The sequence below is a fragment of the Rutidosis leptorrhynchoides genome, chromosome 10 (assembly GCF_046630445.1).
Source record: "Rutidosis leptorrhynchoides isolate AG116_Rl617_1_P2 chromosome 10, CSIRO_AGI_Rlap_v1, whole genome shotgun sequence".
NCBI lineage: Eukaryota > Viridiplantae > Streptophyta > Magnoliopsida > Asterales > Asteraceae > Rutidosis > Rutidosis leptorrhynchoides.
The window spans coordinates 275,800,789-275,872,877 of record NC_092342.1 but is presented as its reverse complement, the minus strand read 5'-3'; the positions used below and the strand labels follow the sequence as shown (position 1 = coordinate 275,872,877).

The 72,089-nt window shown below is 34.8% G+C and overlaps 2 protein-coding genes across 10 annotated transcripts in view; one reads left to right on the top strand and one right to left on the bottom strand.

The window, feature by feature from the left end:
* The window catches only part of LOC139872472 (serine/arginine-rich splicing factor SR30-like), a 4,227-nt gene extending 768 nt beyond the window's left edge, over nt 1-3,459 (top strand). For 4 of the 9 annotated variants that reach the window (XM_071860349.1, XM_071860351.1, XM_071860350.1 and 1 more), the window contains exons 5-14: nt 97-202; nt 303-349; nt 509-566; nt 860-909; nt 1,016-1,072; nt 1,225-1,337; nt 1,427-1,519; nt 2,378-2,411; nt 2,503-2,559; nt 2,629-2,820. In XM_071860349.1, coding sequence (XP_071716450.1) covers nt 97-202; nt 303-349; nt 509-566; nt 860-909; nt 1,016-1,072; nt 1,225-1,337; nt 1,427-1,519; nt 2,378-2,411; nt 2,503-2,559; nt 2,629-2,661 — 648 coding nt within the window. In that variant the 3' untranslated portion in view covers nt 2,662-2,820. Of the gene's footprint in view, nt 1-96; nt 203-302; nt 350-508; nt 567-859; nt 910-1,015; nt 1,073-1,224; nt 1,338-1,426; nt 1,520-1,862; nt 2,412-2,502; nt 2,560-2,628; nt 2,821-3,278 lie in introns of those variants that run through there. The other 5 variants (XR_011767061.1, XR_011767063.1, XR_011767062.1 and 2 more) reach the window with 5 other exon arrangements.
* Nucleotides 3,460-15,615: 12,156 nt separating this feature from the next.
* LOC139871053 (uncharacterized) lies at nt 15,616-41,216 on the bottom strand. Its single transcript, XM_071858799.1, has 2 exons — nt 40,639-41,216; nt 15,616-15,931 (listed from the first exon to the last, which is right to left on the bottom strand). Exons 1-2 carry the CDS (start codon nt 41,214-41,216, stop codon nt 15,616-15,618), a joined length of 894 nt encoding a protein of 297 aa, XP_071714900.1.
* Nucleotides 41,217-72,089: the final 30,873 nt, after the last annotated feature.

Below are 72,089 nucleotides of genomic sequence, written 5' to 3'. Positions count from 1 at the left end.
AATAAAATCAATTTTTGTTATATAATCAGTGACTTGTGATATTTTGTATTTTGTTGTTTATTGTTTTTTTTTTTTTTTTTTTGTCTTTATCTGCAGGTTGAACTTGCACATGGTGGTAGAAGTTCATCTTCTGTGGACCGTTACAGCAGTTACAGTAGCGGAGGCAGTCGTGGAGGACTATCTAAGCGCTCCGACTATCGTGGTATGATTATGCCTTAACTGTTTATACTTTTTATTATTTTATTTTGGTCTATATTTGATCAAAACAGTTGTGAATTATCATACTAATACTTGGTGTGCAGTTTATGTCACTGGTTTACCTTCTTCTGCTTCATGGCAAGATTTGAAGGTTAGTTTTGTCAATTGAACTTAAACTCATTGTGTAGACACCCTGTACTCTGTAATTTTAATATAATTCTTTAGTGTACACCAATTTTATTAAAATTATGTACTCTGTAATTTTAATATTTTGACTTTGCTGATTTTGTTACTAACCGGGAAATGGTAGGATCACATGCGTCGAGCTGGTGATGTTTGTTTCTCTCAAGTATTTCGTGATCGTGATGGTAAGCTGTACTTACTACGACTTCTGTTCTTCTCAAGCATTTAATACTCACATCAATTACTGATATAAGACATTTTTGATATGTTGAATCACATTTTAGTTAATGCTTATTTTTGCTCAGTCGATAGTTAAGACTGATTTATTTGCTGCATTTAGACATAACCATAGGCAAATACTGTTCATATGTTTTAGGTTCAGGAGGATTATTTAATTTTTTTTATAAATATTTTTTTTATTCACCTCTTGATGTATGTTAGACGAGACTGATTTATTTTATCTTTTAATTTTTTGCAGGCATGAGAGGGATTGTGGACTATACTAACTATGATGATATGAAATATGCGGTTAGTTCCAACAACATTCTAATTTCTTCTTTCTACTGGTTTGTAGATTGGTCCTGTTTAAATTTTACACGACTCTTGAATATGTTACATTTTTTGATTGTTGTAGATAAGGAAACTTGATGACTCGCTTTTCCGTAACCAATTTTCCAAGGCCTACATACGGGTATGTCATGACAAATCGTGTGTGGTGTTCTTAGAACGAATTATGTTTTTTGTTTTTTGGAGAATTCAATGTTTGTTGCAGATAGAGTAGCCGTTGTAAAATACCATCATAATTTTTAAATCATATATTACTTGGTGATCTGTCAACAACAGGTGGAGGAGTATGATCGAAGGCGCAGCTACTCTAGGAGCCCAAGTCGAAGTCCATATTATTCACGAAGCAGAAGTCCAAGTCGCAGCAATAGCTATGATAGCAGGAGCAGGAGGTTTGTCTATTTTAGCTTACTAGGTTTACAGATATATATATTTTTTTATTTATTTATGATCGTTACAGTAACCAAATGTTTTCATGCAGTTACTCACCTAGGTACAGACGTTCTCGTAGGTCTAGATCCAGATCTATCTCATCACGACCTCGTTCTGAGTTATCTCCTACTCCCGTTTCAAGGTACACAGATTTAGAAATACGCTCACTTTAACATGCATAACTAACATGCGTGTGTGGGGGAATTTTTTTTGCTCTAGAGTAGTTATCTCACTTTGTTAAGTTTGCATATACGGAGTAATTATGTTTTTCACTGTTTACCAAGAGGTCTTTCCCTGGCAGTTTTCAAAGACATAAACTTGGGCCCTTTAAAAACGAAGTTTTCTATTTATTTTATCTACTTTTTTGCTTTTATTATGTCAAATTATAGTTAATTTTTTTTCTAACACTGTTAGAAGATGATGAGGTGGATTATGTGAAAAGAATTTTAAAGGGTGCCCTTGGTTTTGCACCTTGTTTCTTTTAGATGTGGATCCCACGGCATGGTAGGGACATGATGGTAAATTAGGAGCAAAGTTGGCTGTCTGGGGATTGCCGATTGCGTGTTAGGGACTTGAGGTAAAGGTAACTCGATGGGTTTGACAGTAGCATCATGGCTAACCATGGTAATTAATTTAATTATTACTATATGTTGAGCACCGTAAAACAATTTAATAAGTTTTGCTTAAATTGGATGACTTTTACTAATCTAAGCTAAAGTAATTAAATTCTAAACCTTTGTAATATAATTTTAGCTAATTTTTCCTGATGGCATGCTAGTGTGAAGGCCGTTGTACCCCAACTGCCAATTTGATTTTTCTCAATCGTTGAATCTTACATGGTTGCGAGTCTTATTAGAGTAGGATCGATATCGAAGATAGTGAAAACTCCAGCGATTGGTACCCGCTTTGAGTATTTTTGTGGTAGTTTTGAATTATGAATTTGGAGCTAATGAGTTTGGTTTTTTTCTTTTTCTTTTATTTTTCATGGAATTTTCTGCAGATCTCCGTCAAGGTCTCGTACACCGCCATCATACGTAAGTTTCAAATCATAAGTTACCTTTACTAAAAGTTGTTAATGCATCATACTAAAGTTTTCGTTTTGTTGCTGAATGTATAATTTGCCAGTATCATAGGCGTCGTAGAGCTAGGAGCGCAAGTCCAAGGGATTCTCGTTCACCCTCGGTATTTTTACTTTCTGAAATATGTTTATACTTTTTATTACATGTATCAAGATTGATAGATTGGTAACGGATTAGGGTGCTAGTTGAAACCAGTCCTTGTTGATAAGACCATTTTTATCCGTGCATTACTTTTTGGGCGTGACTTGTGGCATCACATGTTGCACAAACTGACGCCCCGGATGCCTCTAATGGGGCGTCAGTTGTAACGGAAATTGGGCGTAAGTCAAGGGACTGACGGAAAAATAGGGTCAGATTTTGTTTGGCCATTCAGATTTCACTAATTTATTTATTTTATCCCCAACTTCCAATCACATTTTACCACATTACCCACCACAAATTTAACACTCAAAAAAGTGACGCCACTTTATTTACCTTCAGTCCATGAGCTTGCCACATCGCCCAAAAAGTGCACCCGCTACCCGTGATATCACATGCACGGTTACAAGTGGTCCAAGGGTCAGGTTGGGGTAATTGTGTCAAATTCTTTAATGTTACTGGAATAAGAATTATTAGTACAGTAAATATCTAAACTCCCGTAAGAAATATCTATTAGGTATGTGTCAAAAACAGGCTTGGGTGAAAGATCTGACCCGTTTGACATATAACACAATACAGATCAACCAATTCATAAGCAAATGAGTCGAAAGTGGCGTCTCCAAGTTTTATGCTAGTTTTTGTGGTATGACTGTTCCCTTATTTGAGTTTAATCATAATTGACAGGTGAGATCGGACTAAAATCGAAGCTGCTGGACCCAATTGTGGTTGTGGTAGACCACTCGTGTGAAACTACCACCCTGTACTATTTTATCCTTACAAAGGAATACTATGTTAATCTTGGTTGAGCGATACTTTGTGCTGTTCTGTTTCCCTTAAACTCGGTAGTTTATTACCTTTTTTTAAATATATGATATGTTGGATACAGTCAAGTAATGACGGTGGTTATGTTATTGTAATACGTTATTATTATGTTTCTAAAACATCCTCTAACATAAAAATATTTACAAATAAAATGATGATATATTTGACTTACTATTGATAATATGATAAATATTTTGACACCTAGAGTTTATGAATGTTAATTTATGAATATACGTTGTTTGCTTGATACTAATAATATTAAATAATTTGTCTTATATTAATGATGAATAATTATCAAGTTAGATAAGTTTCTGTTTAGATTATGTTTGATTCATTATTATACACATTTCTAGATGATTAATGTTCAGGGGTGTTAGGTTTGTGAGCATGGAGTCGTGGACAATTGCACAAGATTTAAATTTTTGAAAGGGCTCAAAACTTCGTTTGAATGACGCTATTTTTTGAATGATGGAAAAAAAAAAGTACATCAATTTTAAAATATGTTTTGGCAATTAAAAAAATTTTGAAGACTAACTTAAAAATCATGAAGGCAGAAAGATATTTTAAAATATGTGTAACATCTATTAATTAAATGTATATTAAGTTTTAACTTATGTGTATCACGCCTTCAAGATCATTTAATAATTACTAATTAAAGTATTGACATTGACATTAATAACTATTGATAATTATATATTGGAAATTATTGACCGGAAAAGAATTTCAACAACTTTGCTTAAAAATGTCACAAGTTTCATTTAATTTAATTTAAAGAATAGTTTAAGTATAATGAGATAACAACCGTTCGAGAATAAAACATTTTGATGCGCTTTTTTTTGAGAATTTTTTGTTTGTTGATTACTTTTAGTAATGTTAAATTTTTATGTGTATTGAAAATTCAACTTTTATGAAGGTCCATTTTATATCTCGAACATGATCATCAACATTAATGAATTATATTAAGAATTTTGACAATAATTGTTAAGCCTCTTGCTAAGACGCCAAAAGTGTTGAAATAGGGTTAATTATTTATTTAGGGTGTTTATTTAAATGTATAATATTGTTTTTTTTTTTTTTTGAAAAGCAAACAAATTTTATTAAAAATTATCATAGTTACAAAGCTTATATATTCTACCGATACACAAAATGCTTAAGCTAGTTAAACACGAACATCTCAAAGGACGAAGATAAAGAAACTACTTGAAAACTCAAGCCGGGGAGCGAGGACTACAGTACCGAGAATAGTGACAAAGCAACCCTCCACTAGCCCATTTAGATTTTTTCCCAGCCCAACTGAGATGAGAGTCTCGTACGAAAAGTAGCAGAGCAAGTAGCAGTCAGTGAGACATGGATTGAGACTTTTCTATAGTACTAGCCAAGGTTGTAAAAGTCACGAGTCGGGGACGCATCGGTCTAGACCTAAAAAGGACGCGTCGGCCGAGTCGGTGACGCATCGGTCGTTGACCAACGTTGACTTTATTAATAATTTCTTAAATATATATTTATATACATATAAAATAGTTCATTATGTACCATAAATTTCTTAAATAAGAACTTGAATTTAAAAACAATCGAACTTCAAACTTAATTAATGTTACCGAGTACATAATCAGTAAGGACACAGAGAAAAGAGTGACCCAAAAAATAAAACAAAACCTAATTTCTAAAAACATATCAGATCTTGACGAAAATTTGACTGATTTTGACAGTTTTTGACCAACTTTGACCGTCTTTGACAGACTTTGACCGAACTTTTAGCTTTAACCGTCTTTCGAGTCGTTTTTAGAAAAAACGGGACGGAGAACCCAAAAAAACGACGCATCGGCCGACGCGTCGGTCAAGTCGGATGACTTTTACAACACTGGTACTTGCCGATGCCCGTTTTATGAGGGGGATGAACATCATAAAGTAACGGATTGGTGAGCCAAGTTTGCCACTCGAGACTTCCTTTTTTCCAACGACATGATATCCACTCGAAGCTTTTAGATTGAATATCATTTAGCATTGAAGCACCGGTTGACTTATTTTTTCCGAAAACACATTCGTTTCTATTTTTCCATAAGGTGTATCCTGTTAACCAGGAGATAGCTTGCCATATTTTCAGACCATGAGGTGAGTTGATGTTGGCGTTGTTACCCTCCAAGGCATCATTTATGCTCGAAATGTTGATGTCATTTAGCGTCCACCATTTCCTAATGCGATCCCATACTTCAACAACACTTTTACACTTTAGTAGTGTATGCTCTAAAGTCTCGATGTCCTCATCGCATACCGGGCATCTAACCGAGTAGAGATCAATACCACGCTTATCAAGTTCCGATCTTACAGGAAGCTTATTTTGTTTTGCTCTCCAGACGAAGATCCCGATTTTTTGTGGGAGTAGATTATTTATAACAGATGGTGACAAGTTAGGGGTACTAGAATTTGCGATTTCAGTGATTACCGAAGTACAATGTTTAGAAGTGAAGATACCATTCGGGTCTAAGAACCAATGCCATCGATCACCTTCTTCTTTTGAGATATGAACAGTTGCGATTATGTCTTTTAGATTAGAGAGATCGTTTTCATTTCTCCAACGGGGTGATGTTGACCAATTCCATGTGAATGATATGCCGTTGTTTGTCCATGATACTCGATTAGCAACAGATACCTTCTTGTTCACTTCAAGTCTAAACAGTCGCGGAAACTTAATTTTGAGAGCTTCAGGGCCACACCATGGATCCAACCAGAAGTGGGTATCTTGACCATTTCCTATCACTTTACAGAAAGAATTAGCAAATTCCCACCCTAAATTATTTAGGGTGGGTCCGAGATTTATAATGTTGGACCAAGTTCTACCGATTATTTTGTTGGAGGGACATTCCGTAGAAGATTTCGAAATGCCCAGCCCCCCAGTTTCACCATAAATACTTTTTATAACACAAACCCAAAGAGAATTTTTTTCATTTAAAAAACGCCATCACCACTTCCCCAAAAGTGCCCAATTTTTTGTTTTGAGAGAACCGATGTTTAGCCCCCCCCCCCCCCCACCCCACCCCCCCCCCCCCCCCCACCCCCAAATCATACGGGAGTAGTGTATGATCCCATTTTACCCAAGCCATTTTTTTTATTTTCCATAGAACCTCCCCAAAAAAAATCACGGCGAATGCTTTCCAACTTATTTATAACACAACAAGGAGATTTAAATAATGAAAAGTAGTATAAGGGTAGAGAGCTAAGTACCGACTTTATGAGCGTTAATCTTCCTCCGAATGATAGAGTTCTAGCTTTCCAATTTGATAGCCGCTTATTGAACTTTTCGATAATGGGTGACCAATTTTGTTGCCTTTTCATGTTTGCACCGATTGGGAGGCCTAAGTATGTGAAAGGGAAAGTGCCCTCTTTGCACCCGAACCAAGACGCCAATAAAGTAAGTTCGTTTTTTGAAGTTCCAATCCCGTATACACAACTCTTATTAAGATTCACTTTTAGGCCCGATAAATCTTCGAAGTTCTTTAGGATTTTTATTATGTTGCGTACCTCGAGTTTATTCCATTTACCGAAAATAATCGTATCGTCCGCATATTGGAGATGTGAGACCGGGATGCTTTCATTACCAATTCTTACACCTTGAACGATTTTTTTGTTGACTGCCGAGTTTAGTAGATAGTTTAGTCCTTCACTTGCAATGATAAAAAAGAAAGGTGAGAGAGGGTCTCATTGCCTAACACCTCTTTCTGGTATGAATTGATCCGTCGGAGAGCCATTTATGAGAACTGATATAGATGTTGAAGTGAGACATGAGTGTATTCACTTTATCCATTTACTCCTAAAACCCATAAAAGCCATTATATCGAGTAGAAAGTTCCAATCGATACAATCAAAAGCCTTTATGCTAGAATGAACATTGGTAACTAGAAATAATATTATTTTAATTAATAAATGTTTAGAAAAATATTATTTTTTAATCTGTGCACTTGAATTCTTGATTAAATAGATAATATGTTAAACTTATTCTTTAGAGTTACATTTAAGCATATTTAATTCTATACTTATAACGCAAAAGTTTCCATAAAATACTAATTTTAATTAATAAAGTCTCTGTTAAGAAAATATTTATTATTTATAATTATTTTAACCCTTATATACTAAAAGCCATGTTGAAATATGTAGTTTTAGTTATTTCGGATTGTAGTTTTGAGTTTGCGTTCACATAACAATCGGTCCCTCAACTTCAGCTCAATTTACACAACAACCCCTCAAATTTACATTTACACTTTCTAATATACTAAAAGCCATGGTGAAATATGTAGTTTTAGTTATTTCGGATCGTAGTTTTGAGTTTGCGTTCACACTACAATCGGTCCCTCAACTTAGGCTCAATTTACACAACAACCCCTCAAATTTACACTTTTTAGGGGTAGAAAGTGTAAACATATAATTTTATTAAAATAATACAAACGAATTCCCCCCGAATTTATAACGGGCTCTATCTTCTCGCTTGGTGCGAGTTAAATTTTTCCGAGACCACAGTTCAACTCGAAAAAGTCTCACGAACACAACGGGACTAACTATACGCGAAACGGATACTTTTCAAAAAATGCTTAACACAACGACAACCAGTATCTTTCTGTTCGCCGCAAATTAAATTTTTCTGACAGCACCGTTACACTCGAAAAAAATTTATGAACAAAACGAAACTGACTACGTTCGAAACGGACACTTTTTAAAAAAACGGTTAAGACAACGACATCTAAAACGGCGCTTCATGGGCCGTTTTCCCCTCTGTAAATACACAACGCTACATTACATATGAATACACAGGCCGAAAGACCCCGCCGCATTGCGCGGGCCGGATCCGGACTAGTTAACTTATATACATGGCATTCTCCAATAAATAATTATTAATTATTAGTATACAAATTTAAGTTTAAATTTCAGTTTGTGGAATTTGTGATCTCAAAATCATTTAAGATTGCAAATTTATTATGCTAATCTCATATATAGTATATTGAATTGATAGAAACCGATTCGAATTGGCTAAACTCCCATGAAAACAAAAAGGGAAGAAACAAGCTTTTTGGAGCAATTTTATGATATTTTCCTCAAACTCAAAACAAAACAAGCTTTTTGGAGCAATTTTATGATATTTTCCTCAAACTCAAAACAATTACTCCGTACAATTTATGCTAGAATGAACATTGGTAACTGGAAATAAACATGCACTACCACTTCCAACAATAACTAGAATAATGCAACTAAAAATAAGGGAAACGTGAATGTATGCAAGCATGTTGCCTAAACATGTGATCATGGGTAGACTTCCTCAATCTCACATGTAGAATTGGCTTGTTCCAAATGCTACTCTAAAGTAACAGTAACTAAGAGGTCGACCATAACTACCGAACGATTGGTTGAGTGGTAAAAAGTCTGAGCTGATTCTAGGCCCGTATCGTTGAAAAAATACATGCATGTTTAAATCCCGGGGAAATTTTCTCCAAGGTTGTACCTATGGTATCCTTCACTTTGTGTGGGTCAAACAGTTAACCTAAAGCATTTCGGATATACTTTACGCGATGGATGCGATGAGGTTCCTCCTAACGAGTGTGTGAGTGGCAAATGAGAGGATTCGATGTCAAAATTGTCGTTTAAAAAAAAGAGGTGGGCCTGGCAGATGTAGTATTATGGGCTGGTCCACTATCATATATATACTACCTAGTGATAAATGACGAAAACAAAATTATTACCAGGCAGTTACAATGTTAAAGAAAATTTGTTGTAATACAATAAGACATACACTGAGAATGCCGAGTGCCACCCAATAATTTCAATTAGAGTGTTACATAATATTTTTACATACAATTACAAATACGGATGCAACCAGCTTGACCATTGAAAAAAAAACTTTGTTACCTTTCTTGCTGGTCAATAGATGCCAAATATTCCATCGATGCATTGTGATATTCTTCATCCATGTCACCTACACAGCTCTGATTTCTTGAGAATATGATATACCGAATTGTAATGACATCGAAAAGTATCCAAATCAAAGCTCAAATCTTAAAATAAATAAGCGATAAAGATTGATCAGAGCCACATATATTCATTACCCTTTACCCATTATCCATAAAGATAAACTATATTGTGTTCTATGTACTGGGATACTGGGACCCATACAGTCAACTTAATGGGGTAAATAAATTCCAAACTCGACTAAGCGAGCTAACAATGATAGTCGCTTTGTATGGTGGTACATGAAACATAAGTGAAACAAAATATGTCAGCATATATACCACAATTGATTCTATGCATCTGACCCATCATATCTTGAATTTTGAAACCAAATGAACTTGAGTTTTTATAGTCATATAGTCATATGCCACACTATATTATTAATAAAACTCAAGAAACGAAAGGGGAGGATGTGTAACCCGGCATGGACTATATTGACTGACCGTTCGACACCTGAAGTGAAATCGGTATGCATATAAGACTCATGAAACTCGACGAGAACAAATGTTTTTCCGACTGACCTGACCTTCCTTACTCGTTTTAAGAACGGCCATTTTAACTACACAATCCACTCATATTTCAAGCTCTAGTATCAAGCTTAAAAGATGAAAAATATGGCATAAATATCACAGAAACAAACCTAAAGATCATATACATTATTTCAAAAAACGAAATATTGTAGTAGGAAACTCATCATTGTCTCCAGGTTCAAAATCTTCCTATCTTTTGCTATCAGTTAGTTAAAAACTGCGCCTTTTACCACTATCATTGCGTTATAACAGTTTCAACTCGCATTCACAGGTCAAAAGACATATATGAAACATTAGTTTGATAAGATATGGAGGATCTACGATTCTACTATGATTTATTATTAAACATAGTAAGTGAACCATTTAGCAGAATATTACAAATCTTTTCATTTGGACCATAAAGCACCAACTTTTTGTAATTTGCAAATAAACGACTATTAATTGATATAACAATTTACGTTTCAATTTAGTTTGATTAGGAGTCCCAGTGCAACATATGAGCTCTAAAATCTAGTAAAGTTCTAAAAGAGCACAAATACCTTTTTATAGAGAATCTAGGCAGCTCGACCAGTCATCTCTCGCCCATTTTTACTGACATAAACCTGAGTAAATAATAAAGAAAAAAATTCAGTCCAACTCAACCTTAGTCTATAACAAAACTTACCAAGTTTGACTAATTACCCACCCGACCCAAGTGCCCATTTTGCCACTCTTCACAGCCTGTAGCATTCTTTGAGTGTAATAGATATACTTTAAGCTGGTATAGTTATGATAACCACTATCAATTATGACTACGATATGAGATCCTTTGTTTAATTTGATACCTACAAATCTACAATATAGAAATAGAAATCACAATTACAACTACAATAAAATCAAAATTGTTTTAAGTTACTCTCTTCCATCTGAGCCTATGAACCAATGTCCACCGCCACCAGCTTTGACCATCTGCCTAAACCCTCCTTTTACCCGCATCTTTTGTTTGATTCGTAAAACCTTGTAATGTTTCTTGCGCCTTTGACTTTATTGAATTTCTACTTGAACTGGCTCAGCTTTATTAGTTTGAGTAACCTATTTCGACTTTTCCCCATTGCTATACTGACCACTAAAACACAACCCATTTATGATATTTAATTGTAAAAAAGCACTCAAATAAAATAATCAACTTATACCAACACTTACATATACTCAATGTTTGATGTAGTGGGCTGCTCATTATCTCTGTTTGCTGCATTTTAAGGGAAAAAATTGGGCAACCGTGTTCTGCTCATTATAGTCGATTCAGGAGGACTTTCATCGAACACCATGAATGCAACTTTCCAATGATGAACACCCCATCTTTCAAATCCGTCAAATTACAAACTGTCATAGATTCTTCATTCCATTCAACAATCTCATCATCTTTCAAAAATTCTTTCTTTGTTAAATTAAAATAAAAAATTAGCTGTTCCGAATACTCAGCATGTCAGAAACAGTCTGCCAACAATAAGTCTTCCACCCTCCTCCGTTTCACAATTTCCCAACGAACTTTTTTCAACCTATCATCGTACACTTAAAAAATTTAAAACATAATAAAGAAATAATTAAATATTGTTTGTTAATATCTTTAAAGTTGACAACGTATAACTAACTGCTTAAGTATCATGTGAGATATGTATGCAAAAAAGGGAACCAATATGTTGGAAAACAATTAAGAAGATTATTACACCTATGATTTCTATTGTGGTGTCACAGTAGCTCGTAAAAAGCATGACTCATAGAAACCTATAACGGGTCCATATTGCCTCTAGACCATAGAGCATAAGATTTCAACAACTATTTTTATCAAGTATGTTGTAGAAATATTAACAAAGTTGAGCAGGCATCTCGTTGTACATTCAAATTCTCAGAAAACATATTGACTAAACATATTGACTGACTATGATTATTTTTAAAGTTTCAAGTCAACCCAATCAGTCTATCTTATTTGCTTTATATTTGATAGAAGATATCAAATGATGGACATGGATAAAGAAGTGAAAAGCTTCTCACCCTCTTAATTGAGCAAACAACTAAATTGGATCACTTGAATTACTACCACTTTTCCAAACCTCAACCAAGTTGCTCATATGTTCCACAACTAAGTAATCCATTTGCCACAGAATCTTCAAAATATATAGACAACTCTACAATTACATTTAAGTTTAAGATTATATCAACAAAAGCAAATTATATATACAGTTCATAATTGCTATCCTTATTAAACAAACAATGAATGTATGTACATTTATAATCATCAAAATCATATAAAATAGACTACTATAATCGTAATGATTTACCTTAAACTTTTTAGCCTAAAAAAGATTAGTCTGACATATTTGATTAACCAACTTTTTAAGCACTTACTAAAGGGCTAAAAGTCATAAACAATGCTACAACGAATAAAAAATTACAAAAGACAAAATCATAAAATAACAAAACATTCAGCAGAACAAAAAAATTATTTTTGATATGACGATAACTGCTTTGTGAAAGAAAACGTATTTTAATAAGATACTTCATAAGAATAAGCATATCACATACCATTATGGTTTTCTGATATGCATTCCCTAAAAATAAAATGTATTCAAATACTTCTCAAGACTGAAACACTTATATCAAACAATGAAATTCTAAAACATAAGCTTGAATGTACACATATAACACTGATATAACACTGATATTATGGCATTTACTAACTTTAAATACAGAAATGTATAGTCATCTCTAAAATAATATTGCTTTGAACTTCAATTAGGTATTTTAATTTCTCGATGGATGGCCACATCATAAAAAGAGTCACATCATTTATACTTTTTTTTTGAAAAGCGTAACATCATTTTGTTAAATATGAAGATTATCTGAAACTCAATAGCCCAAACTATATGGTTTGAAAAAAATCGATCATTGAACCCGTATACAATTAAATCACAGAAAAGGTAAACATTAAAACTATCAATTTAAAAACATACCTCATTGAATTTTTGATTCATCCAATTGACATTCATCTACTTAAGAAATATGATGTATCCGATTCGATAAACATCGGACTAAAGCACTCTCAAACGCGAATCAAACCGGTCTGTGATTGAGGGTATAGTTATTAAACGGAAAAAGATGAAATAATATCATTTGCAATTACATAATGTATCCATGCAAAAAAAATTACAAACGCATCACACATCAATTGTATAGCAGAACATTCAAACACATATTACCTTTATACGGATTATGATCGAAACTGAATCTCATGTTTTGCTGTTGAACATCGTTGTATTGCTAGAATTATTGTTAAATATTCACATACCTTAAAAAAATTTCTGCATACAACTTTGAATCTGCCGTCAATGTTTCGGTGAATATATCCCTCGCATAAGAAACATCAATTGATCAATGGATATTAGATTTTAACAGACCAAATTATTTAATCGATGGATAAACAAAGCCCTAATTTGTTCAAACCCTAGAAGTCGGCAATTTCAGGTTTCCATAAGCGTTTGTTTGATGAAACCAATTGATGTGTCTGATTTTGTTGAGTCGCTCAATAAACTGATGCATGAATTAGAAACTCTAATTAGGCATCATTTGAAAAACCTAATAGAGATGTATTGAAGACGATGAAATGGCTGATGCAGTTATTTTTTGTGAAATATCTGTGATTAATTAGGGACACGTGTTTACTGTACGTAATTAGCGAATTTATTAAATCAAAATTAGGAGAAAATTAGGATTAGTGAGGAGTAATTTAAGAGTTACACGTGGCTGATTTATGTATGAGATTTATCAAGATACAAGATTCATAATGGTACGAGTTCACGTGATCTTTATAGTTATATTAATATTAATATGAATATATTCGTAATTTTTTTCAACATGTTTTCGATAACATAATCATTATATAGTAATCTCAATCTCAATAGTTTATATATCTTGTTAAATCTCTAAATAGTTTTTTTTTTTTTTTTTGGTAGTCGAGTTATTAATTAATAATGTACAAATTGTTAGAAATCGGGTATAAATTGACTGCCGGATTCGTTCTTGAATCGTGTAATCATTGTCTCTATAAAGTTTTTCGACCCTACGATTGCCTTGGTTATGTAAATGTTCAAGAATAGAATAGAATTCTACACTTGAAAGATTAAAATTAGCAAGACTTTGTTGCTAAAGATTAAAATAGCAAGACTTTGTTGCTAAGTAGATTAGAATAAATAATGAAAGTGTAGAATATAAATAATTAGAAGATTGAGTGCATTATTTGAAGATTTGTTATCTTATACAACTCTTGATTACAACATCTATTTATAGGCTAAAAAGCTAACTTTCTTAACCTCTAAGAAATCTTAGGAGCTAAGGATCATGAATACCGATAATTACTTAACAATTAAGGATACTAAAATATCTAAGTATCCTTAATGGATAGGAATACTTAATGGCTAAGTATTCTTAATAGTTAAGAATACTTAATAGATAAGAATACTTAATAGTTAAGTTTTCTTAGTAACTAAGTTTTCTTAATAACTAAATTTTCTTAGTAACTAAGTTTACATAACATAAGATTAATGTCTAATAACAAGCTTAGATACGCTAACACTCCTCCTTAAGATTGTTGTTAGACATCATAAGCTTAATTTTCAATTGATCTAGCTTCATTTCCGTGAGGGACTTTGTAAACATATCTGCCAATTGATCATCAGAGGTGTATTATTTCAGCTAGACTTTTCCATTCTTCTCGGCTTCTCGAATAGCATGATATTTGATATTGATGTGTTTATTCTTCCGTGTTGCACCGGATTCTCTGCTATAGCAATAGCAGACTTGTTATCACAATAGATTACTGTTGGACATTCTTGAGTTAGATCCAAGTCGGACAACAGCTTTCTTATCCAAACAGCATGATTCACAGCATCCGCGATTGCAATATATTCTGCCTCTGCGGTAGATTGTGCGACAGCGCTTTGCTTCTTTGAGTTCCAACAAAATGCACTTGAACTCCTCTTTATCTTCTTGGCCAACTACTTTAAAACTTTGAGGTTGCTTTACATAAATCTCCTCCTCAAGTTGAGCATTCAAAAATGTAAATTTCACATCAAGATGATGAATTTTCAAATTACGTTGAGCAGCTACAGCTAACAATAACTTGATCGCGTCATGATGAGCAACTGGAGCGAAAGTCTCTCTAAAATCCACATCTGCAATTTAAGAATACCCTTTCACTACCAATCTTGCTTTGTGTTTATGAACTAAACCATCAGGTTGAAACTTAGTTCTAAACACCCATTTGACACCTATTGTATTCTTACCCTTTGGCAAATCAACAAGCTTCCATGTTTCATTTTTCTTAATCATTTCAAAATCTGCTTTCATGGGTTCATTCCATTCATCATGTTTGGAAGCTTCAATATAGCTTTCGGGCTCCATAACAACGTGATTACAAGACTCGTAAATATCAGCAATTTTTCTGGTTCAAAAAACTTCGGTGTCAGTTGTGTCTTCGACATCAAATTCTGGATCATCATAATGAGATTCATTTTGGAGACTTGAAATAGAAGCTTCATGCCTTTTAACTTCATATTCCAATCCCAATAGGCTCCTTCATCAACAGTCACATCTTTACTTTTGTAATCGACATGTGATGCCATGAACAAGTGTTCAGTTGCTTCCTAATTTTCTTCAGTGACATTTGCCAACTGAAGTTCCTTTGTTTGACCCTGATTTTTCTTTACTCTATAATATTTCTCAATATGTCCAAACTTTTTACAAAAATTGCACTTAAAGTTTGGTTTATCTTTGAACCAACAATCAACTTCTTGATGATTTGTATTTTGACAAACTTTACATGGAGGAAAAGTACCTTTGTAATTTCCTTTCTTGTACGCGTTTTGTCTTGAATTTTCCGCCTTGCTATTTTTGAAAGAAGCTTGAAAAGCACATTCAACCTTTTCTTCGGATCTCATAAATGTGATGATCCGGAAATTTCTGACCAAATTTAAACTTAATCTTTATATTAATTCAACACGATAAACAAAGTCTGTAATGTTGAGACTAGAAAATTTTGAAACTATGTTCATATATTAAATGAACCATCGGTCATTCCCGACGATTCACGAGCAACTATGTGTGATTAAATATGTATATATAAATATATATATATATATATATATATATATATATATATATATATATATATATATATATATATATATATATATAAGTTTGAAAATAAATGTATATAATAATGTGAGGTAATTTAAAGAATGGTTAAGTTACTATTAAAATGAATATCTATACACATATATATGATTCTATACAAAATTTATGTTGTATGTATATTATAATATATAAAAGGTATAAATATTACATAGCATATGTAACATTAATAAATTAAATAAAAACTACAAGTTTAGGTATAGTGATATATGAATCTATACATGACTTCTATTGAATACATATGTAAATATAAACTATTCAGTAGATGTCATCATATAATATAATATTACATAAATGGTATTATCTTAAATTACAAATTTGAATTTAATTGATACATTAATCTTATTATTGTCTTTAATATTAATAGTTGTATTAGTAATATTATTATTTCTGATATAAATATATATATATATATATATATATATATATATATATATATATATATATATATATATATATATATATATATAATTGAATTCATGTAACTTGTCATATCCTTTATATTATTTGTATCAGATATTATTATTACTATTATCCTTCAAAATTATTATGATTATTATTATAAAATATTATTAAGATTATAGATATTAGAACATACCATAATTTATTATCAATATCTTTAATAATATCATAATTATCATTTTTATTTTTTTGTATCATCGATATTTAATTTTATAACTAATATAATTAGAATTATTATTAATAACATATTTACAGTTATTTATTTAAAAGAATAATCAATGAATTTCATAAAGGATTCAGTTTAATATCGCGATCATCCTGTATAGTCTTTTGTATATGTTTCTAATTCTAATCCAAAACCGAATCACCTCACAGATACATTCCAAATTATTGTTAGCTATCATTTTCTTCTTTTAATAATTTTTTTTATATTTCTGTACGTGACCACTTTATAGCTGTCGACAAAATTGTTGTTATATGATAAACGAATTACACAAGCTTTCTAGTATCTGTTATCAGTTCCAAACGCCTTCAACAACTCCCATTCAATCGAATCAAAATCGAAAACCCATTAGAAAAACAACTTCGACTCCCCTGTGCTCGAACTGTTTAATAAATTCCTCAAACTAGAATTCAATTTCAAAATGTAATAAAGCCGTTTTGTTAGGAATCAATGAGGTAAACTCTCTGCAAAATCTCAAATCTCAAATCTTTATATCCACTTCAAATTTTAGAGTCAAAGTTAATTATCCAAAAGTCAAAGATTTCGTTCATAGGAAAATTCGGTTTCAGTTTTTTTTTCTGGATAAATTAGGAATTTCTAAAGTTTCTAGGAAAGATTTCAAGTCTTTTTCATTTAGAAATCTAGAGCTAAAACAATCTATATTTCTTAAATCGAATTAAAGGTGTTCTTCGTTTAAATTTTTGCTGTTACCGTTCCTTTATTTTTTTATTTGTTTCTGTTAATGCAAAGTAAAAACAAGGAATCGTTTCTGTTTCAATCACGCAATATAAATCAGATTTTGTAATCACTATTTGGTTATTAAATGGCCTCTGATCGAACTTACCTTTGGGAAAGAAGGTGAAAACAGGGAATAAGATAAATCAAAATAATTACCAAATTAAAAGAGAAAGGAGGTCGACAGAGTAATGGTTAAGGAGGGATTCGGGTATAGAAGAGGTCCTGAGTTCGAGTCCGGGCAGGAGCTTATTATTTTTGGGACTTGTTTTTCTTCAAAGGTTGTTATGTTAATCATTCTTATTATTATTATTATTATTATTATTATTATTATTATTATTATTATTATTATTATTATTATTATTATTATTATTATTATCAATTACTAGTATTATTATGTTACTAATTATTATCAATTAATAATATTATTAGTATTAACACTAGCATTAGTATTTGTATTATTATTATTGAATCATTATTGTTATTATTAATTATTATGCTTAAAATTATTGTTATTATATATTCATTAGTATTATTATTATCATTGTTATCTATATTAAAAATCAATAAATGTAGTTTTATTTAAAATTTTATAATTATTAGTACTATCAATATAGGTATTATCATTATCAATATGATTATGATTATTATTATTATTATTATTATTATTATTATTATTATTATTATTATTATTATTATTATTATTATTATTATTATTATTATTATTATTATTATTATTATTATTATTATGAGAATGATACCAATTACTATTATTTTCGTGTATATCAAAATTAGTACCATTCCTATATTTATTTGTAGTAACATAAGTATTACTATTAATAGTATCATTGATATGATTATTATCGTTATTAGTATTGTTATTATTAAGAATTATTATGACTATTGTCATTTTTACTAAAAATTATTCACTGGTTATCATTAAAAATTAATCCTAGTACTAAGTATCGTTATTATTAATAGTTAGTATTAGGATAACCATTTAACATTAATATTAGTATTATTAGTAATATGATTAGTAAAATTTTTACTAAAAATCATCATGTTTATTAAAAGTACTAATATCATAAATATTCTTTTTCAAACAAAAGAAAATTTTATAAGAATATATTTATTATATAAGTATACTAATACTACATAATATTACGTTTTAACTAATTTAATGTCATCTATATTGATATAACGTTAATTAAGTTATATATCAAATGAACATTATAATAGATGATAAGTATTAATAAAATTATATATATATATATATATATATATATATATATATATATATATATATATATATATATATATATATATATATATATATATATATATATATATATATATATATATATATATTAATCTTAATACAAAAACTAAAAATATATAATTTCGATTACAAGTATATGTATTAATGAATATACAAATGATATAGGTTCGTGAATCCGAGGCCAACCCTATACTTGTTCAATGTCGTTCCATGTGTTTTTACTACAAAATACAGTTGGTGAGTTTCATTTGCTCCCTTTTTACTCATTACATTTTTGGGCTGAGAATACATGCAATGTTTAAATAACTGTTTTTGCAATATTTATATGCGCGAGTTTCATTACTCCCCCTTTTAAATGCTTTTACAATATATATTTTTGGGACTGAGAATGCATGCGCTTTTATAAATGTTTTACGAAATAGACACAAGTAATCGAAACTACATTATATGGTTGAATGATCGAAATCGAATATGCCCCTTTTTATTAAGTCTGGTAATCTAAGAATTAGGGAACAGACACCCTAATTGATGCGAACTCTAAATATAGATCTATCGGGCCCAACAAGCCCCATCCAAAGTACCGGATGCTTTAGTACTTCGAAATTTATATCATGTCCGAAGGAGGATCCCGGAATGATGGGGATATTCTTATATGCATATTGTGAATGTCGGTTACCAGGTGTTCAATCCATATGAATGATATTTTTGTCTCTATGCATGGGACGTATGTTTATGAGAAATGGAAATATGAAATCTTGTGGTCTATTAAAATTATGAAATGATTATTTATGTTAAACTAATGAACTCACCAACCTTTTGGTTGACACTTGAAAGCATGTTTATTCTCAGGTACGAAAGAAATCTTCCTCTGTGTAATTGCTCATTTTAAAGATATTACTTGGGGTCATTCATGACATATTTCAAAAGATGTTGCATTCGAGTCGTTGAGATCATCAAGATTATTATTAAATCAATTATAGTTAGATATATTATAAAATGGTATGCATGCCGTCAACTTTCGATGTAATGAAATATTGTCTTTTCAAAAACGAATGCAATGTTTGTAAAATGTATCATATAGAGGTCAAGTACCTCGCGATGAAATCAACTATTGTGAATCGTTTATATTCGATACGGACTTCGTCCGGATGGATTAGGACGGGTCTTGACAGTTGGTATCAGAGCAGTGGTCTTAGTGAACTATGTCTGCATTAGTGTGTCTGACTGAGAAGTCGTTAGGATGCATTAGTGAGTCTGGACTTCGACCGTGTCTGCATGTCAAAAGTTTTGCTTATCATTTCGTGTCGGAAATCATCTGCTTATCATCCTTAGGAAATTATCTGCTTATTATTCTTAGTCTAGACACGTTTTACTGCATTGACTGCATGAATAGTGTACAGGCAAAATTCATATCTTAGCGTATCTGAAAATTCATATCTTAGCGTATCTGTTGCTGTAGACCTTGCCTGATATCTCTCGTAAATTTCGCCGTAATTTAAGGTATCCTGGTACTATATATATCTATGCATATTATGCATTGAGAATACATCCAACTATCAATTGCTGTCACTAAACTCTTCATATCAAAAATCTTTCCTGAGATCGCGTAAGATGGCCTCTACGAATCGACCAAGTTCCTCTGACTCCGAAGACAGCGTGACAGGAGCACACCAATCAATCAACTATCGTGATTACTGAAGAAAATGGGGGTGGGTTCGCGACATACTCACCCTATGGAGAAGGGAAGAAGGTACTCCATATCATGAATCGAATCTACCACCTAACCTTGGAGTACTCGACCCGCTCACCGGCGAACCTGTTCGCAACACCGTTTATACCCTTTTTGCCAGAATTTTTCGTCTTGAGACTACCATTAACGGAACTAGAGAAGATATCTAATCTCTACCTCACACTGATAACCAACCAGGGTTAGTAGAAGAAGTTAAAGAACTCCGAGCTCGAGTGTTAACTTTAGAGAGCACGGTACACAGTTTGCAAGCACCAGCAGTATCACCAACACCAGTCACATCACCAACCTTAGTACCAACAGCATTAGTACCACCAACAACAACATCCACATCACCAGCTTCGACATCTCATTCTATACCTCGAGTATAATCGTCGTTCTATATGACGTTCTACATCATTTATCTTCTTTCGACATGATGATTATGTAAACTCTAATGTTTTAGAGATTATATATTCTTGTTCAAACGGTAAATCAAATGAATTTAATAACATATTGACTCATTAAATCCATGATTACATCTGAAGAAAATATATATGTATATATATTTTCATAAAGATTTTAATTAAAAATTCTTTCGTACAAACTGTTAATGGTGAAAATATTTTAACGGGTAGGTAATACTCGAGGAATATTTAGATCTCACATTAATAAGTTACACTGTACATTCTTTGAATCTAATTCAACGGTCATTTATTATCCTACTTACATCCATCGATATACGTATCTGTTCACCGCAGAATAACCATTTTCATTCAATTTCGTAATTGGATTTTGATCTATCAGAATCCGACAAGTGGCATAATGAAGAAAACATTTTACAAAATAAAATTTGTTAGAAACAGACAAATTAACTACGAAAATTTTTGTTAAGAATCCACGCTAACTGTTTCCAGCTAACTGTTCCTAGCTAACTGTTAATTCCGTATTACATTTTATTTATCGCAATTTAATTATCTCAATTTACATTCTCGCAATTTTATTTATAGTCATTTAATTTCTGTTATTTACTTTACGCACTTTATTTATCATTATTTAATTTCAGTTATTTATTTTACGCACTTTAAATATCGGGACACGTATAAAAAGTTTTGACATATCATATCGACACATTTATATATATTATTTAGAATAACCATAGACACTCTATATGCAGTAATGAACGAGTTCTCTATACAGGGTTGAGGTTGATTCTACAATAATATATATAATTTGAGTTGTGATCGAGTCTGCGACGAATACGGGTCACGATACGTATTAATTAATTCGAATATTATATATTAAAATATATATGAATTATTAAATCGCTAACTGTGGACTATCAACTGTGGACTACCAACATTGGACAATTAAAATGAATTAAAATATTGACTATAACATATGAAACTAAACAATTCTTTAAGTTTTCCACTTGATTTCACCTTAAACCTCATTTGTATCTTGACGATTACAATTTGCGTTCAAAACTTTCATGATTCTTGAAAACACTTCAATCGATAGGATGAACCAACCGCACTTTATCTACGAAAGAAAAGATTGATGCATATAGTTATGCACTTGAAAAACTCTCAGAAACTGAGTAAACGTTTAACACATAGCTGTGCTAATTTCTTTAGTGTTATTATCACCCAAAATAACTTTGCAGTTCTTCTTCAAAATAGCCAATTTTGTCACAGCTCCAGCAAGACAACTTTGACTTTTCGTACGAAACAACCTTATTATAACGTTGATATATACGTGTGCTCTTTTATTGTCACCAGAGAACCTTTCATATTCCACCATGTTACCATCAGCGTTTAATCATCTAAAAACACAGTTCTCCTGAAACCACCTCGGATTAATAACCGATAATCCAGATATCATAGCATTAAATGCATAGGAAACAGAAAAATGATAGGTGGTCTAAACGGCCAAAAGTTTGATGATAAAGAAAGGAGTGTTAGGAACGTTCGATAGAAAATTGGGTATTGAAAAACAGATTGAGCTACCCATGAAGGAGACCAAGGACAAATACAAGGACCAAATCCTATATTCAAAGTATTCAGGTAATTCTGGATCCGTTGAAATCTTTAGAGAATATCTTGCTCCGAAGTCATGTTAAAATCTTGCGGAAAATCTTTCTCCATCAACCATCGAACTTAGAAATTCCAAAAATATCATCATCAATATCTTCGATATTTCTGAGGATATTTTCATAAATATTCTCGTCCGAGATTATATACCTCATCGTGCTTCCTGTGTATCATTATATTGGAAATATTCAATAGAAAATTTAGTACCGAAAAGCAGATTATGAGAAACTATGAAGAAAGCCGTGGACAAATCACAAAGAATAAGTTTGACTTCAAAGAATCCAAATGATTCAATGTCTGCTAAAGTCTTTAGTGAATATCTTGCTCCTTACTCTAAACCCTTGCAGACAATAGTTTCTATCATCCTCTGATATTAGATATTCAAAGATATTATCTTATCTTTCATTATAAATATCCTCCATATTTCTGAAGATATTTTCATAACTATTCTTATCTGAAATCATTAATATCTTCATGCTATCAGTGTTACATCATATAGAAACTGTTAGTTTCTATATTCTGTAAACTTTCGAGCTTAAAATATGAATATTATTGAAGTAATGTTGGGAACTGATGCATGAGTTAGTATAATATAATGACACTTGATCAACGTGATTATATTACAGTAAGTCATGCTGAGTTTCTAATGGGACGCGATGATTCACAGATTATAACGTCATCATGTGCCATGTTACATAACTCTTTTATTGTGCTTAACTTCTGAACATATCAAGAAAATATATTCTTGATAGTTCTATTCTCAGTGATTCAGGTAATTTGACAAAACAAATCGTGCTACTACCTTTCCTTTCTACCTTGTATATTATGATAATTCGAAACTCCATACCTATGAATTCTGGACCGCTACTTGTGAAAAGTAAACAAAAGAATGAAGCTCCAAAATAGAAAAGGGGTATAAATAGCAGCAAATAAGAGAGAGCATTAACTGTGGATGACAATGATTATAGGAGACAGAAGCAGGGACATTGAAATAAAAGGGAAGACATAAAACTCAACAACAACCCAGAAATTTCAAACCGTGGATATTAGTACGTATAGCAATATAAAGACACGGGAGAATTATAAATATAATAATCCCTAGAGCATAATAGAAATAAACAGATTCTTCAGATGGGAGTTGGAAAAGAAGAACGATCATTGCGATAGTTAGAATAAGAACAAGGATCTGAACAGGGTTAAGCATTTTCATAAATCTTTTGAATTTGGGAATTGAGTATAGAATTGGTGAAAACAAATGGAACGGAAAAGGTAAATTTATAAAGGAAATATCAGACGTAGTAATCGGGGCAGATCACCGTATTTAATTAAAGAGATCTCAATTTCCATAAATCTCGAAGAATCAGATCTTATAGATCTTCAAGATTTTCTTTTAAATCCCTTGAATTGCGGAAATCAATCATAACTACGTCATCGGTTAAAACGAATACACATTTACTCATTTCACACTCTTGCGATAGCTTCACTTATGCTCCTTGCATAATCAAATCGTTTTATCTATATTAATCAATGATAATAAAACTCTATTCACCAACTCATATTCGTCATGAAAACATTTTTATAGTTAGCCATGACGACCTCGATCAAATTTCGGGACGAAATTTCTTTTAACGGGTAGGTACTGTGATGACCCGGAAATTTCTTACCAAATTTAAACTTAATCTTTATATTAATTCGACACGATAAGCAAAGTCTGTAATGTTGAGACTAGAAAATTTTGGAACTATTGTAACGACCTTGGATTTTCCAACGTTTATTTATTAATAATTATTATTATTAATACTTGTGATTAAACGAATGTATGTTATTACATTTACATGTTGCCATGACTGCCCGTACTTAACTTTAAATGCCCGAAACATCTTTGTGACACATGAAACTTACACGAATAATATCTTCGAGTATTATTTACATTCATGATTAGTTTTATTAATCATTTTAATTAACTATGGTTATTAGTTAATTACTTGGGCTTTAATTGGATTCATTTGTTAATTAATGGAACTTGGACTTGATTAATGTAAATGGACTCTTAATTATGGGCTTATAAGCCCACCCTACTTCTTAGTTGGACTAGTTAGCCCATGTCTTACACTTGTAAGTATTATTTAGATGGAAACTAGCTAGTTTTGTTCAAATGAGAATCTAGTTATCATAATCCCCATAAACAACCATCTAGTAACCATATTTAAGGACAATTACATGCAAGAACCTAGTGTGTATTCTCCTCCCCCCCCCCCATGCTTGGCCAAACCGTCAGCCTAGGGGTGTTTTAGAGGAGTTTTCATTCATTTTTTTTTTTGTATTACTTCTACTTGCATTTTGCTCTCTTTTTCTCACACACAAAACACTCTCATACTTGCAACTTTCTTTTCTCTCTTTTCTCTCTAAACTTGTAAGCAACTTGAACTTCTTTTTCTCTTTTTCTTTCTTGCAAAACTGTGGCCTAACACCACTCTCTCATCATCATCATTGTTTGTTTTAATCACTTGATCTTGGTTGTTGTTTAGTTACATGTAATTGTTAGTTAATTACTTACTAGTTTCAAGAATCAAACTTACTAGTTTCATTCTTCTTTTATCTTTTTTTACAAGAACACTCAAGAACATAAACTTACTAGTTTATGTTCTACACTTAATGTATCAAAAGATTGTAAGTTCATAGTTGTTAAACTCATACTTGTAATTCATGTTAGTAAACTTTAAAGTTTACTTTCTTAAAGATCAAACTTTGGTTTGAATCTTTAAAGTATGAACAACAATGAACTAGTTACTTGTTTACTTAGTTTATGTCTTCATTTTATGCACTTTAATTTCATGTTTGTTGGTTGTTATTGGTCAAATGTTACTAGTTAACTTTGATCTCATTAATCTTGAGCTAAAATTAACTTTAAAAGTTCAAGAACATGTAAGTAAGTTTCTTTAATTATAACTTGGTACACTTATGCTAGATCTAGACTTTTGAGTCTTGGATCTTCTAGATCAAACTAAAGAACTATGTTCTACAACTCAAGATCTTGATTTCATGAGTTTACTTTCAAGTTTGTAACTTATTATTAGTTTTAAAATTCATGTATGTGTTAGATCTAAGACTTTGATGTAACTTTGGTTCATCAAACTTCATACAACTCTTAAGTGAGTTGTGCTACATATCTTAGACCTACACTTGTGTCATAATAGTCAAAACTTGGTTAATATTACTTTTACATTTCATGTATGTGTTGATACTAAGACTTTGATGTAACTTTGGTTCATCAAAACACTTGCAACACTTAAGTGAGTTGTGCTTCATGTCTTAGACTTACACTTGGGTTATGATGGTCAAACCTTGGTGAAAATGATGCAAACACATCAACAAGTTGTACACTTGAAGCTATATGCATCAAGGATGAGAACCGTGATAAGCATCGAGCACCAAGACCACCGGAACCCACTATTTTTCTGTTTTCTGTCTTCTGCCTACTGTTTTCTGGTTTCTGTAACAGACCAATACACCTCGGCTACTGTAACCTTGATTTTCAGATATCTCTGCTCGAGTAGATAACTTTTCATATAGCACTCGTCTTAATCCGAGCTACGGTTTAGGATTTATGGCCCTCCGATCATCACTATGTCCATTTAACGTTGTGCTAAAAATTCAGACCTACTCGCACTTAGACCGTCGCCACGGTCAAACGAAGACGAGTTTGCTTCTGTAATCTTTACCACACTTAAAGGACTCATAGACGGAGCCATGGCCACTGGCCTCACCTTATTTCAGTAGGTATAGAGGCCGTGGTGACTGACCGAACTCAGCCTTTGTTTTAAACTACTTCCATAAACGAAACCTACTTTACACCTTTTGTTTGATGATGAATGATGATGACCCTTAAGACCTTATTTACATACTTTTAAACCTATTCAGACAATTTACTGACTTAGTACTATTTGACTTAGGTTAAGGACCCATTTGGACAACCTTCATTACTTGCTTACTTTCCGAGTCATACTTTACCGCTACTTTATCATTGTGAGTTATAGCATTCCCTTTTTACTTTAACTTATTTTGGGAACTGAGAATACATGCGGATTTTATGTTTTACATACTAGGCACGAGTACTTAAACTATATATATGTGTGGGTTATATAACGGCAGAAATATTCCCTTTAGCTCGGTAACGTTTAGTCATTGGTTTTTAAACCGGTGAACGCGAATCTTAGATATGGATCCATAGGGTTTGACATCCCCACTCGGGCTAGTAGCGCTAGCATTTAATGGGTGTTTAATACTTCGTAAATATACGCACTTGCCAAGTGTACTTTCAGGGGGTATAAACGTTAAGTTAGTTACCAAGTGCCCACGGTTAACATATACGTTATCTTACTGTTTTGAAACGCTCTTTGTAGCACTGAAATCTCGTGGCCTACCTTACTTACTGTTATACTTAAAATATAGCTCACCAACCTTTTTGTTGACGTTTTTAAGCATGTTTTTCTCAGGTGCTTAAGGTTATTTGCTTCCGCTGTCGTGCTAGTCTTGCCGTAGACACCCGCTGCTCTAGTGTTATCACCGCATGAACTGTTTATCTTGCATTCAAACTTTAATACATTTGAAACTATGTTTTGTAACGACCTAAGGGTCACATACATTTATTCATGCTTGCTATTCGTAGAAGCATACTGTTGGTGTAAAACAATTGACATCGGTTATGACGTCATCTTTTTATCGTGAATGCAACTTCTTTTATTACAGCATGTAGTACTTAACCTTGTAATGATGTTGTTGTTGATGATTCGTACACGATGGTTTTGTACGGGGCATCACATTTGGTATCAGATAATTGGTTGTAGAGAATTAGGTTGCATTAGTGAGTCTAAGACCGACCCGAGTAGGATTCACTAATAGGACTAATCTACAACTTGCTAGTTTACGTGTTTCTGCTGAACTTACTGCATGCTGCTGCTTACTGTTACTGCTACATGCCGTATGCTACTACATGATTTCACTACTGTATGATATTACTTGCTTTCGATTGCATGCTACTTCTGTACGATTCGTTATTATTGCCATGTTACTTATTGTTATACATGATTTAAACTGTTGGCCTAATACGTGCTTGCTTTATGACTTACTGACACGGAAAATTTATTTTTCCTTGTTCAGATGTCAGATGTTCCACCTGCTATCGTTTTGGGCAGTTTAGACTCGTCAGCCACCCCACCTGCTGCTGCTGCCGACACACCGATCCCGCTACCCACGAGTGACCCCGGCGCTTCATCTTCCGGGACTAGCAGCCAGGCGCCTGCCCCAGTGGATACTTCTAACGGAGCCCAGGACCCTTCGGAGATTCCAGCTCCATCTGTCCCCGGACCTTCAGTATCACATCCCCGCTCCGGCGAGATTGTGATTCCCGCGGAGTTCGGGGAAGGTCCTTTCCGTAACCGGTATCGCCATTGGTGCCGACGCGCCCCTGATGGACGTGTCATTCCGATCGGACCCGCTCGTTACCAACAGATGATGGCCGCTCAAGGACGACCAGTTCAGCCACCCGTACAGCCACCACATGATTCAGACGACCCGTCATCCACTGATGCTTCATCCGACGACACCTCCTCAGATGACTCTGACGAGGAGGACCCCGATGTACCTATTCAGCCACCCTCCACCCCGCCAAAGAAGCGGTATCGCTTCGACGGTACCATCATTCCGGGGATCAACGGAGGACGAGCCTTCACTGACGCATTTGGTAGGCGTCGTAGGGTTACCGCCCGTAAACGGCTTGTGCCGTACCCTGCCGACCCACAGATACGTAAGGTTCCCCGTTACGTACTGACTATTTCTGGATCCGGAACGTCTGCACCTCGTTTCGTGAGGTCCGCACCACCTGCACCACCGGCACCACCTGTACCACCGGCACCACCTTCACCGCCTGCACCGCCTGCCCCACCATCTCCCTCTAACGAGGAACTGAGGCAGGAGGTTGAGATCCTCCGAGCTCGAGTTGCTGAGCTAAAGGACCAGATGGCCCATGTTATGGACATCCTTCACCCACCTTCATCGTAGGGCTTTTGTATTTAGATTTCATTTTGTAATCTAGTTGTAGTTTCATATTTCACTTATGTATTGTACGAATCTATCATGATGTATGAAACTTATTATTAATGAATGGAAACTTTGTGATGTTACTTTTTGCACAAGTGTTCTATTTACGTTACTGTATGGTGTTTTGCGGTACTTGTATCAACTTACGTTACTTAATTAACATGTGTTATGCTGTTTACATGTTGGTTGTTATATACTATATTATTATATATTGAATGCTGGATTTTGACTCGAGTCAAAATGTTTGTATAGAACACCATGGCTAACGGTCGATCCACACCTACTGCTGCTCAAATTGAAGAGATGATCCAAGAACGTGTAGCCGCAGCCATTGCGGAAATGCAACCCCAAGCTCCACCGCCACTGCCACCACCACCGGTTATTCAACCCGTTCGAAATGGGTGTACTTACAAGGAATTCCAGAGCTGTAAACCACATAACTTCAGCGGCACTGAGGGACCGGTTGGTCTCACCAGATGGTTCGAGAAACTTGAATCAGTATTTCGAGTTAGCAAATGTTCGGAAGACAGCAAAACTAAATTTGCTTCTTGCACGCTATCTGACAGCACGCTCACGTGGTGGAACACAATGGCACAGGCACAAGGCATTGATGAGGCGTATGCTACGCCATGGGAGGAATTTAAGTGTGCCATGATTGAGGAGTATTGTCCGAGAACCGAAATCTAAAAGATGGAAATGGAATTCACGCAGTTAAAGGCCGTTGGGAACGACCTTGATGGTTACAACAGGAGATTTTTGGAACTAGCCCTGATGTCTCTGACAATGGTCACCCCAGAATTCAAGCGAATGGAGAGATACTTCTGGGGACTCCCTAAATCCATCAAGGGAAACGTCACCTCGTCCAAGCCACCGAATGTTCCCGAAGCGATGCGCATGGCGCATACTTTAATGAATCAGATAACCATCGATGAACCTGAGAAAACTAAGTCTGAAGCGGGTACTAGTGAGAAGCGCAAATGGGATAACCACAACAACAACAATAACAACAACAACAACAACAACAACAACAACAACAACAACAACAACATGGGAAGGAACTATGATCAGAACCCGGCGAAACGACATGAGGGTTTCAGAGGAAACAACAATGGTGGAAACCCCAACCCCAACAACAACACCAACTCTAACCTGAACTATAAAGGAACCTTACCACAATGCAAGCGGTGTTACAAACACCACACTGGGTATTGCAATGTTGTCTGTGAGAAGTACCAACGGTCTGGGCATGTTGGAAAAGACTGCAAGGTCACCACTTTGAATGGGAAGCCAAACACCAACGGGCCAAAGAAGTGTTATGAATGCGGGCAAACGGGCCATTTCAGAAATGCGTGTCCAAACAAAAGAAAAGATGGCGGACCACCCCGCGCTAGAGCTTTCAATGTTAATGCAAGGGACTCACGCGAAAACCCCGACTTGGTGACAGGTATATTTAAAATCAACAATCTTTTAGCTTCTGTCTTGTTTGATACTGGTGCAGATAGAAGTTATGTATGTAGACATTTTTGCGATAAGATTAATTGGTCATTAGTCCCGTTTAAAGAGAGTATGCTTGTCGAGGTTGCCAATGGAAAACTTGAAAAGGTTAACCATATTAGTCGTGGAGCTATTATCAACATAGCTGGTGCAGATTTCGAAATTGATTTGATACCTATCAAATTGGAAAGTTTTGACGTGATCGTCGGTATGGATTGGTTGAGCAAGATAAGAGCCGATATTATCTGTGGAGATAAAGCTCTTCGTATACCACAAGGAGATTGTGAACCACTGGTTATTTATGGAGAGAGATGTACCTCGAAGTTGAACCTCATTAGTTGCGTGAAAGCGCAAAAGATTATGAAGAAGGGACGTCTTGCTGTCCTAGCACATGTGAAAACGGTAGAAACTAAGGTGAAGAGCATGAACGACGTTCGAATTGTGAACGAATTTTCCGATGTCTTCCCAGAGGAATTGCCTGGATTACCGCCGCCGAGAGCCGTAGAGTTTCAGATTGACTTAGTGCCAGGAGCTGCACCTGTAGCTCGCGCACCTTATAGACTTTCACCTTCCGAGATGCAAGAGTTACAGAGCCAACTACAAGAACCACTTGATCGAGGATTTATCCAACCAAGCTTCTCGCCTTGGGGAGCACCTGTCCTGTTTGTGAAGAAGAAGGATGGATCCTTCCGTATGTGTATCAACTACCGTGAGCTCAACAAATTGACTATCAAGAATCAGTATCATCTTCCCCACATTGACGATCTTTTTGATCAACTACAAGGATCGAGTGTTTACTCCAAGATCGATTTGCGATCGGGCTATCACCAGTTGAGGGTGAAAGAAAGTGACGTGATGAAAACTGCATTCAGGACCCGTTATGGTCATTATGAGTTTCTCGTGATGCCATTCGGTTTGACAAATGCACCTGCCGTGTTCATGGATCTCATGAATCGTGTCTGCAAGCCGTACTTGGATAAGTTTGTTATCGTCTTCATAGATGATATCCTCATCTACTCTAAGAGCGAAGAAGAGCATGAGCAGCACCTCCGACTAGTACTTGAACTCCTGAGACAAGAACAACTTTACGCCAAATTCTCTAAGTGTGAATTTTGGTTGAAGGAAGTCCAGTTTCTGGGTCATGTTGTGAGCGACCAGGGTATCAAAGCTGATCCCGCCAAGATTGAAGCTATCAGCAAGTAGGAGACCCCCACTACTCCAACTCATATTTGCCAATTCCTAGGTCTCGCCGGTTACTACCGAAGGTTCATTGAAGGATTTTCTCTGATTGCGCGTCCTTTGACCGCGCTGACTCACAAGGGCAAGAAGTTCGTTTGGGAACCCATACACGAATCAGCATTCCAAACTTTAAAGAAGAAGTTAACCACCGCACCTATCCTATCACTTCCTGAGGGCAGTGACGACTTTGTTGTTTATTGTGATGCATCGAAAAGTGGTTTTGGTTGTGTACTGATGCAACGATCAAAGGTCATCGCTTACGCCTCCTTTCAACTGAAGATTCACGAGCGGAACTACACTACTCACGATCTTGAACTTGGAGCCGTTGTCTTTGCACTCAAATTGTGGAGACACTATTTGTATGGAACTAAGAGTACTATCTTCACCGATCACAAGAGTCTCCAGCACATCTTCGATCAGAAGCAACTGAATATGAGACAGCGTCGATGGATCGAGACACTCAACGACTATGATTGTGAACTCCGTTATCATCCTGGCAAGGCTAATGTTGTAGCTGACGCTTTGAGCCGAAAGGAGAGGACGGCACCTCTTTGTGTTAGGGCTCTGAACATCACCATCCATTCGAACCTCAACAGCCAGATCAGAATAGCCCAAGATGAGGCTCTCAAGGAGGAGAATATATCTCACGAACATTTGAACATACTTGTCTCTCGATTCGAGGTTAGGGAGTCTGGACTCCGATGTTATGCCGGAAGAATTTGGGTACCTTGCTATGGAGATCTACGAAACCTTATACTTGATGAAGCACACAAATCGAGATATTCGATTCACCCCGGTGCGGGCAAGATGTACCACGACCTTAAAGAACAGTATTGGTGGCCGAACCTTAAGAAGGACGTTGCGACTTATGTTGGTAAGTGTTTGACTTGCTCGAAGGTTAAGGCCGAGCATTAGAGACCTTCTGGTTTACTTCAACAACCAGAAATCCCACAATGGAAGTGGGAAAGGATAACGATGGATTTCATCACCAAGCTACCAAAGACGGTGGGCGGATACGATACTATTTGGGTTATTGTTGACCGCCTTACTAAATCTGCACACTTCTTGGCAATGAAGGAGACGGATACGATGGAGAGACTTGCTCTATTATACATCAAAGAAGTTGTATCCCGTCATGGTGTACCTTTATCGATCATCTCCGATCGAGATCCCCGTTTTGCTTCTAGATTTTGGCGTTCCTTGCAAGAAGCCATGGGAACTCGTCTTGACATGAGTACTGCATATCACCCACAGACAGACTGGCAAAGTGAACGAACGATTCAGACTTTGGAGGACATGTTGCGTGCATGTGTTATTGATTTCGAAAAGGCCTGGGAAAGGCATTTGTCGTTAGCAGGAATTCTCGTACAACAACAGTTATCACTCGAGCATTAATGCTGCACCTTTTGAAGCATTGTATGGCCGCAAGTGCCGATCTCCTATTTGTTGGGCCGAAGTAGGCGAAAAGCAAATCACCGGACCCGAGGTAGTCCATGAAACGATGGAGAAGATTGCTCAGATTCAAGCTAGATTTAAGACTGCCCGCGATCGTCAGAAGAGTTATGCTGATCTTAAACGTAAATACTTTGAATTCAACGTGGGCGACCGTGTAATGTTAAAGGTTGCACCTTGGAAAGGTGTGATCCATTTTGGAAAACGTGGAAAGTTGAACCCACGATACATTGGTCCTTTTGAGATCTTGGAACGTGTTAGACCCGTTGCTTACCGTTTGGATCTACCAGCACAATTGAGCTCAGTTCATCCTACCTTCCACGTGTCAAACTTGAAGAAGTGTCTTGTTGCACCTGAACTTATCATACCACTTGAGGAACTTATGATTGACGACAAACTCCACTTTGTGGAAGAACCTGTTGAAATTATGGACCGTGAGGTCAAGACTTTGAAACGCAACAAGATTCCGATCGTCCGAGTGCGATGGAATGCCAAACGTGGACCTGAATTTACTTGGAAACGAGAGGATCAAATGATGCAGAAGTATCCTCACCTTTTCCCGACTCCTCCATCTACCTCAGCTTAAAATTTCGGGACAAAATTTTCTTTAACAGGTGGGTAATGTAACGACCTTGGATTTTCCAACGTTTATTTATTAATAATTATTATTATTAATACTTGTGATTAAACGAATGTATGTTATTACATTTACATGTTGCCATGATTGCCCGTACTTGACTTTAAATGCCCGAAACGTCTTTTTGACACACAAAACTTACACGAATAATATCTTCGAGTATTATTTACATTCATGATTAGTTTTATTAATCATTTTAATTAACTATAGTTATTAGTTAATTACTTGGGCTTTAATTGGATTCATTTGTTAATTAATGGAACTTGGACTTGATTAATGTAAATGGACTCTTGATTATGGGCTTTTAAGCCCACCCTACTTCTTAGTTGGACTAGTTAGCCCATGTCTTACACTTGTAAGTATTATTTAGATGGAAACTAGCTAGTTTTGTTCAAATGAGAATATAGTTACCATAATCCCCATAAACAACCATCTAGTAACCACCTTTAAGGACAATTACATGCAAGAACCTAGTGTGTATTCTCCTCCCCCCCATGCTTGGCCAAACCGTCGGCCTAGGGGTGTTTTAGAGGAGTTTTCATTCATTTTTTTTTGTATTACTTCTACTTGCATTTTGCTCTCTTTTTCTCACACACAAAACACTCTCATACTTGCAACTTTCTTTTCTCTCTTTTCTCTCTAAACTTGTAAGCAACTTGAACTTCTTTTTCTCTTTTTCTTTCTTGCAAAACCGTGGCCTAACACCACTCTCTCATCATCATCATTGTTTGTTTTAATCACTTGATCTTGGTTGTTGTTTAGTTACATGTAATTGTTAGTTAATTACTTACTAGTTTCAAGAATCAAACTTACTAGTTTCATTCTTCTTTTATCTTGTTTTTACAAGAACACTCAAGAACATAAATTTACTAGTTTATGTTCTACACTTAATGTATCAAAAGATTGTAAGTTCATAGTTGTTAAACTCATACTTGTAATTCATGTTAGTAAACTTTAAAGTTTACTTTCTTAAAGATCAAACTTTGGTTTGAATCTTTAAAGTATGAACAACAATGAACTAGTTACTTGTTTACTTAGTTTATGTCTTCATTTTATGCACTTTAATTTCATGTTTGTTGGTTGTTATTGGTCAAATGTTACTAGTTAACTTTGATCTCATTAATCTTGAACTAAAATTAACTTTAAAAGTTCAAGAACATGTAAGTAAGTTTATTTAATTATAACTTGGTACACTTATGCTAGATCTAGACTTTTGAGTCTTGGATCTTCAAGATCAAACTAAAGAACTATGTTCTACAATTCAAGATCTTGATTTCATGAGTTTACTTTCAAGTTTGAAACTTATTATTAGTTTTAAAGTTCATGTATGTGTTAGATCTAAGACTTTGATGTAACTTTGGTTCATCAAACTTCATACAACTCTTAAGTGAGTTGTGCTACATGTCTTAGACCTACACTTGTGTCATAATAGTCAAAACTTGGTTAATATTACTTTTACATTGCATGTATGTGTTGAATCTAAGACTTTGATGTAACTTTGGTTCATCAAAACACTTGCAACACTTAAGTGAGTTGTGCTTCATGTCTTTGACTTACACTTGGGTTATGATGGTCAAACCTTGGTGAAAATGATGCAAACACATCAACAAGTTGTACAATTGAAGCTATATGCATCAAGGATGAGAACCGTGATAAGCATCGAGCACCAAGACCACCGGAACCCACTACTTTTCAGTTTTCTGTCTTCTGCCTACTGTTTTCTGGTTTCTGTAACAGACCAATACACCTGGGCTACTTTAACCTTGATTTTCAGATAGCTCTGTTCGAGTAGATAACTTTTCATATAGGACTCGTCTTAATCCGAGCTACGGTTTAGGATTTATGGCCCTCCGATCATCACTATGTCCATTTAACGTTGTGCTGAAAATTCAGACCTACTCGCACTTAGACCGTCGCCACGGTCAAATGAAGACGAGTTTGCTTCTGTAATTTTTACCACACTTAAAGGACTCATAGACGGAGCCATGACCACTGGCCTCACCTTATTTCAGTAGGTATAGAGGCCGTGGTGACTGACCGAACTCAGCCTTTGTTTTAAACTACTTCCATAAACGAAACCTACTTTACACCTTTTGTTTGATGATGAATGATGATGACCCTTAAGACCTTATTTACATACTTTTAAACCTATTCAGACGATTTACTGACTTAGTACTATTTGAATTAGGTTGAGGACCCGTTTGGACAACCTTCATTACTTGCTTACTTTTCGAGTCATACTTTACCGCTACTTTATCATTGTGAGTTATAGCATTCCCTTTTTACTTTAACTTATTTTGGGAACTGAGAATACATGCGGATTTTATGTTTTACATACTAGGCACGAGTACTTAAACTATATATATGTGTGGGTTATATAACGGCAGAAACATTCCCTTTAGCTCGGTAACGTTTAGTCATTGGTTTTTGAACCGGTGAACGCGAATCTTAGATATGGATCCATAGGGTTTGACATCCCCACTCGGGCTAGTAGCGCTAGCATTTAACGGGTGTTTAATACTTTGTAAATATACGCGCTTGCCAAGTGTACTTTCAGGGGGTATAAACGTTAAGTTAGTTACCAAGTGCCAACGGTTAACATATACTTTATCTTACTGTTTTGAAACGCTCTTTGTAGCACTGAAATCTCGTGGCCTACCTTACTTACTGTTATACTTAAACTATAGCTCACCAACCTTTGTGTTGACGTTTTTAAGCATGTTTTTCTCAGGTGCTTAAGGTTATTTGCTTCCGCTGTCGTGCTAGTCTTGCTGTAGACACCCGCTGCTCTAGTGTTATCACCGCATGAACTGTTTATCTTGCATTTAAACTTTAATACATTTGAAACTATGTTTTGTAACGACCTAAGGGTCACATACATTTATTCATGCTTGCTATTCGTAGAAGCATACTGTTGGTGTAAAACAATCGACGTCGGTTATGACGTCATCTTTTTTTAATCGTGAATGCAACTTCTTTTATTACAACATGTAGTACTTAACCTTGTAATGATCCTGTTGTTGATGATTCGTACACGATGGTTTTGTACGGGGCATCACAACTATGTTCATATATTAAATGAACCATCGGTCATTCCCAACGATTCACGAGCAACTATGTGTGATTAAATATGTATATATAAATATATATATATATATATAAATATATATATAAGTTTGAAAATAAATGTATATAATAATGTGAGGTAATTTATAGAATGGTTAAGTTATTATTAAAATGAATACCTATACACATATATATGATTCTATACAAAATTTATGTTGTATGTATATTATAATATATAAAAGGTATAAATATTACATAGCATATGTAACATTAATAAATTAAATAAAAACTACAAGCTTAGGTATAGTGATATATGAATCTATACATGACTTCTATTGAATACATATATAAATATAAACTATTCAGTAGATGTCATCCTACAATATAATATTACATAAATGGTATTATCTTAAATTACAAATTTGAATTTAATTGATACATTAATCTTATTATTGTCTTTAATATTAATAGTTGTATTAGTAATATTATTATTTCTGATATAAATATATATATATATATATATATATATATATATATATATATATACATATATATGTATATATATATATACATATATATGTATATATATATATACATATATATGTATATATATATACATATATATGTATATATATATATACATATATATGTATATATATATATATATATATAAATTGAATTCATGTAACTTGTCATATCCTTTATATTATTTGTATCAGATATTATTATTACTATTATCCTTAAAAATTATTATGATTATTATTATAAAATATTATTAAGATTATAGATATTAGAACATACCATAATTTATTATCAATATCTTTAATAATATCATAATTATCATTTTTATTTTTTTGTATCATCGATATTTAATTTTATAACTAATATAATTAGAATTATTATTAATAACATATTTACAATTATTTATTTAAAAGAATAATCAATGAATTTCATAAAGGATTCAGTTTAATATCGCGATCATCCTGTATAGTCTTTTGTATCTGTTTCTAATTCTAATCCAAAACCGAATCACCTCACAGATACATTCCAAATTATTGTTAGCTGTCATTTTCTTCTTTTAATATTTTTTTTTTTATATTTCTGTACGTGACCACTTTATAGCTGTCGACAAAATTGTTGTTATATGATAAACGAATTACACAAGCTTTCCAGTATCTGTTATCAGTTCCAAACGCCTTCAACAACTCCCATTCAATCGAATCAAAACCGAAAACCCATTAGAAAAACAACTTCGACTCCCCTGTGCTCGAACTGTTTAATAAATTCCTCAAATTAGAATTCAATTTCAAAATGTAATAAAGCCGTTTTGTTAGGAATCAATGAGGTAAACTCTCTGCAAAATCTCAATTCTCAAATCTTTATATCCACTTCAAATTTTAGAGTCAAAGTTAATTATCCAAAAGTCAAAGATTTTGTTCATAGGAAAATTCGGTTTCAGTGTTTTGTTTCTGGATAAATTAGGAATTTCTAAAGTTTCTAGGAAAGATTTCAAGTCTTTTTCATTTAGAAATCTAGAGCAAAAACAATCTATATTTCAAAAATCGAATTAAAGGTGTTCTTCGTTTAAATTTTTGCTGTTACCGTTCCTTTATTTTTTTATTTGTTTCTGTTAATGCAAAGTAAAAACAAGGAATCGTTTCTGTTTCAATCACGCAATATAAATCAGATTTTGTAATCACTATTTGGTTATTAAATGGCCTCTGATCGAACTGACCTTTGGGGAAGAAGGTGAAAATAGGGAATAGGATAAATCAAAATAATTACCAAATTAAAACAGAAAGAAGGTCGACAAAGTAATGGTTAAGGAGGGATTCGGGTATAGAAGAGGTCCTGAGTTCGAGTCCGGGCAGGAGCTTATTATTTTTGGGGCTTGTTTTTCTTCAAAGGTTGTTATGTTAATCATTCTTATTATTATTATTATTATTATTATTATTATTATTATTATTATTATTATTATTATTATTATTATTATTATTATTATCAATTACTAGTATTATTATGTTACTAATTATTATCAATTAATAATATTATTAGTATTAACACTAGCATTAGTATTTGTATTATTATTATTGAATCATTATTGTTATTATTAATTATTATGCTTAAAATTATTGTTATTATATATTCATTAGTATTATTATTATCATTGTTATCTATATTAAAAATCAATAAATGTAGTTTTATTTAAAATTTTATAATTATTAGTACTATCAATATAGGTATTATCATTATCAATATGATTATGATTATTATTATTATTATTATGAGAATGATACCAATTACTATTATTTTCGTGTATATCAAAATTAGTATCATTCCTATAATTATTTGTAGTAACATAAGTATTACTATTAATGGTATCATTGATATGATTATTATCGTTATTAGTATTGTTATTATTAAGAATTATTATGACTATTGTCATTTTTACTAAAAATTATCCACTGGTTATCATTAAAAATTAATCCTAGTACTAAGTATCGTTATTATTAATAGTTAGTATTAGGATAACCATTTAACATCAAAATTAGTATTATTAGTAATATGATTAGTAAAATTTTTACTAAAAATCATCATGTTTATTAAAAGTACTAATATCATAAATATTCTTTTTCAAACAAAAGAAAATTTTATAAGAATATATTTATTATATAAGTATACTAATACTACATAATATTACATTTTAACTAATATAATGTCATCTATATTGATATAACATTAATTAAGTTATATATCAAATGAACATTATAATAGATGATAAGTATTAATAAAATTATATATATATATATATATATATATATATATATATATATATATATATATATATATATATATATATTAATCTTAATATAAAAACTAAAAATATATAATTTCGATTACAAGTATATGTATTAATGAATATACAAATGATATAGGTTCGTGAATCCGAGGCCAACCATATACTTGTTCAATGTCGTTCCATGTGTTTTTACTACAAAATACAGTTGGTGAGTTTCATTTGCTCCCTTTTTACTCATTACATTTTTGAGCTGAGAATACATGCAATGTTTAAATAACTGTTTTTGTAATATTTATATGCGCGAGTTTCATTACTCCCCTTTTTAATGATTTTGCAATATATATTTTTGGGACTGAGAATGCATGCGCTTTTATAAATGTTTTACGAAATAAACACAAGTAATCGAAACTACATTATATGGTTGAATGATTGAAATCGAATATGCCCCTTTTTATTAAGTCTGGTAATCTAAGAATTAGGGAACAGACACCCTAATTGACGCAAACTCTAAAGATAGATCTATCGGGCCCAACAAGCCCCATCCAAAGTACCGGATGCTTTAGTACTTCGAAATTTATATCATGTCCGAAGGAGGATCCCGAAATGATGGGGATATTCTTATATGCATATTATGAATGTCGGTTACCAGGTGTTCAATTCATATGAATGATATTTTTGTCTCTATGCATGGGACGTATGTTTACGAGAAATGGAAATATGAAATCTTGTGGTCTATTAAAATTATGAAATGATTATTTATGTTAAACTAATGAACTCACCAACCTTTTGGTTGACACTTGAAAGCATGTTTATTCTCAGGTACGAAAGAAATCTTCTGCTGTGTAATTGCTAATTTTAAAGATATTACTTGGGGTCATTCATGACATATTTCAAAAGACGTTGCATTCGAGTCATTGAGATCATCAAGATTATTATTAAATCAATTATAGTTAGATATATTATAAAATGGTATGCATGCCGTCAACTTTCGATGTAATGAAATATTGTCTTTTCAAAAACGAATGCAATGTTTGTAAAATGTATCATATAGAGGTCAAGTACCTCGCGATGAAATCAACTATTGTGAATCGTGTATATTCGATACGGACTTCGTCCAGATGGATTAGGACGGGTCTTGACAATAAAGACCCTTTGTTCTTGTGCTTGAAACTTGCTGGTTAGTTCAGAAACCGTAAGCATGCTAACATCACAAGATTCTTCTATTGCAGAAATTTTGGCTTCAAACTTTTGAGGAACACTTATCATGATTTTTTCCACCACTTTATGGTCTGCAATTTTATCACCATGAAGTCTAATTTGATTAACAACATCCATTATTCGCGATGAATAATCTTTCACGAGTTCATCATCGTTCATTTTCAACAATTCAAACTCTCGTCTCAGAGTCAATAATCTGACAGCTTTTACTCTATCAGAACCTTCATAGGTATCTTGGATTTTATCACACACAGCTTTTGGTGTGTTCAAGTCCATTATTGAGGTAAAAATTTGATCAGCAAGTCCTGAATGCAAACAGGTAAGTGCTTTATCTTTCTTCAGCAACTCTTCCTCATAATTTCTTAATTGAGCAACAGTTGGGTTTGCTCTGAGTGCTGAAGGATCTTCATCAGTCTCTACAACCTTCCATAAACCTTGAGACTTCAAATATGTCTTCATCTTTACTGCCCAAATATGAAAGTGCAACCCATTAAATGTTGAAATTGCTTGAGCAGTTGAACTAGATGCCATGTCTAGTATAAATTTCTTTAGCATGAATAAAACAGCCCCTTAAGAAGAGAGCTCTGATACCACTGTAAATATTCAAGAATAGAATAGAATTCTACACTTGAAAGATTAAAATTAGCAAGACTTTGTTGCTAAAGATTAAAATAGCAAGACTTTATTGCTAAGTAGATTAGAATAAATAATGGAAGTGTAGAATAGAAATAATTAGAAGATTGAGTGCATTATTTGAAGATTTGTTATCTTATACAACTCTTGATTACAACATCTATTTATAGGCTAAAAACTAACTTTCTTAACCTCTAAAAAATCTTAGGAGCTAAGGATCACGAATATCAATAATTACTTAACAATTAAGGATACTAAAATATCTAAGTATCCTTAATGGATAAGAATACTTAATGGCTAAGTATTCTTAATAGTTAAGAATACTTAATAGCTAAGAATACTTAATAGTTAAGTTTTCTTAGTAACTAAGTTTTCTTAATAACTAAATTTTCTTAGTAACTAAGTTTACATAACATAAGATTAATCTCTAATAACAAGCTTAGATACGCTAACAGGTTGCACGAAATCTTTATAGGAATAAGACAAGAACGCAATCAGTGTTTTTGGCAATGAAATCACTGATCAAATTGTTAGAGAGTATGTGTATTTTCTGTTTATATGTTTTTTTTATGAAAGCAAAACATATTCCTATATTTATAGGAAGTGAAAAGGTGCGAGTGAAAAGACACAACCTTTCAATGTAAATATGCAACTTTTCAACGAAAAGATGCAACTCTTCATTTACATCTTTTAGAAATAACATCATTCTTCGTGAAGAGATGTAACCATTCGTGGTTACCTTCCCATGAAAAGATGTAATTTTCAATACCTTATTGAATTAACTCGAACGAGCGTGCACTCCACACTCTCCAAACTCGTCATTGAGCTTAATTCGATAAGCCTTTGCTTTCTAGTAAATCCCAGTTAACTAAAATGATTGTTGATAACACTAAAATCTCCAACAATTCCCCCATTTTAGTGTAATCCTTGATTTACTAAAATAACTAAACAGACAGAACAAACTAATGCATAAATGGAAATGTTCGTGAAGAATTGAATTTCCACTTAGTATAATATTTACGAGAATTCAAAAATCAGGGTGTTCACGAAGAATTGAACCCTTCAATTCATATGAAAACTATAAAATAATATACACATCAGTTTCTTACATATCCCTAAGACAATCTTGACACTATTATAAGCCATGTGTCACAATCCTTCAGTGAACATATTGACAGCTAAGTCCAAAGTTCCATTGAAGCGGAAAAACTTCATGTTCACATAGGTAGCTCTTTTAGTCTTGCACCCGCATTTGCAATTTTTCAAAAGAACTATTAACAAGTTAAACTTCAACCTAACTCCACTTACGGGTCTAAACACGTACTTTGGGATCAGAATATTTATGTGTTTCAATCTTCAGAAAGTAAGCTTACCTCGTTGAATTTAGCTCCTAGCGTTGTACTAGAAGGGAATTGGGCATCTCACTTTGAAAGATCTGGTTGGACTTCAATCCCACAACATTAGCCGACTTGTGCGCACTTAAGTCTCCGGCTAATTACTTCGTTAAGTGATTTTGTCAAATTTTGTTGTGACCCAACAAAATCCACACATATCACTTCACTCGTGATCAACTCACGAAACATAGTTTGTCTAAGGCATAAGAGTCTATACCTTTCTTCTTACATTAACAACATGACTTAGTCAAAGAACGTCCCATAATTAGGGATCACCATGAACTTTGATCTTATTCATTTTTGACTTCAATCAATTTCCTTTTATAATCCTTTTAACCAAGGATTTATGAAATTCTTATATACCATAAGAAAACCGTATGTACTCAAAACAATTAATTGATTAGTCATTACACATGTCCACCTTTCACAAGTTACCAATGTAAACCTATAATTTGTACAATCTTGATAATGTATCCCCATTATCACCATGCACATAATTATTACCATTACATTAGATGATAATATAATTATAAACATACCTTAGCCAGTCTACTTCTAAGAACCAAGAAGTAATGACAACAAGTTTATAATGTCAATAATCTCAACATCATTCTTTTGATCTAAGATACCCCATCTATACCAAGTGTAAAATCATACAACTTGTAGATGCATAATTATCTTGATCAATACTTAACTTAATAAAATTTAATATACTTTAAGGATTCACATCGTGAATTAAACCATAGTCCATGGTTGGCATTCACAAGTACTAAAGTACTTAAGCTCCATCACAATGAATTCCAATAGACCATGCTTAATCTTTCTAACACCATGTCATATTGATTAGTTGATGTAATCACATACATCATTACACCAATTCTCAAAGCATACCGGTATTCGATAACAATTAAGCAACATCTAATCCTCATTTCATATTAAAACATATTTGTCTCATTAACTTGTGATAGACCATCAAATGGTTTATGAACATACATAACTAATGAATAAAGAATTCATAGTCATTTTATTTGGTAACAAAATAGTCACTTCAAAAATCACTGTGATGGCCCCGTCAAAACACTTAACGACTCTATCACTTGGTCCCACAGCTTGATCGAACTTAAATGAATTTAACAAACGACATTGCATTCTTTTATTTCAAAAGTTTCCCAAAAAGGAAAGCATACCAAAAATATGTAGTTTAAAATAACCCAACATATTAATTAAACAAAGTTGACACAAAACATTGCCAACAAACCCACAAATTTAAATTATCCAAAAACAGAATGCAAGCTTAAGTTTCATAATTGTTTCATAAAATCTGCCCAAATGCATGCAGACTCTTCTAAACACAGCGGAAGCATCACATAACTCAAGTACCTGTGAAAACATGCGAGTAAACTGTCTGAACAAAGGTTGAGTGAATTATAGGTTTAAATAATTGAATAAACTTTAGACCACAAGATTTAAAAATGTTAGAAAACATTAAACATTATTCTATTATCAATGAGCCACCTGGTAACCACTTAACCCTTTATTTACCCTTGCTGAACACAATAAATGATATACACCAGACAGTGTATCTACAACAAAATACGAAGTACTAAACATTCCGATTATAAATTGCTAGCGCGACTAGCTCGAAATGGGGTTGTCAAACCCGATAGATCTATCCGTACGATTCGCGTTCACCAGTAGAAACCAGTGGTTACAGTTACCAGACTATGGAATATTTTTGTCCAACTCACAATGAATAATTTAAATTTAATTGTTACTTGTGTCTAAACGTGAAATAAAATGCATGTAATCACATCTCAAAAATATACTTTGAAAAGTATGTAAAAACGGGACTATAACTCACCTTAATAGTAACGAAGTAACCAACACAAATAAGCGAACAGCAAATGGAGTACAATGATCAGGAATGATCACAACGCCGACCTATAAATAAAGCAGGTCGATATAAATAACTAACTTAGGTCAAGTCTTAGTATGATAGCTATTGTACATGTTGCAAGTAGACATAGAACAATACTCAGCATGCATAGGTTTGATCGGAACAGCTTACGGACACACACTTTCTATTTTTAGAAAGTTTCTATTTTAGAAAAGTTTCTATTTTTGGAAAGTTTCCAAATTTAGAAAGTCAACAAAAGTCAATTGAAAGTCAAAGTCAACCAAAAGTCAACTCAAAAGTCAACCATGGTCAAACATAGTCAACGTTAATTTTAAAAGTGTAAGTTATAATAATAATGTAAGTTATAATGTTTATTAAAGTTAAATATGTATAATTATGTCATAACATAAGTTTAATTAAATTAAAATGAATTATTAAAGTTAATATAAGTTTAAATGATATAATTAATATAACCTAAGTATTTAATTAATTAATTAAATATTAGTCATAATATAAGTATTATTAATTAATAATAAATTTTAAATCATATCATAAGTATTATTAACTAATAATGAATTATTAATCATATCATAAGTTTCTAATTATAATCATTAAATCATAAGTATTTAATAATTAAATCATAATTAAATAATAACTAAGTCTTATAATAATTAAATAATTATTTAATCCTTATTATAAGTCTTATTATAATAATCTCATAATATAAGTTTAATACTTATCATAAGTATTTTTCATTAATAATAAAAGTATTATTAATCATAAGTTTAATTAAAATATTAATTAAATCATAAGTATTAATTAAAAGATATAATAAATATATATCATAAGTCTTAAATTATAATAATTACTTTTTATATCATAAGTAATTTAATAATAATGAAAATCATTATTTATATCATAAGTTTTAATAATTAATCATAAGTTTTTAAATTAAAAGTTCATCGGGTCATAACTTGAGCCCCGGTAATCAGTTTTCGGCGAGTCTTATATATATCTTCGCCTAACCGACTCACCCGAAACATTAGTATACTCAAGAACACCCCAAGAACAGCATGCAAGTCGTGACTTACAGCCCTTAATCAGTTTGGATCTTTAATCCGTTCAAAAACGTGTTTTAGTCATACCGGGTGATCCGTGGCTCGGATTTCGATGACCCGAACATGAATGTTCATCCCATAATCAATCCTAACACACTAGTACACCCTAAAGACTCTAAAAGTGATCAAAAAGTCGGACAAAACCTGGTTCAATTCGTTTTTATATTTTAATTCCAATTAAACACCACTTTACTCATAACTAGGGCTCCGGGAATCGAAACGACATGAATCCGGAGTCTAAAATTAATGTCTTGATGAGAGGAACTCATCTAGATACTTTAATTTCACTTTTATATCAGTTACAATATCAGAAAAGAACGAAAAAGCTGCTGTCCCAATTTAATCAAACCGAAAACATATGTATTTGAGCAATTCTACGCATACAATCATCATTACAATAACGAGTAATCATCATACTATTAAAATAAACATCAAAAATAGAAAAGTAATGAAAAATTAAAAATTCTAGGGTTAGGGTTTATACCCCAATCGAGAAACAAGTAGTATAATCGCGTAGAGGAGATCGAGAGGAACACGTTGATGCTAATTGATTGATGATCCAAGCTCTAAAATTGATGAAGGATGTTGATGATGGTGGTGGTGGTGTCGTCGCCCAAAAAGAGAAGAAGGGAGGAGAGAGCAAACTTGTGAATTAGGTTTAGGAAAAGAAATTAAAATAAAGAAATAAATAAGAAAATAAATGGAAAAAGGAAACTAAAGAGCCAACACTCCCTCCCCTTGGGAGTGTTCGGCCGAATGGTGCAAGGGGGTGGGCCCCATGGCCCAAAATTGTAATGTGGTGATTTCCTTGTGGCCCGAATGCCCGAACGAAACCCGAAACGCGAAAACACGATTACACGATTAATTATTCGGAAAGATATTAACTACGCGACATAAAATATATATAAATACCATATATAAATATATTACATTAAAATATCATATTTAAAATAAATAGGACTTGAAAATCCCAAAAGCTCGACCGTTGGTCTGAAAACCGAAAAGATTCGCCGGATAGAAATCCGCGATTCGTATAAACGTACAATTTAAAATATGAATACAAATATTCATTTAATACATAATCATTAATATATTATTATTAAAATAATAATATAGGTCATAGAAATGACGTGGCACGAATAACAGTTAACGGTCGTTAAATAATTAACGGTAAAAAATAACGGAAAAAGTAGGGTCGTGACAATCACGAAGATTGTTTTGTGACTTTTCCAACGGATTATCACCACCCGCTAAGTAGCGTAACAATTGTTACCTATTTTCTTACCAACCAATCACAATTATAGCTACTATATGTCACAATACATGTTCATGAAAATTACCCGCATGTCATGAAGCCTTTTATCACCTGTACACTAATAACTTAATTAATGTTGTGAAATATTAATAACAAGTGAGTCTTGCATCAAAATGTAATGCAAGTAACAAACACTATGTGCTTTGTCGTTTCCCACTCACTTCAACAGTTACATGAATAAATTTCTTTACATCATCCGAACTGACATCAATCAATTCAATATTCATAATATTAATACCCAACACACCTCATCATAAGTAACCGACAGTATTAAGTTATATTAGAAAAGGTGATAAAATTATAACCCATTAACGACGGTCAAAATCGATGCATTCATTTGTAATTATTTTTCAGAAGGTTCGATTTTGTTCATGTATCATCTCCCTTTAGATCCAGAAATAACAAGAAGAAAATTGTTGCATATATTCTATTTCGTTAACTACACATGAATTACAACTTTCCGTTGCACCGCATGAACCCGCCCATTAAATCGTCATATAAGATACACTTTTGAATATGTCGGTTACCTATGAATTTTAAAAGAATTGTGATATCCCATTCATTTATCAATATGCATTTTAGAATTAGTCGATGCATATTTCTATTTACATCAAACAAGGAATAAAATTAAAAGAAGATAGATAGAAGATGCGTACTCTACGATACGTTAGTCCCTTCTATTGGAAAGCGGATCTCATACTCCTCTTTCGAATCATCCAATTGATAGCCAAATTGCCTTGAATTGAATATAAAATGACTTTGCAACAAATTGCAAAATGCCATGCAATTGTTGCACACGTGCCCCATACAAGTGTACCACCATTATACCAATGGAATGCACACATCACTAACCCATCAATTAATGAATTCCATAATATGTTTTCGAGAGTCAACAGACTAATCGATCGAAAGAATACATATTAATTGCCATGAGCGAATTCCATAATTGATCTTAACAGTCAAATCATTTGTCTCTTATGTACCTTCTATTTAAATCCCACGAAAATCATAGGGAGTATATTTTTTGATAGTGTAACGGACAAAATCTTGTGAATTGAATCAGAATCCATCTTCTAAGATTTGTTCCTGCAACGGACAACTTCATACTAACCATCCTTTTCATTTCCACATATTTAGAAATCTCTTTTTCGATTCATCATGATCATCCTAAAATACTTTATAAATTTGTTAGAAATTGGGTATAAATTGACTGTCGGATTCGTTCTTGAATCGTGTAATTACTGTCTCTATATAGTATTTCGACCCTACGATTGCCTTAGTTGCACGAAATCTTTACAGGGATAAGACAAGAACGCAATCAGTGTTTTTGGCAATGAAATCACTGATCAAATTGTTAGAGAGTATTTGTATTTTCTGTTTATATGTTTTTTTTTTATGAAAGCAAAACATATTCCTATATTTATAGGAAGTGAAAAGGTGCGAGTGAAAGGACGCAACCTTTCAATGTAAATATGCAACTTTTCAACGAAAAGATGCAACTCTTCATTTACATCTTTTAGAAATAACATCACTCTTCATGAAGAGATGTAACCATTCGTGGTTACCTTCCCATGAAAAGATGTAATTTTCAATACCTTATTGAATTAACTTGAACGAGCGTGCACTTCACACTCTCCAAACTCGTCATTGAGCTTAATTCGATAAGCCTTTGCTTTCTACTAAATCCCAGTTAACTAAAATAATTGTTAATAACACTAAAATCACCAACACAAATAAAATATGTCATTCTAAATTTCTTAAAAGACAACCGTCAAAGGTGTCATTAACCATTCAGGCTTCCCTGAGTGGCCACCGAATTACCCAATGAAGCACATCACCCGGGTTCAATTCTTGGCTATGTCAAATTGTTCAAAAATGGAGTGTGACTAGAGGGTGCGCATAATGCGCAATTCACCCGGTACCAAGTCTCGCGCTCGGAGGGCTTGATTACCCGAGGTTTTACCCTCTATGGGGGAACCAATGTGCTCGTTCATATGTCGCTTACCCAAAAAAATAGTCAATTGTTTTTTGAAATTATATGTAGTGAAATTGAAAATAAAGGAAAGTTGTAAGTGAAATTAAAATAGCAAAATAATACGAGTATGTTAGGGATGATAACTCTCACAGTTACAGATTAACTCCATCTTTTCTTTTTCAGATTAATAACATATTTTAATTTTAATCAAATCTCTTTCAACATTTGCTAATTAACTTTGTTAGCAACTAAGTTAAAAGGAATAGGGCTATGGGTGGTTTCAAGATACTTGATTAGTTGAGTGAGGGGATTTGAGTAACTAATTGATTTGCTCATATGGAAAACTCGTTTAAATCTTGTATGAAGACGATTTGTGAACCGGCTTGCCCAATTTGTAGAAGCATGCCCCTATGTGGTTAAACATGATTTAAAAGCGTTTTCCGCATGAACAAGTCAGTTGGATTCTTAAATCTTCGTCATTACAACTCACAAACATCACATATTTACTAAGTTATCAACAACAAATCTTCTGGTATTTTGAAATAAAAGAACTGATTAAAAAGGGTAGACTCGAAATAAACAAAATATTGATTAACGTTTTTGATTTACAAGTATATACCTAATACCGATCAAATTATATGTAATAAAATACAAGGTTCAACAATGACGCTCATAGCGTCACAACTAAAAAAACCTTTATTATCAATACTTGTTCTTCTAGAAGACTTTTTTATTAATTAACGATTTTTCTAACGACAACTATTAGGACTATCGTTAAGATGCATAAAATTTTTTTACATAGCAATTACCTTTGACTTTACAACGACAGTTATGAAATTTTACAAACTTTTTATGTACCTTAAAGAGAACTCCAAAAGTTGTTTCTTAGAAAAATTAACTTCTTAATGACATATTATTGAATTTTTTTTCAAAATAGTAACCTTTTTTACATACTTTACAGAACTAGAAATTAGAAATCTAAGTTTACAAATCTAGTATAACCGGTGTTTCAAACAACGGGTTTCCATGTGTCACTTCCAAGCCGGTGTTTCAAACACCAGTTTGGACCTTTTACTGCCACGTCTTCACATGACGAGCACTAGTACCCACCCGAGCCCTAAACCGGTGTTTCAAACACCGGTTTGCAAGGGAATCTTCGCCTTTTCTGAAGCCGGTCTTTGAAAGGCCGGTTTCGCTTTTTCTGTATATTTTCCGTTATCACTCAAACGTATCACTGTATGCTTACTATATCCTTGCTGTATCACATTGAAGTATCAAGCAAAAGTAGGATTTTTTTTTCTCTCTATTTATACTATCATAATCTTCAATCAAATAACATCACAAAAACAACACAACTGCAAATCAAAAACAACAAAATGTCTAATTCCGAAAATGATGGATGGGAATACCTTCTTGATATCGATGATTCCGACATAACCTATATTGGTTCGCAACGAACTCAACCTGTACCCCTTACTAGTCGCGCTCAAACCACTTTGGTGTCGACCCCGTTGCCGACTGGTTCGGCGATCCGGTCGCCACCTTCACCCCAACCTACTCGTAAAAAACAAAAGCAACCAGAACCTTGTACACCACCACGACCTATGTTGCGCGGTTCTGGGTCTAACAAAACGAACCAACTATCGTACCGTATTCCCGGACCCGCTGGTGTTTTCCAAGATGCGTACGAACTTCGCAATAACGAGAATAACGTTGTAGATGAGAAGTCCACGCAAGATTTTATAAGGGAAGTGATAAACAAAGCTGAATTTGATGATTCCTTTACAAAAGCTCCGTGGATTAACGCCATGGAGTTTGCATATCCATACGGAGGTAAACACTAATATTGTGTTTTGTTATATAAAAAACCTAGAAAAATATGTGACATTTTATTTAATTTTTGTGACTGCAAGGGAGGTCTAATATAGCAGACATTCTGTCACAACGTAAGTGTTACTGGGTCGATCAGGTTGTTGGTGTTATCAAGACTTGTGCTCCAAATGTTGTAGGCGATCTATCTATAACGCTAAAAGTGAGTTTAAACGATCCATTTATATTTTTTCAAAAACTGTATGCGTTTCACTAGAATGTACTAATGTAAGCGTTTATCATTTATTAATAGGACACTACTGGTACAATCAAGGCATCAATTAGTAGCAAGATCATTGATGGTGTGCAAGGAAAGTTTGAAGGTGTTAAAGGCATACGCGAGGGAGCTGTTTTGGTGATACAAAATTGTAGCATTTTTTGTCCATCGAGTTATGTCCACTACCTTAACATTACGCGAAGGAGTTTAGTGAAAGTGTTCTTGAGAGACGGCGGATCTGCGTAGAAACATGTTATCTTTATGTTTATGTTGTTGTTAAAAATAAAGCTTTTAGCTGTGTTTTGTGGTTTGAAATTTGTCGTTTAAATTAAAATTAAGTTGTTGTATTAGTTGTTAATAATATAATTAATTGTGTACTTTAATAATATAATTAATAATACGATTTTAGAACTTTATATAAGACATATGAATTTAAAATACATTTTCAAACATAAAAATTACATAGTTTCTGGAAATTAAAATTAAAATACAAACAATCAGTGCCCATGATGTCCTCGTCCCCGTCCAGGTGGAACGCGTAGGTGTCCACCGGTTCCACACAATGTTGGTCTTCTATTCCTCTCACCCCTCCGGACTTGTTGTTCTGGGGTGGTATCGTCATCAGCTCCTATATCCGCTATGTGGTCATCGTCAACTCCTACCTGTGATGTACCTCCAAAATCTCGCGGTATAATCGGACTATGACTATGGGTACCCATGTTGTAGTTGAAAAATTCATCCATGTTCGAATTATGAGGGGAATTACCTTGATTTGTTTGGTTATACTGAGAGGATTCACCCTGATCTGTTTGGTAAGGGGTATTTTGAGTTTGCGAAGGATAATAGTTAACATTATCCGGAAAATTGAAGTTTTGTGATGAATAAAAATGATAGGGATGTTGCGGGTCATTAAATTGTGTGTAGTTGAAAATTTGATTTGGAATGTCAAGAAATGGTTGTGGGTTTGGTTGACTGTCCGGTTGCATTTGAGTTAATGCGTGTCCCCGTATCCTCATAAGCCCCTCCTCCTGCATATTAGTTAAAAGTAATTGAATATTAGAACCAATATAGTTAATTTAAATATTACAATTTAGTTACTTACATAAACATTAGTAGTTCCTGCCCATCTAGGATATGTGTTGGCTGGTGGTACGTTTCCAGGATTTGTGATGTGTGTAACCGTGCGCGCATTATACCACTGAAAGTAGTCAGCAACAGTGCCCAACCCGTCCACACCACGATGCTGATGCTGATGTCGGTCCCTCTAATGGGAATGAAATTGACTTGTGGGAAACTTTTTGTCAAATCGGCGTTCTGTTTGGACTTTAGGCTTGTGTTGTGAACTATACGATGCATCTCCTGAGAGAACAACATGTCCGAATTTGGAATATCTTGAATCCAACCGAACTGTCTGTTGACCCTATCTGGTAGATGCAACTCAATAGTAGACCAAAATATAATTGGGCCACGGTATGACAACAACTCCCTATCAGCTAGACATTCATCGGGAAGTCGGCTCTGTAAGTTATCATCATATGGACACCAGCAAAACTGCAAAAACATTCCACATACTATTAAAATCAACTAATTTATAGAATATATATATATATATATATATATATATATATATATATACCTCTCTGCCTCTTAATGCCGCAAGTGCCGACCGACACGTTCCTAATACATGCGCGTCAGAGAATAGAACGCCACCCATTAGTGCCAACATGTAGACTCTAGCCCGCTGTTGGATACGTTCCTCAATCTCTACAACTTCTCTATTCAATTCATTGATTAAACAAGATATTTTGATCTTTCCTGTCTGTATATCCGCTTCAGCAATATGGTTATCGGCAATCCCTAAATATTGAGTAACTAATTGTCGCCATTGGGCATCTTCCATAGAATGCCATATTCCGGTAACAGGGGGGCCGTCTATGGGTAAACCCCATAGAATTTGAACATCTTGCAACGTTATAGTTGCTTCTCCTACGTAAGTTAAATAAATAATACGTATACATTTATGTAATATATAACTGATTATTATCTAACTTTTTATCTAATACATAACATTTTATCTAACTTTTTATTTAACAATATAAAATCCAAATGATTATTATCTAACAATTATATTCAACATTTTATCAATAACATTTTATCTAACAATTATATATCCAAAGTTAGATTATTATCTTACAATTATATTCAACATTTTATCCATAACATTTTATCTAACAATATTATATCCAAATGATTATTATCTAACAATTATATTCAACATTTTATCAATAACAATATTATAATGCTTAACGATTTATAATCACAATTTATCTAACAATAATATATTCAAATGATTTATCTAACAATTATATTCATATGATTTTTCTAACAATTATATCCATAATTTATCTAGCAATATTATATCTAACAATTTATCTAACATTATAATCATAATTATATCTAACAAAATATATGAAACATATTATATCTATAATTAACTCTAACAATATAAACATAATTAAAAACATCAAAAAATACCTATCGGGAAATGGAAAGTATGCGTCTCCGGGCGCCATCTTTCAACCAAAGCTGTAATTAGAGCGTGATCCAATCTTTGTTTACCGAGTTTGCACACTAAACCCAAACCCTTTGCATTAAGATAACCTTCAACCCGTGCATTTATTCGTTCATTTGGAAGATCACTAATATGTTGCCAAAATGTTAAATCACATCTTCTTGGCTTTATAAGTGCACCACTAGGAATTTTTTCGGTAAATATCGAAAACGATCTATGTGAGTTTAGTGATTGTAAAAATAATAGATCCGGATTAAGAGGGATAGATCTACCACACACTTGATTATCCATATTTAGGTGTATTTACCACGCACTTGATTAACGAAATTGAAAAGAAAATCGTTTGAAAATCGTTTAGGTGGAGTATTTTATGCAGACCGATGGTTCATTGATCGGGTATTTAAAATCTTGGAAACCGGTGTTTCAAACACCGGCTTGGCTACGTGTCGTTTATCCAATACACATGTAAAAAGATGGCAGGTCGTTCAAGTTAATGGAGCATTTACTTTTTTTTATTGAAACCGGTGTTTCAAACACCGGTTTGTTTGGTATAAATAATTTTTTTTTTTTATGTATACTTATTTGCTATTTTTCCCTATAAATATTAGTAAGTGTATGATCATCATTCATTATAAACTACAAATCTATCATGACTTCAAATTTGGTGTCAATTGAAGTTCATCACGAGTGTGATCTTGATTACGAAAATGATGAAATTCGTTTAACAGAAGGGGAGATATCTACGTTTGAAAACGTAGATATATGTGGCTTTGGTATGGAGAAGTTGGAAGAGTTTCTTCGAAGTAAGTTACCGGAAGATGAACGTTCGATGGACATCTACTATTATAAAGAAGGAATTACAGAACCCGAGGCAATGATGTATGATGAAGACTGGTATACAATAGCGGGGAAAGCATGTATACGGCGTGAAAAAATTGTTTTGTATATTGTATTTGGAGTTTTTGAAGACGCCATTGAATTCGACATGCTCTATGATCGTGATGGTGAATACTATCACGCACCTAGGCCTTATTGCACTTTAAGATAATTGTTTTATATAAGTAGTTCGTGTGGTGTTCATTAATAAATGTTGTATTGTTAATAAATGTGTCTTGTTTATTACTAATATTATTGTACAACTAATAATGTCTAAATGGTATCAGTTGGTACGACTTGCTTACGTCGATTTAGGTTCTAAATATTTTTGTGTACTATCATTGTGGTAACTACTAACACTTGCCTTTGGTCGTTTGTTAAACAGACACTCACATATTTTTCTATAAAATGGCGAAGTGGACAGTTTAGTCATTTAATAAATGTTGTATTAGTTTTGTTTATTATTTCCTAGATTTATAATAAACAATACTTAAGTTGAATAGTAATAAGTGAACAACACTTTTATTCATAGACATAAACACGGTTACATTTTTTTGGTAACAAAATACATAATTAAAAACGTAATCAAATCACACATATCATAAAATAAAAAAACAAACCATTATGTGAAATAACTATGGAAACCTAGTAGGACATGTATTTCTGTTGTGGCCTTCTTCTCTGCAGATACCACACTTTGGTTTCTGCTTTTCACGTTCATCCATCTGGCCTGGAAAACGTTTCGATTTCTTCCTTCCCCTGTGCTTGATCAATCTTGTTGGATCAGCCTTAATTTTCCTGTCAACTGTTGCCCAATAACTCATGTCTCTGAGTGGATTAAAGAAATGGCTATATTGTTATCTCCATACAGTAGTTGTGTACTTTTTACTACCCAACACGGTTGCATCTTCATGTAGATGGCTACAAACAGAAATGGCATGAGAGCAAGGTAATCTGTGGTGTTGCCATCTTCCACATGAACACTTTCTAGCAGCAAACCTTACGATGTTGTCGGTGCCACCTTCACCGCTTCTTTGATAAGTTGATTGGACCTTGTACACACGTCTCTGGTAATCGTAACATGTTGTTTTGTATGTTTGGGATCTTATTTCTCGTTCGCGATAGATTTTCCAAATGTTCTTGGAAAGTGGTGAATTCCATTGAAAAGCTTCTCGATATTGATCGTAAAAGTGTTGCCTAGTGTAGTCAAACGTATATTCAATACACGCTCTAATCGGCATCATTCGGGCATGACGCAACACGTTGTTGAGGGATTCAGCAATGTTTGTCGTTGTGTTACCCCAACGACTCTTTTCACTATCCCTATAGACAGTCCACATTCCTAAATCCGCATCTACCAAATAATCCCAAGCCTCTTGACTAACCCCCCTAAGTGCTGATACAGCATTCTTGAACAGTATCTGATTGGTTGTCGAACCGACTGTCCAACACAACTTTTTGATCGCTTGAATTTTATAGTGTTTCATTACGTTGCTACGAATATGGCGCAAACAATACCTATGTTCCCAACCATATGTCTGTAAACTCATGGCATGTAGGATACCCTGGTGGCGATCAGATATAACACACAGCTTCCTATTGCCAACAACATGGAGTTGCAACAAACCCAAAAACCAAGTCCAACTCTCGTTACTTTCATTGTCAACAATTGCGAAAGCAACTGGCAGAATTTGATTGTTAGCATTTTTGCCAACTGCGGTAAGCACCTTACCATTGTAAGCCCCTTTCAAATGGGTTCCGTCAATGCAAATTATCGGAATACATTGGCTATATGCTCTAATAGGTGGACTAAAGGCCCAAAATACATACTTGAATGTGTCTACACCGTTCTCAACTCGAGGGCCATATAAGAATTCTACAATTGTATCGGGATTGGTATGTTGTAATTCATTTACATACCTTGGCAGATCTGCAAAATTACTTTCCCACGTTCCATACATTCGTTCAATGGCAATACGCCTAGCATTCCATGCCTTAGCGTAATTAACATCCACCCGCCATATGTGTTTTATGTATGCTTGTATGTTCTGAACCGGAAAAGCAATGTCTTTACTCACTTGATGAGCAATGTCAGTAGCAATCAAGCTAGACGTTAAACAACGATTGTTGTTTTCCAGGACATTTCCATAGCAATTATGTTGATCTTTCCATTTAACAATTCTCCATACCTTGTATCTATTATGAACTGAACCACTTACAGACCACGAACAATGTCTTCTTTCTTGTGGACCCTTGTAATTTGAGCTAGTTGTATAGCAATTTGCTTTGAAATAACCCGGTCTACTATCTTGAACAATGAGCTCCCTATTATTTCGTATATTCCATCTACGAACAGCATACAAAAGTTCAGCTTTGTTCTTGAACATCATTCCTTTTGTAATAACATCGGGTTGATCACAATTCCAGACAACCCATGATTCCTCGTCGTCATCATCGAATGCAATAGGATTACTAGCCTCACCTTCATTAACACAATGGAAACGTGAAACAGGTGCATTTTGTTGAACTTGCACTTCATCCTCTCTACCGGAGTCATCTGAAACATTTTCTTCAGCACTATAGTGATCAACTGTATTGTCAGTGTCGGTTGACATACCATCACCAGCGTCTTCATGTTCTTCTTGAACTTCATCATCAATTACTGATGGACCAGCTTCCATTTCTGCAATCAGATTCATAAAACCTGAATCTTGTGCGTTTGAAAAGACTTGCTCATACTGAATTTCAATTTGGGCCTGATATTCCGGATCATTCTGAGAGAAAAAATAAATACTTTCCAAAGTATGATCGTCAGTGAGTTCATTTCTACAAACATTTCCATTGAAAACAAACCACAAGAACATTCTCAACGAATGTGTTCTTTGATCGGCCCCTACATAGTTGTATGCCATTTGGTTTAACTGCACACAGTTAATCTTCTTAGACAACACAAAAGTCCTTCTAATTATTGCTTGATCACCGCTTAGCCAACTATTTTCGAAAGTAAGTTGGCCACCCCAAACAAAATGAATCATAAACGGACGAATTGTAGTCATTTTTTGGTGTGAGATAAGCGTTTTTAGTAGTTTTCAAGTTGTCATTTTATGATGAAAAAAAGCTCATTTTGATGTGTTTGGTTTTGTATTCACTAGTTTGTGATGTTGTTAATAAATTGCAGATGATGGTAATTTAAATAAACATACAAAGCTCTGATTACTGATCACGAAAAGATAGTGTTTGCTGGTGATACAGTAAAAGGGAAACAGTAAAAGTGATAAGGGAATAAAAAAATCCTACTTTTGCTTGATACTACAATGTGATATAGTAAGCATACAGTGATACGTTTGAGTGATAAGGGAAAAATATACAGAAAAAGCGAAACCGGCCTTTCAAAGACCGGCTTCAGAAAAGGTAAAGATTTCCTGCAAACCGGTGTTTCAAACACCGGTTTAGGGCATGGGTGGCTACTAGTGCTCGGTCATGTGAAGATGTGGCAGTAAAAGGTCGAAACCGGTGTTTGAAACACCGGCTTGGAAGTGACACATGGAAACCCGTTGTTTCAAACACCGGTTATACTAGATTTGTAAACTAAGGTTTCTAATTTCTAGTTCTGTAAAGTATGTAAAAAAGGTTACTATTTTGGAAAAAAATTCACATATTATTCCTATGTAACCACTACCTCTTGATTACCTATATATTGAAGATTAAGTGCTGATTCCTTTGTAACCGCTACCTCATGATCACCTATATTTTGAAGATTTAGTGCTGATTCTACACACATAGAGAATACTTCCTTAACACCTCATACAGTCATTGGTTTCCTATTAAACTACACATAACCATTTATAATTTAAACCACCATCGATCGTCCTTATATAGAACGGGTTTGCACATTGTGTGTTTTAAGTTTGATCACCATAAATCTCTTTCCATACAACCTCCTGCACTCAAGTCATCTTTTGATGTTTCAGTTGTATGAAGCTGTATAGTTACCTATTAAGTAATAACCAATGTTTAATCTGCACTCATTAACCATTTCTTCGATTTTCATCAATCTCTGTTTCTAAAAGGATAGCCATTTTAGAAAGTCTGCAAACAATAAACCAGATGCATATATATAGCGTCGAACATACTTAAATTCAATTGAATCATTCGCTTTTTGAAAATATATAGTATAAGCTATGTGATTTAGATAATGAATCATCGAAGTCCATTTGCTTTATTAGACTTTCTAATTTTTCATCTTCGGATTTACTATAAGCAATTAGTTATGTTTCGTTAACTAATTATGGTATGAAAAATTAGAAAATTCTTTAAAACAAATTAACTTCGTAAACAATTAGATAAATTATTGTATTTTCTATCAAATCTCTTTTCCAATGCAAAAAAGTTACGTAGTGTCTCGCACCTCTGGTGTACCACTTATCGTGCCCATGGTAAACGCTGGGTAGCCAAGTGCGGAGCGGATAACTGCTGACCTCCCTGTTAGAAATATGTTCTCGGGTTGGCTACGGTTCGATCGTGGTTTGACCGTGGTACATATATTCCGAAGATATGCCCATGACATTAAATAATAAAAGTCCATTTATCCTATTCGGTCACACACAAAGGCCAATCGTAAATTGTTTGATATACCTTCTAATCGGAAATTAATTTATTAATCATTAGTTAATGGTTTAATAAATTAAGTAAGTTTTTTTTATGTGTGTACATATACTTACAAATCTAAATATATAAGATTTGATTTGATATAAATAAGATTTGATTTGATTTGTAAATCTTATTTTATATAAAGATTTGTACTATAATCATATTTTATATAATATATAAGATTTGATTTGATATAAATAAGATTTGATTTGATTTGTAAATCTTATTTTATATAAAGATTTGATTTTGCAAATCTTTTAAAATCTTTTCAAATCTTTATATTTGTATTATATGTATCAATTTTATTCTATATAATACCAAGTCTTGGTATTGAAAATATATATGTAACTTGAGATACAAAAACACACATACAAAATGCTATTTCTCTTTCTCATTTTCAAGTAACCAAAATACTTGAGATCTATAATTGGGTTCGGGTTTTGGTGGAAATAAGGAAAAAGAAAAGATCCGTTAAGTAGAAGGTATAGATTGAAACAAGGTTGGAACTTTGGGTGTCTACCGTTTAGAGGAACTCTTCTTTGGGTTTTCAAATTCGATCTTCAAAAGGGCTACAAAGGTTGTATTCTAATCTTCTCTTGTTCAGTTTCGTTAATTTGTTTTGTTTACTAAAGTTTTGTACAATGATCCGTGGAAGAGTATGATTTTGTAAATTTTTAAAAATGCTTCCGCTCGCTTTGAATTTGTATCATACTCCAACAGTGGTATCAGAGCCATCTTGTACAAGTTTTAGCAAACTTTTCTTATGATATTTAGTTTTGATGGATGCGTTGTGCATGATTCTTGGAGATGATCATGCATAACAAACATGCAAAACAAGTATCATGATTTATGTTTTATGTTTCCTAAATACTAATTTGAATCTTGGATTTTGGCAAAATGTAAAATGGGTTAAATTCATTTTTTTTTCATTTAAGAAATTTTTTCAGCCTGGACAGTCCGTATTTGATGGACTGTTTCGGGGCTTTAAACTCAATACTTGTAACAACCCGACTTCATAAACCCAAAAACGCGTACCAAAAAAAATTTTTATGGCAGTGCATCTGGACGGCGTCCAGAATCCTGGACGGCGTCCAGCTCAGAAAAGTGGGACGGCGTCCAGAGTTTGGGATGGCGTCCAGCTCAAACAACTGGGACGGCGTCCAAGCAATTGGGACGGCGTCCCAATGGCCTTCCAGCTACTGATCACGGGTCCAACTCACACGAGCGGAAAACCCGCTTCCCGACACTTTCAAACGAAAACCTTTTTACCACAAGTCAATATAAGTGAAACTAAGAGATTTTCTTCATCAAATCAAGTTTTACATCAACGGGTCCACATCGCCCATTTTACGAGTTTCGTTCTAAAATAAAAGTTTCGACCAAATATAAGTTTAAGTTCCAAACGACACTAGAGCATGGTGTTTGGGGTTAAACTATCCAATCTCGGTCGAACTCCAAAAGCTAACACCCAAAAGCATCCCCTAACAAGACAAGCGGGAGATCACTAATCCAATTGAACGCTCTTACCCTTGTCAACGCCCGAGCCTATAAAAAAAGTAAACAACGAGAGGGTAAGCAAAGCTTAGTGAATGCAATAATTATACATACATATATATAACCCATCTATTTGCAATCACAATTACCGAATACCTTGTACGAACTTGAAACTCAAATTAGCATAACATCATACCCGAAATACTTAACAAGTCGCACATTATCACAAAACCGCATTAGCATATACTCAACACAATATATTTAAACAATATGCCAAACAATCAACAATCTCAATATGGTTAACCATAACGCTATGGTGCTACCGGCTCGTGGTTCACACCATACGCAATTGAGTCATACTCTTTTATAGTGCTACCGGCTCGTGGTTCACACTCGATGCTACCGGCTCGTGGTTCACATCTTAGTTTATAGTGCTACCGGCTCGTGGTTCACACTCGATGCTACCGGCTCGTGGTTCACATCTTAGTTTATAGTGCTACCGGCTCGTGGTTCACACTCGATCACACACATGTTATGGCACTACCGGCTCGATGGTTGATACCATAACACCCACAAATAAATACGTCATATACACATACGTATAATTACTCCACTCACCTTAGAGTCTTCGTGAAAGATAACCGAACTTGCCACTTCAATGTAACGTACCTATTACATTTTAGCACATAATCAATTCACAACTCAAGTCGGTCAAGCAACTCACTCAAAAATCTAGAGTCTTTTGTCCCAAAGTGCAATCCCGACCCATTTTGCACCCTTAACCCTAATAATGGGTTAACTTCACCAAAAACCCTAATTCTAGCCATTAAGGTCTTAACACACATTTAATCACCAAGTTGACTCGTTTTCATACATGCAAGACAACCTAGGTCATCAAAGACCCATTTGACCCATTTCAAGGTCAACACACCCATTTGGGTCACCCACAACCCAAATGACACCCACTAACATTAACTATTAGTGTACTAGTGATTTGCTAGGCCTTTAAGACCCATTTACCCTTTCAAAATTTCAAAACCCTAAGTTAGTCACCATTTGGGTCTTCATGACCCAAACTTACCCAAAACCCCCAAATCACTCATACATGGGTTTTATGTACAACATTAACCCAAACCCTAACCCTTAAACATATTTACTAGAGAAATCAATTTTAGGGCTTACCACCACAATCAAAACGAAGCTAACGAGGAGATGAACAACTTCAATGCTCGAGCTAGAACCCGAAACAAGCTTCTTCCTCTCTTATTTGAGCTTTCTCACACTTAAGAGCACTCTCTCTCTAGAATTAAAGTAGATGATGTTTGGTGGTTGTGAATGGAGTAACGAGACTCCCAAAACTGATCTAGGGCTTTAAAATTCGTCCAAGAAGTGAAATTACCAAAATACCCATCTAAAATAATTAATAGCAAAAAGACATGCCTGCCAGCCATTCTGGACGGCGTCCAAAATGTTGGACGGCGTCCAGGTCTTCAAACTGGGACGGCGTCCCAAATGTTTGGACGGCGTCCAAACCCAAAAAAGAAAACAGGATCTTACAACTCTCCCCCACTTGAACCGGATTGCGACCTCGCAATCCAAGCCGCATGACACAAGGGAAGATAAACTAACACGAACTCTTCGGGCTCCCAAGTGAACTCGGAACCTTTACTTCGCCGCCATTGAACCTTGAAAGTTCTCACCTCTTTATTCCTCAACATTTTCACCTTCTCGTCAAGGATAGCAATCGGTTCCTCTACATATTCTAAGTTGTTGTTTAGCTCGATCTCGTCTAAAGGCATCCATGAGGAATCATCCGCAAGACACTTACGGAGGTGGGAAACATGAAATGTATTATGGATCCCCGCAAGCTCTTCGGGTAATTCCAATCGATATGCAACTTCACCAACACGAGCTGAAACCTTGAACGGCCTAATAAACCGAGGAGCTAACTTTCCCCGTTTTCGAAATCGAATAATACCCTTCCATGGCGAAACCTTAAGCATCACCATATCGCCTTCTTGGAACTCTATCAATCGCCTACGTCTATCGGCATACGACTTTTGCCTATCTTGAGCCTTCTTCAAATGTTCCCGAATCAAATCGATCTTGCTATTTGTCTCTAAAACCAAATCGGTACTCCCGATCTCTCTTTGACCCACTTCTCCCCAACAAACGGGAGTTCGACACCTACGCCCATAAAGCATTTCGTAAGGTGGCATCCCGATACTAGTATGATAACTATTATTGTACGAGAATTACACCAAAGGCAAATGCTCATCCCAACTACCACCAAAGTCAATGATGCACGCCCGTAACATATCTTCCAAAGTTTGATTCGTACGTTCGGTTTGACCGTCCGTTTGAGGATGATACGCCGTGCTCAACTTCAATTGCGTGCCCATATCTTCATGAAACCTTTCCCAAAACCGAGATGTAAAATGGGTATCTCGATCCGAAATAATAGATATAGGAACCCCATGTCGCGAGACCACTTCCTTGATAAACAACTTAGCCAAAGTCTCCGACGATATCGCTTCTTTAATGGGAAGAAACAAAGCGCTTTTTGTCAAACGGTCAACTATAACCCAAATCGAATCGAATTGGGTTCTCGCCGTTTTAGGTAACTTTGTAATGAAATCCATGGTAATGTGTTCCCATTTCCACTTCGGGATTTCTAACGGTTGCAACTTACCATACGGATTTTGGTGTTCAGCTTTTACTTGTAAACACGTGACACATTGCTCAACATACTTCACAACATCACGTTTCATGCCCGGCCACCAATAATCTTTCTTCAAGTCATGATACATTTTTGTCGCGCCCGGATGAATGGAATATTTTGACTTATGTGCTTCATCAAGTAGCACCCGTCGGTAATCACCCATCTTAGGCACCCACACCCTTCCTTGAAAAGACAACAAACCACGCGGGCCCATAGTAATAAACTCCGATTGGCCCACGATTCTCTCCGTATGCTTGTTGTGAACATAAGCCTCTATTTGAATCTCACCAAGCTTTTCAAGAAAATCGTTGGTAATAATCAAACGTAACGACCCCACTTTTATCGCCGGACGTTGACTCTTTCGACTCAATGCATCCGCGACCACATTCGCCTTACCCGGATGATAAAGTATTTCACAATCGTAGTCTTTCACCACATCCATCCACCTACGTTGGCGATAATTCAAATCTCGTTGATTAAAGAGATGTTTCAAACTCTTATGATCCGAATAAATCGTACACTTGACACCATACAAGTAATGGCGCCAAATTTTCAACGCATGCACTACCGCCGCCAACTCAAGATCATGAGTCGGATACCTCGTTTCATGTTCCTTTAATTGTCGAGAGGCATAAGCGATGACTTTACCTCTTTGCATTAGAACACACCCGAGACCATTTAAGGAAGCATCACAATAAACCACCATGTCTTCAACACCTTCCGGTAACACTAACACCGGAGCTTGACACAACTTCTCTTTTAACAATTGAAAAGCAATTTCTTGCTCGTTCTCCCAACCAAACCTCGCGTTCTTCCTTGTCAATTTCGTCAACGAAGAAGCGATCTTAGAAAAATCTTGGATAAACCGACGATAATAACCGACCAATCCGAGAAAACTTCGGATTTCCGTAGGCGTAGTCGGTCGTCCCCAACTCTTCACCGGTTCGATCTTCCCCGGATCTACTTGAATACCGTTTTCGTTCACAATATGACCAAGGAATTGAACTTCCCTTAGCCAAAATTCACATTTGGAGAACTTTGCATACAACTTCTCCTTTCGTAGCGTCTTCAATACTTCACGCAAATGATGTTCATGTTCGTTCATACTTTTCGAGTAGACTAGTATGTCGTCAATGAACACTATTACCGACTTGTCCAACATAGGTTGGCACACTCGGTTCATAAGATCCATGAATGCCGCCGGTGCATTCGTAAGACCAAAGGGCATAACTACAAACTCATAATGCCCGTAACGCGTTCAAAAAGCCGTTTTCTCTATGTCTTCCTCACGGACCCGCATTTGGTGATAGCCGGACCGTTGGTCGATCTTAGAGAAATACGTTGCACCTTGAAGTTGATCAAATAAATCGTCAATCCTAGGTAATAGATAACGATTCTTGATCGTCACTTTATTCAACTCGCGGTAATCAATGCACATACACATACTACCATCTTTCTTCTTCACAAATAACACCGGAGCGCCCCACGGTGAAGCACTCGGTCGAATAAAACCCTTCTCGAGCAATTCTTGAATTTGATTTAACAACTCTTGCATCTCCGTTGGCGCTAAACGATAAGGAGTTTTAGCAATGGGGGTAGCCCCCGAAACCAACTCGATGCGAAATTCAACTTGTCTTTCCGCCGGAACACCCGGTAATTCGTCCGGAAAAACGTCTTCGAATTCACTAACAACCGGAATTTCACGAATAGGTGGTGGCTCATTGCGAGTATCAACAACATGAGTAAGGAAAGCCATGCCACCGGTAACAACAAAACGACGTGCCCGTGCAAAAGTTCATATCGGCACCGGTCTCCTTCGCTTATCACCATGAATAATTAACTCTCCCCCACTTAGGGTCTTCACACGAATAAACTTATCATGGCATGCAATATCGGCTCTATAACGATCGAGCCAATCCATACCAACGACAATATCAAAGTCGCCCAAGGTCATTGGAATAAGATCAATTTTAAAGGTTTCGACACCAAAAACAACATCACAATTTTCACACACATCAACCACTAGCACCGTCTGCCGTCCGCTATTTCGACTTCTATCGGACGACTTAACTTAGCTAACGGTCTATTAAGTTTAGGCACAAATTTAGGAGACACAAACGACAAATTTGCACCACTATCGAAAAGAATCCTTGCCGGATTAGAATTAACCATGTAAGTACCTGAGACAACTTCGTGCGATTGTTTGGCTTCATCATTGGTCATCAAATAGTTGCGACCCCTAGCCGTACCCGCCGCTTTCTCTAACCGTTTAACATTATCATTATTCAAATCGGGACATTCCGGCCTCTTATGCCCCTCTTTACCACAATTAAAGCAAGTGATTTTGGTCGACGCCTTGGTGCAATCACGGGCCATGTGTCCTCTTTGATTACAATTATAACACGTGGGCCCGAAACCCCCGGAAGCACCCTTCTTCACACTATTAAAGCTTTCGGAGCCTTTCTTGGACTTCTTATTTGAAAAGTTCGAATGACTTGAACCCTCAAACTTCCTCTTTGAAAAAGTAAAATCGCTCTTTCTTGGCACCTCCGGCTCAAAACCCCGAGCCAATTCAAATAACTCGTCAAAAGACTTAGCCATACCCCGACTAATCTTACCCTTGTACTCATCATTCAAAGTACGGTAGAAATCCTTCATGAGCTTATGATCATCACCAACATATTCCGGGCAAAAACGAATCTTTGCCAAGAATGTAGACTTAAGAGTAACTAAGTCCATTGAGCCTTGTTGCAAATGGTGCAACTCGTCCCGGATTCTATCAAGATCGGAAGAAGTTCGGTATTCCTTGAAAAACTCCTTCTTAAACTCTTCCCACGTCAAGCCCATACATTGTTCCTCACCATACAAGTTGATTTTATCATCCCACCATAACTTAGCCTCTTCTCGTAGCATGCTAGAGCCATACCTCGCCTTCTTTTCGGGAGGACATTCCACGGTACGGAAAGCTCCCTCGATGTCGGAGATCCAACATGTACTTTTTAAATGATCTCGTACCCCATTAAACATCGGGGGTTGAGCGTCCTTGAAATTCTTGTAGTGGAAGTCCCGCCTTCCTTCACCTCCTTCACCACGAGGATAAATGTTTCTAGCATCAAGGGCCCCTTCGATAGTGGCCTTCATTCGTTCATTTATCAAATCGGTCACCTGCCCATCGATCGAATCTTGAAAGACCTTTCGGACGTCCGTAAGAAAATCCGCTTTTAACTTTTTAAAGACGGCCTCAACCTTGTTCGAAAACTCGGTGTCCTCGCTTGTACTTCCGTTATCATGATCGGGACCGTTTCTCGTCTTCATTCTATAAAACGAAATAGGTTAAACCACAAAAACAAAAGGACAAATTACATATGTATATACATATATGCCACACTACTCCATCTCGCTCAACAATCGTCGTACATTACTTGTTTGACACGATTTGCACTCGTAGTGATGGTAGCTAGTCATTACTACGCGAGCACGTCGCGTTAACTCGCTAGTACAACGTCCATCTCGCTTGATGATTGCTAAACACACACAACAAATAGCGCATGATTAGTTCACATAAACCTATGCACTAACCATCCCGATCCGACCCAAGGTCCTACAAGTCCCGCATAAACGCGCACACAAAAAGTCTAAGTCTAGGCGCCTATCTCAAGTCACCTAAATCCCTTAGACCATGCTCTGATACCACTTGTAACAACCCGACTTCATAAACCCAAAAACGCGTACCAAAAAAAAAAAATTTATGGCAGTGCATCTGGACGGCGTCCAGCTCAGAAAAGTGGGACGGCGTCCAGAGTTTGGGACGGCGTCCAGCTCAAACAACTGGGACGGCGTCCAAGCAATTGGGACGGCGTCCCAATGGCCTTCCAGCTACTAATCACGGGTCCAACTCACACGAGCGGAAAACCCGCTTCCCGACACTTTCAAACGAAAACCTTTTTACCACAAGTCAATATAAGTGAAAATAAGAGATTTTCATCATCAAATCAAGTTTTACATCAACGGGTCCACATCGCCCATTTTACGAGTTTCGTTCTAAAATAAAAGTTTCGACCAAATATAAGTTTAAGTTCCAAACGACACTAGAGCATGGTGTTTGGGGTTAAACTATCCAATCTCGGTCGAACTCCAAAAGCTAACACCCAAAAGCATCCCCTAACAAGACAAGCGGGAGATCACTAATCCAATTGAACGCTCTTACCCTTGTCAACGCCCGAGCCTATAAAAAAAAGTAAACAACGAGAGGGTAAGCAAAGCTTAGTGAATGCAATAATTATACATACATATATATAACCCATCTATTTGCAATCACAATTACCGAATACCTTGTACGAACTTGAAACTCAAATTAGCATAACATCATACCCGAAATACTTAACAAGTCGCACATTATCAAAAAACCGCATTAGCATATACTCAACACAATATATTTAAACAATATGCCAAACAATCAACAATCTCAATATGGTTAACCATAACGCTATGGTGCTACCGGCTCGTGGTTCACACCATACGCAATTGAGTCATACTCTTTTATAGTGCTACCGGCTCGTGGTTCACACTCGATGCTACCAGCTCGTGGTTCACATCTTAGTTTATAGTGCTACCGGCTCGTGGTTCACACTCGATGCTACCGGCTCGTGGTTCACATCTTAGTTTATAGTGCTACCGGCTCGTGGTTCACACTCGATCACACACATGTTATGGCACTACCGGCTCGATGGTTCATACCATAACACCCACAAATAAATACGTCATATATACATACGTATAATTACTCCACTCACCTTAGAGTCTTCGTGAAAGATAACCGAACTTCCCACTTCAATGTAACGTACCTATTACATTTTAGCACATAATCAATTCACAACTCAAGTCGGTCAAGCAACTCACTCAAAAATCTAGAGTCTTTTGTCCCAAAGTGCAATCCCGACCCATTTTGCACCCTTAACCCTAATAATGGGTTAACTTCACCAAAAACCCTAATTCTAGCCATTAAGGTCTTAACACACATTTAATCACCAAGTTGACTCGTTTTCATACATGCAAGACAACCTAGGTCATCAAAGACCCATTTGACCCATTTCAAGGTCAACACACCCATTTGGGTCACCCACAACCCAAATGACACCCACTAACATTAACTATTAGTGTACTAGTGATTTGCTAGGCCTTTAAGACCCATTTACCCTTTCAAAATTTCAAAACCCTAAGTTAGTCACCATTTGGGTCTTCATGACCCAAACTTACCCAAAACCCCCAAATCACTCATACATGGGTTTTATGTACAACATTAACCCAAACCATAACCCTTAAACATATTTACTAGAGAAATCAATTTTAGGGCTTACCACCACAATCAAAACGAAGCTAACGAGGAGATGAACAACTTCAATGCTCGAGCTAGAACCCAAAACAAGCTTCTTCCTCTCTTATTTGAGCTTTCTCACACTTAAGAGCACTCTCTCTCTCTAGAATTAAAGTAGATGATGTTTGGTGGTTGTGAATGGAGTAATGAGACTCCCAAAACTGATCTAGGGCTTTAAAATTCGTCCAAGAAGTGAAATTACCAAAATACCCATCTAAAATAATTAATAGCAAAAAGACATGCCTTCCAGCCATTCTGGACGGCGTCCAAAATGTTGGACGGCGTCCAGGTCTTCAAACTGGGACGGCGTCCCAAATGTTTGGACGGCGTCCAAACCCAAAAAAGAAAACAGGATCTTACAATATTATTGTATGAGACCAATTGCATTTGAAAGCTATCTGAAAGAACTTAAATTTGAAAAAAAATTCATCGAAAACGGATTAGAAATGAGTAAGATATGACCATTTAAAGTTACATGTATGAATCTGCCAAAATCCGAAAATTTTAATGGTAACTTGCATGTTGACTATTAAAGATTCAATGTTTAGGAAAATAAAGTACATGAATTCTTTTCATGTTTTACATGAAATGAGAAAATTAAAATTATTAATTTTAGACTTTATGCTTTGGTAAAGTGAATAAATCTCCAACATGTTTTGATTCACTTAATATGTTTATTTGGATGGTTTTGGCATGAAAACCATACTTACAAAATATGAAGTGGGTTTACATACATATGTTATGTAAACAAGGATTGAATATTATAAGTGCCATTAAGTGTTGTTTAAATCAATCCTTATCGAAACATGTTATATGAAAATGGACGGTTGGCACTCCATTTGTTATGTATGCGATTGTTGTATGAAATCGGTAGTATTTGCCTCAATAAGACCCTTGTGTGGATGTTTGGTTGTATGATTTAATTTATTATTTATTCGGGATGAATGTAATAATTTATTAAACGACTTGCATGTCGTCTTTCTATTTATATTGTATTTGTAATAGTATAGAAAATAGAATAGTTATTTTGTAAGATAATGCAACCAAGATTGAAATCAAGAAGACGATATTCACAAGGCAGCCCATCCGAGCATATAATGGAGATGGTGGTTTTAGTGGGAGCCAATTCTCACACAAGGTTATGTCCCTAGTTGACCATGTTTTTCCGTGTGTTGGCTCACCGGAAAAACGCATAGGACTCGAGGCATACTACCGATAATTGCGTGTCATGATTATTATTGTTTTATTATTTGTCTATGCCATGCTAGCTAGAAAATGTTAAAAAAAAAAAACAAAAGGGACAATAATCATATAAAACGGTTTGGTTAAAATTAGTTTAACAAACGCAACACGCAATACATAATTAGCAAATGTTTTAAAATGGTGTAAACTACTTTTGCTAAAAGAAAACAAAAACCCGTTTTAAATGTAAACTTTACGCTATCCATGAGTAGTACACACATCCGAACCTTCTACCTGTTAGAGTTCGCGATACCCGAGAGTCTTGGGCCGGACTTTAATTGGGTGTTGGGAAGGGTGAGGTGAATTTCGCGATACCCGAGAGTCTTGGGCCGGATTTCACGTGTATCTATCACGGACGGTTTACAATCTGAAATCGTGGTTTGCGGCAAACCCGCCACGAGGAAGGATTAGCGTAGAAGGGATTAAACATGCAAAGTGAAATAATTGATTATCACTAAATCCCGCAGAACCTAAGAATTTCATAATGGATGAAATTCGTAATATAGTTACCTACCTAAATAGCTTATGGTTGGCGATCCGCGGCGAACCCGTCGTTAACATAAGTGAAATATGGATCTTAGCCTTGTTAATTATAATTGTTTGAATATTAAACACACTTGGGTAATTATCTTAACAAGGTTTAAACATATCAAACTAACTAATACAACTTACTTTAAAAATAAAAATATGACAGATGTCTGCAACAAACACAAATCCTACTCCGTCATCAATCACTAATTTCTGCCTTAAAGGGCTCCTCGAAAAGGACAAGCTTACGGGCTTGAACTACATGGACTGGCTTCGCAACCTAAGAATTGCTCTTAGGATGGAAGGAAAGATCAGGGCAATTGAGGAACCCTTACCGGCAGAACCCGGATCGAGAGCTACTCAAGCGGCTAGGGACGAGTTTGAAAAACGGTGTTCCGAGTCTAATGAGGTAGCATGCTTGATGTTGGCGACCATGTCTCCAGAGCTCCAAAAGGGCATGGAGAGCTTAGGGTCGTATGACATGCTTAACCAACTCAAGGACATGTTCCAACAACAAGCAAAGCAAGAAAGGTTTGACACCATGAAAGCTCTCGTATCTTGCAAAATGGCAACGGGAAGTAGCATTAGTGTCCATGTACTACAAATGAAAGGGTACATAGACCGGTTGGAGCGCCTTGGTTTTTCCATAAGTCAGGAGCTTGCAACGGATTTTATCCTGAACTCGCTGACTAGTGCATATGAAGGATTCATTATGAACTATTATATGAACAATATGGAGAAAACAATCATGGAGCTCCATGGCATGTTGAAAACCGCTGAGGCTAACATGGCTAAAGCTAAACCCGCAACTACCGTTCTAGCCATTCGTGAAGGTGGGATTAAGAAGAAGAAAAACAAAGCAAAGGGCAAGAACAAGGGCAAGGGTAAGGTTGGCACGTCCAACTTCAAACCTAAACCTAAGGGCATTGCTAACTCTTCTACTTCAAAGATCCCGCAAACCAAGTCTCCTGAAGAAGCAATATGCTTTCATTGTGGGGATAAAGGACATTGGAGGCGCGCAATTGTACTAAGTACTTGAAGGAACTTAATGAACTACGGGCTAAGGGAGTCGCCGTACCTTCAGGTTTATTCATGATTGAACTAAACAATACTACTATTTCTAATTCCTGGGTATTGGACACGGGATGTGGTGCTCACATTTGTACAAATGTGCAGGGACTCACAAGAAGTAGGAAGCTGAAGACCGGGGAGCTTAATCTAATCATGGGGAATAAGAATGTTGCCTCTGTTGACATGATTAGAGAATACAAGCTTTCTTTTGATTCTGGTTTATGTATTGTTTTATCTAATGTTTGCTACAGTGCCGAAATGGCAAGAAACATTATATCTTTTGATGCTTTATTTAATGATGGTTTTAATTTTAGTTTTGATAATTGATCAATACTTGTTCACAAAAATGGGATGTTTTATTTCAAGGCTAGTCCTTGTAAAGGCATCTTAGAAACCACAGCAAAGCTAAATGATAGTTCAATCTACAATGTTGATTCATCCAAAGATGTTTTGGATA

Excerpts from the sequence above, each read along its gene's own strand:
- LOC139871053 (XM_071858799.1), bottom strand. The coding sequence starts at position 41,216 with ATGGCATCTAGTTCAACTGCTCAAGCAATTTCAACATTTAATGGGTTG. Across the intron at positions 15,932-40,638 it reads GTTTCTGAACTAACCAGCAA|AAATTTCCGGATCATCACAT; the intron begins GTTTCAAGCACA and ends AAATTTGGTCAG.